Consider the following 70,144-nt stretch of genomic DNA (forward strand, 5'->3'; position numbering starts at 1 on the left):
GTACCCTTGATTAATTAGGCTTTTTCATCAAGTTTACTATGCAACTGATCAGGTACATGAGAGTTTACTTTGCACCTGATTACTCACAGATTGCTAATGTCAGGCCTTTTACCACGCCACATCTTACAGAGTTGCCAGCCTTGAGTGAGCATGCGTGGGCACATGATTTCTTACATACGTGATATAGTCACTACAGTTTTATCCCACAGGCACTTATGCAGATCTGACTCGGTTAGCATTACACAAGCAGCTTAACATGCCATTCGGTTGTACCTCTGAGCTACACCATTTTGCTCAGGTGTTTGTCTGACTGTTGGCACATGACATATACTGTGTGCCTTAAGATATGACTCAATTTTGTTAGAGATAGCAAAATTTTCAAAATATTTCCTATCGTATTTACACATCTTTACAAGTACAGTAGATGCTCCTATAACGTATACATCCTAAAACGTAAATTCCAGGTAACATAAAAAAATTGTGGGAGGTAGTCAGGCGAGTTTTCAAATTCGATTTGAATGGTACCCTATCTTGTCGCACTTGCAAGAGAAAAACAAAATCGAAAATATTATAAAAAATTATGGACAAGATATCACTTACTTGTAAACACTTTTTAGCAAAGCTTTTGAAGTATTTGCTCTCATATTTACACATATTTACACATACAGTAGATGCATCTATAGCGTATACAGCCTATGACGAAAATTCCAGATAACATGAAGAATTTGTGTGAGGTTTTTGCGTAAAGTGTCAAGTCAGGAGAGTTTTCAATTTTGATTTGAATGGTACCCTATATTGCCGCACTTGCAAAAGAAAAACGACGTGCTTACAGCATTATATATACAACTTCTGTGACATTCTAGTTCGCCGTGATAAATCATCAGATGTGTTGACAAAACTGAGAATCAGGTAGCTGTGCAATTGTTCATAGATATTTAGATGCGATCGATTGGTGCAGGTGTTACTGCATCGGTCTACCAATCCGAATGTTACATGTTAGACTATCGTTGAAAGTTTCCCTTTATCCCGACCTTGACCTCTGGATACAGATAAATAACGAACAAGTTGTATCACTCTTTTTACAGTAAATTTTTTTTGCTTTATTGCAGACGTATATAACATTTGTTATTATAGTGGAGAAGCAGCCTACCATAAAGTGCTCAAAAAAGTGATTTATTTTATATTAGGATGGATAATATGCTGAAATAATTTTCTAGACCAGAATTTTATGCTGATTCTGAATATCTAGTTTCTACACCTCTAAACTAGCCACCAGACTAATTATAATGTATTACGTAATACAATAAATTAATAATATAATTTTATAATTTACAAGTTCAACTAGTACAGAGCGGGACTGTGTTAAATCAAATAGATCAGAATTTGTAGCTGATTTCAAATATCATAATATGAAATTTCAAAAATGCATGGATTTGAATTTATATTACATAATAATATTATTATGTAAGTTATATGCATAACTTGAAGTATGTATTAAATATGATTGTGAATACCACCCAATTTCATTTGTTTTTGGACCAGAATTTGGAGCTTGTTCTGAGTATGTAATTGACAGTTCTCTCAACTGGCCACAACATTTTTTGTAATGTATTATGCAATACATGAACTTAATAATATCATTTCAAATTTTGCCAGTTTATCATTTAGGGAAAGCAAGGAGGTTGCAACACATCAATCAAGATCAGAATTTGTAGTACATTTCAGATTTCAGATTTAATATTTATATTTTTCCATGTAGCATAGATTTGAACTTATACACGATATTATATAATATAATGGATTACATAATTTGTCTGTCTGTTGGTCTGATGTAGCACTGTGACTGTGTGTTATTTCTTACACATCTACAAGAAGGAAAAATGAATCAAAAACTGTCCCAGCTGTTTAAAGATTTGACAGGATGTAGAACCTTTTCTTTCTGTCTGGTATCAGGGAAAGGTATCATTAGTGGAAATATTTTGCAAACTTTTAAAGACATAACCTGATACTTGATGTATAATAACCTACCTTCACCAGCATTCTCATCAGAATCTGTATTCTCTGCTTCAACACCAATTTTGTTTTCACAGTCCTTGCACTGACACATATCTGTACATTTGAGTCCAGCCTTCTGACCCTGGCATCTATTGGATGAACATCCTGTCTTACGTCGATAAAACATGTTTTTCATCGCATCGGAAGGTGCTTGGTTTTGTGTCATCCATGTGATTTTGAGATTGCCATCAGACAAAGTCGAGCCATGATTAGTGGGTAGGGGAGGATCAATTATTGGCTGTGCAGTTCTATGCTATATGGCTGCTTGGTAACCAGCTCTCATTACATGCAGCCTCAGTTCATTTTGGGTTGGAGGAAGGTTAGTTTGGGAAATCTTTGAGGGAGAGCAATAAACCAAATATCTTGCTTCATTGACCTTTTCAGTTGTGTCAATATTAAAAAGCCTGCGTATGAGTTTCTTTATAGAGTGCTGAGTATCATCATCTATACCTCAAACTCCAAGCCCAAAGAGCTTAATACGTTGATGAACTCAGGGTTCTGCTTGAGCAAATTCAGAAAGGATTTCTTTCCCTTTGAATGAAATGCGCTGGTACTATCACAACCAGTGAGTGCATGTAGACCCAGAAGTGTCTGGCAGTAGGGCGGTGTTAGAATACCTGATACATTTCCAATATGCATGTATCGCATTCGTTCTTTCTTCCCGCAGAAGTAGTACAATTGATCTGATGGAAGCTCATGTACCAAAGATATACCAATCATAAACACATCTGTATCTTGACACTCTATCATCACCGTACAGTCCGATCCTTTGTCTTCCATGATGGACTTTATATGTGCTATCATTCTTGTGTCAGCTTCCTCATGATCTGATGCTAGACTCACTATATTTCTATTACTAGTTTTCCCATCCAGTTGAAAACTGATCTTGTTGCACTTGGAAGAAAATGCTATGTATACATCAAGATCCTGTTTGATCTGTGCACTGCTCCACTGCTTACTCAAGAAAGCCACCGAAGCTTCTTTGTTAGCACCCTCTGCCAGGAGGTCTGACCATTTTGGTACCATTTGATTTAGTTCACAAATAGTCACCTTTTGACTACTTTTCAATCCACGATGCATTCATTCTGTTGATTTGATGCTCGCCTCAGGATAGCTATCACAGACAAAATCCACACGAGAAGAACCATATGATGTAACGATTGATGCTAGCCTTTTTACTAGGACACTAGCAACCATTCCGAATGCTGCTGAGAGTTTCAAAGCTTAGCTGAGGGAATCTCAGCCATTCCATCAATGACCACAGTATCAAATTTTGGAAGGTTTTCAAATTTTATGTAACATGTTGGATGTGGCTCTAGCTTTTTTCCAATGCTGTCATAAGGGTAGACTTAGCTGTCTTCATCATCAATCCATCCGCATTTGCCAGGCTTCCAGCTTACATTGACAAGGGAATAAAAAAGTACTTTTCTAAGATCGATGTTCCTCTGCTGGCTGATTACAAGAAGACGATCAAAGATTCGTTCTGTACACTGTAGACGTTTCTTACAAAAAGTTTTCTTAGCACTTTGACTCAAAGCAAAACCAAAAGTTTGTTTGCCTTTATTGGCGCATTGAATTCTACTTCTTGAGTTGTCATCCGTTTGGTAACAAAATCTTGAAACTGCTTTTCTCCGATCTATTTTGCAATTTGTAAATCATAGCCAATGTCAGTTGAAGCCTCCACTCCACTGACGATAGAAAACTGGTTTTTACCTTTGTACTTGAATGGGTTGATTTGAGCTGATATGATTTCTTTGATGAGACATAATGCGTCTTCGTCAGCTTTCCATGCTGATTCTGACAAGCCGTGCTTGTCTGAGCTAGTGGAGTCCAATTCTAGAAGCTTCTTTATTTCTGTGTGCACAGCTGTCCTTTGTGTATGAGCCATGGTCCATCTCTGTGAGGCAGATTGGGTTTTTGTGAATCCAATGAGACCTCCCTGTGATTTAGAATCACAATTGACGGTCTGTTCTATTGCCATATCACAGGCAACGCTGAAGAATGGGTGGTGATGCTCATATTGAAAGGTAGAATAGCCACAATGATCTGCCATTGCTTGGTAAATTAAGGGGTGAGTTTTTGCCAGCTGCGTCATATCTATATAGTAAAGTGTTGTCATACCTTGCATAGTTGGAGTGGTCGTATGCAAAAGACCATGGCAAGAGTCGTTGTAGTTAGTTGACATGGAGGTTCCAATCAAATTCCCTTGTGCTCAGACAAAACTTAGCAGCTGTGTCACCATTTCAATATACTCTACCCAGAATCTAAAAGTGGGGTTGCCCATTGAAGAGGCGACTACAAAATCTTGGAATGCCTGATTCGTGTGAGCGAGTTCAGATTGAGTACATTCAGTGTGATTGAAAACAGCTCTGCTAACGTCCAAACTAAGAGAGTCAAGGGCACTAGAGGATTCAAGACTTTCAGCGAATTCATCCAACAATAGGTCATACAGTGCTTCTATGCAGAGTTTGTTGCCATGATGGACCTATTGCAGCTACGAATATTGATCACCCCTTTTAGGCTTCCTTTAGCGATACATTGCGATTCTGTGATTATATCGGCCCACCCAGCATCACCATACCTTCTGCCTATCACACCAAAGAAAGCCAACACTGTGTGGAAATCTCCTAATCTAGAGACAAGTCTTGACATGAGAATGGGATTGAGGAAGCGAAAAGTCTGTGCTTTACAATATATAGCTTGGTCTAACACTACTACTGCAGTTTCTATAGCAAACTTGTCAGCTTCATTGATACTTTTCTGAAGAACCCTAACCAAGGTTTCACCACAATTTTTCACACAATAGAAAACACACTCCTCATCATTCACGCTTTTAAAACTCTAAAATGTGAACAGTTGACACATAGCAGTAATTCACAGCAGGAAAACGAGAATTTTCAAAAAATTTAGGAGTTGTCCTCTCTCAAAATAAAGTCGTCCTAAAACTTCTAAATGTGACCAGTTATAGGTGTAGAAACTGTATCATTAAACTCAGCATAAAATTCTGGCCAAGAATCTGGTCTTACTTTATTCTCCATATTCATATAAATAAGAGTGAAAGATAGCTCTGGGCTGCTTCTCCACTATTAGTTTTACTTTGCGGAATAGACTTTGCTGTTTAGAGAAAGCGAGCAATTCACTGTAGATAAATGTTAAAGATGTGCGTTTCTCATTGTACTTATTATAAAACTACTGCAATCATGGTCTATAAAACCAGTGAAGTTCATCAGAAAAATTATAAAAGTTGTTGATGCAAACCAATAATACTGCAGTTATGATGCAGCCTGCAAATTAAAAAGAATCAAGTCTAGTTTTTCCTTTTTGTATGGCCAAAGGGGTGAGTTTGAAAAGATCTTATAACGGGTTAGGCAATTTATATGTATATGTACATTACCGTTTATATAACATAAAATCCCAATAACGTAAACATTCCTGGAGCAGATTATTTACGTTGTACGAGCGCCTACTGTATTACGAAAAATGTCAACATGGCTAGTGAAGGCAAATTTATGCTAGCAATTTTACATGTATTTAATACTTTCAAAATAGTATAACTATACAAATACTCAATACATCCCTAAACCTCTGGTTTGTTATTGATTACAAATAGCTAAAAACTTAGCATAATTAGTCATGAATAAATACAGCATATAATTTTATATTTTGTCAATTTATGGTATTTTAGTGATTTTACACGCCAGTTTTGTGAGCTTGGATATTTCAGAGTTGTTTTGTATTTTAAACCAAATTAGTGCATATCAAATTGTAAGAATTCCTTCATTCCTTCAGTTTCCTAATGTAAAATAGCTGTTTGTAAAAATGGCTGACTTTGCATTGCAGAAACCATCACTGCTTTCTTTCAGATCGTTTGAGATTTTATCTGGTTGCAACAGTAACGCTGGCAAATGTGAATTTATGCAATAAATAGGTCTAATGTCCGGTGGTCTTCAGTACAATGCTTTTGTCAAGTATTAATTCTTCTTAATAGAAAATCCAGATATGGCAGCGAACACATAGGTTAGGCTTGAGAAAAGTGTAACGAGAAATGTTTTCACTAGCTGTAACACTCACTGTTCCATATAAGTATGGGATGAGCTCAACGGTGTATGGCGTTTGGTGAAGAACCTTTATTCTGCGAACCACTGCGGTGAACCTGATATGACCATCTGCTTTGCTCAAACAGTGAGGAGGTTTCATAAACATTGATGTTAATTCCATATTCTGCAGCAATACAGAAATGTGACTTTAACTCATTTAGTATAACAGAATGTATACAATAACACAAGCTTATGGTGTCATTACTTTTTCTTAGTACTATTGATACGCAGGCAACATTAACCATATGCTAACAAGAGAGACCTCTCTTAAATTTTTTGTGTCAATCATAACTTATAGAAAAGCCAATCTACCATCACAAGCATATAACTCTATTACAGCTAAAAAAGCATGATTTAATCATACCTGCTTTTTAACACAACAAACAAGTGTAAAGATGAACATTTATTCAAATCCTTTTTATATACAACATTTTATTATATTTTAACTAATACTAATAAGATTCTGAGTAGAAGGCTCACGCATACTGCACCTACAGGTAATTCAATATGCAATTCTAATAGTGTGACCTAAGAAAGGATAACCGAAGACAAACAAAAGGAGAAAATGGTACTCAAAATCACAGTTGTGTTGTGAAAGGGTAGAGCAGCTGTTGGTAGAATCCACTCTTTCATATCAAATTTTATGACTAGCGACTCTCCTTCTACAAATGAAAGGAAGAAAACTTGTGACTTGCCATAGAACAGGAATGTAAAACTCATTTTCACCACCTTAAACCTTAAATATAAACTTGAAACAAAAATACTTTGTTCATAGTTGTTTTATTATAAAACTACATATTTAAAAACTTACATTATGCTATTAACCAGCAATCAAAGCAACAAAGTGAATAGAAAATAGGAAATATACCATTAACTTGGTCATGATGAAGAAGTGCGCAATCAGCTCAAGCAAGCGCAGACACTAACATGTGTGACAGGTTTAGCATTTTACCAAAGATAAGATAGCTTAGGCACCTTATATGAACATGAGATACTAATTTGACTTCAATAAATGTGGTCTACTTCATAAACATAGACATGCAAACAAGAATGCTTAGCTACATACAAGGCTAAAACAAACTAAAAAAAAGAACTTTTAGTTCACTGCTACACAATATTTCAAATGCTTCCTATACTTGATGGATATGACCCAAGTGCTGTCTCTGGTTTCCTCCACTATTCTTAACAAATGATCGTGGCTTATGATAATGACAAAATATAAATAGAAGAAAAATGATGAAGTTTCACTGTTCATTATTTGATCTCAGTTGATATATATTATATTTATATACGGTTTTGAACCCAGTCATACCTTTGCGCTCTCTGGCAAAATGTCTGAAACCTCTTTTACATGGACAATGACTAAATGTCTTGTTTGAGCTCTTGCGCTGAAGCAATGAGATTGTTTTGAGACTTTGAGAATCAGTTTTTTTGAATTTTATTTTTGAAAACAACTGTTTGTACAGACAGGACTCCCAAGCATAGACAGATTATGAGCAGCATGCTGTCAAGCTGTGGTACGGATTCAGGGGCAGTTCCCTGTAAAATATCTAAACTTCAGCATTCTGGAACTTTGCCCGTAGGATACTAATGCTGTAGAGTTCAAATAATTCAATCAGAGAATATTGAGGTGCAGCGGAGGCGTCACTAATAAAAGGATCCGCAAAGATGGAGAACTTTGACCGTTGTGCTCTAAAATTAGAGAAGCACCTATCAAACTCTTTGATTAACAGACCCGGTTTAACAGCTGACTGTGCTCATGAAAAAGTGCTGAGAAACAAACCTGAAACACCCTGGCAAACAAGAAAATGCATAATTACCCTGTTGCATTTGGAACATTCAAAAGCCTAGTTTACACTGGAATGCTGTGATCATGTCAAAAATCTGTGTGATTATTTGTTTGCTACTCTAGAATTGGCAATGATTCAAGCTGCAAGCATGGCTGAAGTTGACTGTTTTTTTAAGACTGGGGTCACAACATTAGCCATTCAGAAAAATTTTCCACACAAAAGTTATTAGTAGATAATAAAATTTCATGTTGTCAGAGGCGTTGGACAGTTTTTTTTGCATTTTGTCCTTCAGTAATCAACTAAGCCCATTTTCCCGCCATAAATTGCTAGGGTGCTGACTGTTGTTAAGCTTGTCACATTTTCCCACGACAGTGAGTGTTTTTTCACGAACTTCTTTAATGCGTAAAAAATTTCAGTGACAGAAATGTCAGTTTTCACATCTCCATTGAAATAGATTATTGGGCTGTATCTGTGTTATATGTGTTTTTATCAACACAACAAAAAAACTGTGTGGCTGCGTACCTCATCACAAAGTTGTATTGCAAGGTTCTCTGCTAGCCCCTCAATTCTACCTGAAATGGTTTTGCTTGATAAGCTAACCTTATTAAAGGCCTTTGATGCACGAGCAACATTTTCATGTACAATAAAGCTCGGTTTCACCGCTGCAATGCTTTTGGCTGAGGCTTTCTTGAACACGCCTTGATGCGATTGCAGTTTTGTCTTCGGCTCAAGTGAAACTCGTCGGTTTTCTTTATGGTTCAGTGTACCATACTTAGCCCGCTGATTCGTTTAAAAATGCAGGCTTAAATTGTATTCTTTTACAACGGCCAGTCTCATGAAACGAAAGACAAATCGGTCTGTTTCTTAAAAGTACAAACATGTATTTACCTCTCTATTGTTCATAAAAAAAGCTATCCTTCAGTTTTAACTTTTTGTTTCCTGGACATGTTGGGGTTGTGGGAGAGTAACGCTGCGTGGCCTGGTTATGTCTGTCATAATTTTTTATCTCTACCTTTCTCAGTAGAGACCCATAAGGCGCTGGCATTGTTCTTGTAATACTGCCATCTATTGGTGCAACAGTGTAATATCGCTGAAAGTGAACCACAAGAACGCGTTTGTACAAAATATTTTGCAAAACCTCTGATTTTGTGTTCAACCAGCAAAAGATTTTGTGAAAAAACGAAAGCACAGTCGGAAATTGATATGAATAGTTTACGCCTATATTTAAATAAATTTTAATACTTTTGTGTTTTTCCTATAATTTTCGAAAAACGCATTTCAAAATCATCCAAAAAATCTTGAAAACAAGGTAGAGACTACTTTAGTACAACTTTCAGTGCAGAATTTTCAATAAAATACATCATTTTGTTATTCTTTTAGAGCTTACATGTAGAATCTAAATACTTTCTATAAAAAAAATCTTTTAAGTTTTGTAGGCCACTTAGAATGACGGACCACCATTGGTCTGTGGATATTGAGTTTGACACTCTACCATAAAACCAAAAAAATACTTTCTACTCACATATAAAAGACTGTCTCATCATTCAACATTGAATTTGTAACCGTTGCAAGTACATGCAGTTTGCATAAAAATTTACTTTTTCAAAATAGCCTCACTTAGGATGCTTAAAAACTGAACTATCACAGCGTTGAAATTGCATACCAATACCTACAACACTAAATCATATAAACATTACCTTATTTAAACCAAAAAAACATGAATTTAAGGCTCAAAACTCTGTGAACAACTGATAATGGTGATTTTTTTAAATACAGTGGACGATCACTATACAATTTTAATTCATTCCAGTGTTGGCACCGTAAGGCAAAAATGTCATATCGAGGCGTATAGAAATGCATAGTAATTATCTAATGTAAACACCCCTTGGTTAGATCATCGAAAGTTTATATATGTATTGTATCTTTCAGGACATTAACTCGTTGGGATGCAAAAAATCAGCTAACTCACTTCCAACCTAATATAGATTTGTAAATATATATGCAATGGGAAGCTGAAAAAGATGCAATTTGCTGGATCTTTCAATTTTTCATTTCATTCTAAATTTGAACGCATACTTTTATTCTATAACTATATTTAATAATGCTGAATAAAAGCTCACTGCACTCATTGATATGTTTGCTACAGTTTGCAGCCTAAACTGGCTTGTTATGTGATATAGAAAAGGAGTTATGGCAAAGATCAATTGTAAAACGAGTTTAGATAAACAACCACAATGAGGTTATCAAATAATATGCTATTTAAATCTGCAATTTTATAAGTGATATAATAATAATTTATCAAATGCTATAAAGATATATTTAAGAACAAGTGACATAAACAAACTATGTTTATAAAACATGCAGAAATAAAAATTAACTTTTTTGAAATAAAAATATTTGCGTTGTTTGCACCAGCAGTTATGTTCTAATTGTTGCTTTTATCCGGTCCTATTTCGTTTTCTTATGTTGGTTCAACAGCTTCTACAATGTCTTCTGACCTCAACTTTTTTTTTGCAATGCTGAACTAATCGATTTTAGGGCCCAAACAACTTTTTAACAGAGCAAAACTTTTACGCGTTGCTTTTCGCACATATACAGTAGAACCTCGGTTCTCGAACGCTTGGGTTCTTGACCAAAATATTTGAGATTTGTTCGTCTCGGATCTCAACCAAACTCGAACACGCACATTTGAATTAAACATTCAGAACAGTTCCGCAAGCAGCATGTTTTTATGTTTAACGATGTTGTTATGAGCCACTTGCAGACGGTTAAAAAAAGAGAAGTTTCGAATCATTAATTCTTCAAAAAAAAGAGCCATCTGGGAGGACGTCACCTCTCTCGGAGAGATTTTCTAAGGACACAACTCCTCCAGTCGAGTTACACAAAATTGTTTTGGAGGAGGCTTCTTCTTCAAAGATGTGAAGTAAACGTGCCATTTTTGTTTCTATTTTTTTTTCACACGATTTTTGATGTAATTGATCTTTGCATTTTTTTTCTGTTTCATTATCAATATCTGTGATTTTTGGTATTGTATCATAACCTTTAATGTTTTCGATGTTTTAAAAGCGAAGCATACGAAATGTTTACTCTTGTTTACTTTTTCATCATCATAGATAGAAAATATTTTATTACATGATCTGTATCTTCCCGTTTTTATTTATAGTATGCAGTATACGATACAGTTTATAATGTAAAATGTTAAAAAATACTTTGCCGAAGTTGTTAAATCAACTCGGAACAGATTAAAACTTACATATATTAATTCTAATGGGAAAACCTGTTTCGGAACTCAAAAAATTCAGTTTTCGACCATCCTTCTGGAACGGATTGTGGTCGAGAACCACGGTTCCACTGTAATGATAAACTATTAGGTGCATGCACACTAAGCACAAATTTTAGTCTAAAACTAGTAGCGCATATTCCATCGTAATTGTAACATTTTTTGCACATGTCAAAGCATCAAGACAGCCTTAAACAAGGAACTACTATTAGCTTGATACAGTTATTAATAATTTTTGTGGTGTTGCTTTCAATGTTTTAACAACAAAACTAAAAAGCTTTGGAGTTAGAATATGGACTTCAATACAACCAGAAACTACAAAACAATTAATTGTTAATGGTGTAACTGAGTCACATTAGTTCGATTTTGTGGTCCCTTTTCTACTGATCACTCGCTCTTATTGGTTCATAATGATCATAGAATATCAAAGTGGCAGTGGGATTGCAAGCCCTGACTCCACAGGAAGCGGAGGACCTCTAGATGCTCTAACTGAGACTCTCCGAGTGACAGTAGGAAGAAAGCTCTGACAAAAATAAATGCGAGACCATCTCCTGATCGTGGAGCACCTTAGCTGCCCAATGGGCAGCCTGCCTCGACGCATCTGAGAGGTACTCTTGCAGGGGTTACAAACAGGATGGCCACTAGGTGCACTCGGGACACAAATCAAAGTGCTGGTTGCGGCACTGGAGAGGATGACGATGGTGCATCGCGTCCTGTCTGAACAGTTCAAGTCACTTAAGTACTCTGGCTTGGGAGACATGGAGTACTTTATCAGTCGAATCCAGAAATTGGCACAGGCAAACAGCTGAACGGAGGCCACGAGCCTGCTCAACTTGTGAAAAGCTCTCAGAGAGGAGGCTGGAAACTGGGTAAGTCGACCAAATAGAAGCCATCTTTGACACATTACGAGCTCGGTTTTGCCTTTCCCCTAGGCAGGTTCAGCGTGAACTGAGTACCTTGAATTTGGCCATGGCTACTTCCCTCCAGAAACAAGCTTGTCAAGTAGAACGGCTGATCCGCGTGGCTTACATGGACTTGCCGGCACCATACAGGGCAGAAATGGCCAAAAACCCATTTTGCAGCAAGTGAATCGATCGTTGAAAGAAAAACAGGCCGAGAGAACTGCAGTAGTGCAGAACCAGATCATCCGCCAGCTGTCACTACTAGTACCCTGCAGCTGACAAAGAAGGTTCGGCAGCTACAGCAGAAGGACCTGCTCAGGGAAAGCCAGAAAAAACCCTGATGAAAAAATGCCCCCGATAGACTACCCCACAAAAAACCACAGAACCAGTGAACGGCCGCAACAGTAGCGCCGGCTACTGGTTGCATTGAAGCCTTGAACATTTCGACCTACTGGTCAGTGAATTTCTTCCAGGGGTCACTCCAGATTGGAAAAGCCCAAAGATTGATGAAAAGACGAGACGGAAGTCCGTCCCTGTCTCAAAGCGCGAAGGACTAGATCGAGGGGTGTGACAGTCAAATTTTCATGGCCGATGGGACACGACTGCCATTCTAGGAAGTCATTCATCTGTTCATATGGCTGCGGGAGGTAAAGACCAGGGAAGGCTTTGAAGTGAGCCACATCAGCGAAGACGCCATCTTAGGCATGCCTTTTTTGGTCGTGCAACAGTGCGATATGGAGTTTCAACAGCCGGTGGTTTCTATCAACGGTTGGCCTCTGACCTGCACAGATCGACACGGAGAGCTGCTACTCAGCAATGTGCAGGTAGTGAGAGCCCAGGGTGCAGGTGGTGGTGCCGGCCCAAACAGAGATAGCGTTCCAAGTCGGGCACTAAGCAGAACTACTGCCCTTAGGAGTTGATGGAGGGTTGCTTGACGGTCCTCGCTGGTTATGAGCTTGACTGGACTGGGTCGAAGTAAAGCGTAGTCATGTAGTATTTGAACCTAATGGACCAACCTCTACATCTCTGAGCCAGCATCATGATCAGCACATATATGGGAGTGGAGGACCACCAAGTATATGACGAACTAGCCCCTCCAGCTCAAGCATTGCATGGCAGAATGCGCAAACGCTGGAAGCAGAGGTGCGAGCCCACTTGGAGGCCTTGCTCGTGGCAGCCAGAATGCACTGCCCGAATTGAGAACAAGCCGAGCTACTCGTGAGACTGCTGGCATGCTATCGGAGCACATTCAGCATTTACAGCATTCAACGCATATGTAGTGATGCATCAGCAAAATCCATGAGTCAAGATCTTTATGAATACTTGAAAGTTTTAGTCTAAGATAATGGAATGCTTGAGATACAACAAAACAGTTCAGTGTAGTCTACAAATGTTTTATTGGATGCATTGCAGATTATTGGTTGAGTGATTACTGTGTCAGTTATATAGCATTATAAATGGCATTTACAAAATAACTGCTAGTTTACGGATATGTGCAAGGCCAAACGAATACTTATTGCTAACCTGGTTCTATGACAGATGATGTTTTATTAGGTTTCATGATAGGAATCTGAAACCATCTATAGATAAAAAGCAATGGAGAAAAAACATTCACTAAAATCCCTAGTTTATATCTTGAGTAAGCTCTAAAAGAAATGCAATACTCAAATTGTTTGGCTAAGCATTATCTATTATTTACTACCCTGATCAATGAGTTGCTAGCTTTTGGCAAAAAAGTGATTTGAACATGCTGAGATGCAAAAGCTAGCCACAGTGCTAGAACATTCAAGATTAGCTAATAGATTCCCTAGCGTGAAATGTTTAATAAATATGCCAATACTGTCAGGTATAGAATGAAACACGTGTGTGTGTGGGTAGTGAATGAACCTTGATATTGTTATATGGCATATATCTAAATGTGTCATCATCTGGTATGGCATTTCTATTAAAATGGCAACTCGTTGAGATATTCATAAGGTATCGCTTAAAGGATCCTATCAAACTCACCATTGTATGAGTGCGGAAGACTGAGTTCCAAATGATGAGAATCCTTGCTACAGTCAGTCAACCAACCCATAAAATGTTTGGTAAGGATTGCTTTGTTTTCTTCTGTATAAGAAGTGTCAGATATTAGATGAGCAGAAAATTCATGAATTTGGTAGCGTAGAAACTCCACGGATAAAGATGTTACCAATAATAAAAAATGGGAACATAAAGTAATCACATTTGTTATGTATATTACACTGGTTCACATTAGATTAATGAGAAATGCTTTCAAAAGCTTCATATAGAAATTCAGTGAAGGTAATATGAAGCAGTTTTATTTGGCGTAGAATATGTAGTCAACACTAGAGTTGCCCCAATTTTAATATCGGAATTGTTTTTGGTGTCTATATGGGTGTTAAGTATCTGAATCGGTATCGGCCGATCTTTTCTTAAAAAATCGGAAACTTCAAATACTTTTTATAGATCAACTGTTTAGCAGAAAACCGTATTTTAGCCTTCTACACTAATAAATAATCATCAACTGCAAGTTCCTTACTTTTACCTAATGAATTCTGTGCCTATCACACAATCTATTTCATGTCTATAGCCTGATAAACATCCATACAGCTGAGGAATCTTTTGGCTTTAGTCAGGACGTAATCACAAAGTGCAGTATTTCCCAATTACAGCAATATGATTTATTGCAGCCAACCACGAACAAGAGAACAATGATGGAAAATAAGAATGCTGTGTAATATCTCTATTTACTAGCATTACGAAAGTAATTTGAGCAGTCGATGCATAAAGTTATCTATCTCTCTCTTGATCCTGATGATATGATGTATCGTTTGCATATCGCATAAAGTAACCTTAGTGGCTTATCGGTATTTAGCCTGTCCTCCATCATCTGTGGCAAGTGAGTCCTTCTTCAGTACGACTGGCTACATCAATAGTGATCAAAGATAGAGATGTTTCACTGAGAGAATTGAATCACTAACGGTAATTAAAAGAAACATTGATTTGCTCTAAACTCTTACAGGCGCAGCAGTTCATTCGGCAATAAAAGAGAGACCTCGTATCACAGAGAAAGCTGTACCACTAACAGTAATTACCATTATTAATTACAAATTACAAGAAGCATGGACTGTTTTGTTACTAGATGCATGGTATGTCAGTATGTAAATATAATGTACATGTATATACATGCATGATTTTTCCATGAATACAAACAAATAAATACATCAATATTTATATTTTCTTTGCATTATGTTTGCATAATAAAATGAACAATTATTTAAGCAACACAAAATATTTGAATCGGCATGTGAATCGAATTACTTTTCAATAAGAATCGGTATATCGGATCGATATTTGAATCAGCTGGTGAAATTAGAATCGGGGCATCTCTATTCAACACACTCTACACACACACTCACCCACACTAAACACCATACAAACCCAACTCCACGCACCAAGACTGCACAGGTTTAGGCAGAGGTTATAGCCAGCTAGTCTAACAATGATTAGTTTCCATATAAACTAAAAACACACAAGCCATTGATTTCAGTGCACGAAGCTGGTTAAAACCAAATGAGATTGCAAAAATTGTCTCATCAGCATGTTTATAACCACTTGGTTGCCGATTTTATTTTACATTGTCACCTATAGAGTAAGTATAAAGTGAAATACAAATAGGAGAATGGTCTAAAACCAATAAAAGAGAGCTTAATTTTGTTTTCTCTTCTGATTGGTCTGTTACATTGAATGCTTGCTACAACTTGCACACGTAAATACCTTTTGACCAACTCTGGAAAGCTGCTCAGTTTTTCTAGTAATTGATTTGAGACAACACAGATATAATAGGTATCTTAACCAGGAACTCACCCTCAGAGCAGCTAAGAAGAACATGCTGTACATTGATCATGTCAGCAGCATCTGTGATGGACTGCTCCTCATCGCTCACCTCCAGTTCATCTATATTGGCCTGCTGCTGTGGGTCTACCACATTGAATATCGTCAATGTCTAAAATACTAGACCAGTTCAAGTTCCAGTTCAATTAAACAGCAATACACGAATTTTAATTACAATTAATGATCTAAATGATAGAACAAAGAAGACAAAGAGTTGATGCACACCTTGAGTGATTGGAAGCCTACATCAGAAATGGCTTTCAGTATCTGATCCTTCACTTTATAACCCATAAGAGAGCTTATGGCTGTAACTTCCAGCTCATGGCCTCCATTTGGCTTCTGTAGATATAATTTTGTTTTATTAGTGTCGACCTTGTTTATATTGTTCATTATCTTACCATGATTGAATATTGGTTATTGTCTTTTCATGCTATAGAATGTAATATTTCACTTGTGTGATATATGTTAGATTAGTTTTTAGTGAGTACAGTATCCTGATTAATAGAGCGGTACTGGTTACTTGAAAGATAATCTGATCATTTAATAAGGTATCCCCCAACTTCCCAAACATATACATATGTATATACATACATACATATAAATACATATATATATATACATACATATATATATATATACATGCATATATATACATACATATACATACATATATATATATATATACATATATATATATACATACATATATATACATACATATATATATACATAAGTACATACATATATATACATACATATATATACATGTCCATATATATATATATATACATACATACATGTATATACATACATATATATATATATATAAACATATATATATATATATATACATACGTATATATACATACGTACATACATATATATACATACATATATATACATGTACATATATATATATACATACATACATATACATGTATATACATACATACATATACATACATATATATACATACATATATATACATACATATACATACACACACATACATACATATTTATACATACATATACATATATACATACATATATATATACATATATATATACATACATATATATACATACATATATATACATAAATATATATACATACATATATATAAATACATACATATACATACATACACATACATACATATATATATTTCTCAAAGGTTGTGTGTCTGTATGTGTGCATCTGCCTCTGTCTGTGTGTCTGTCCAGCTACAGCTATATATATTTCTCAAAGGCTGTGTGTCTGTATGTTGGCGTCTGTCTGTGTCCTGTGTGTCTGTCCAGCTATAGCTATTAAAATCTTAGAAATATAACTTCGCATTCTGATGGATTTGAACTTAAGGAGAGTACAACCAAAACTTTTAAATCCATGGCTTTACCACTGAGCTATATAAGGGGTATTGATCGAATGACGTATTATTTGAGCATTGCGCCCACCCGTTATGATGCCCCTGCTATAAAATATTTTCCACCCAACTCTAGCAATTTTAAATAAATAGGAACTTTAAATAAATAAAAGGATTTAAAAAAGTTCTATCAAAGACTGATTTCTGTCCGGACTTGACGTGATTGGTACTCTTAGACAAGTCTCTTACCACGATATTGTCAGTTTCGGTACGAAAAGGGTTAAATGTGGCGACAAGACATTAAACAACATCAAATAATATGTGTTAAAGCTTGATACATTTTATACTGTATAAGTTTCATGTATGAATTTTTTGTTTAAATGTTCATTAACAACTTGTAGTTTCAAGATCTCCTCAAACTAACACAAGTAATTGTTGCCTTTTTGCTATAAGTGTAAAACTTTGTCAGACAATTACCATTCATTTGACAAAACCCTACGGAGTAACGCAATTTGTAAGAATGAATGAGTAAAATAATGGGCGAGATACTGATGAAACACGCCGAAGTGCTAAGTAGAAGTTGCTAGCTTCAGAATGTGTTTTGCATTAGGTTTAATTGTAGTTTTACCTGATTTACAATTTGGTATAAGTTCAACGCTTTGACTATAGCTGCACGAATACTCTGTGACCGATGGGCAGATGCAGAACAACGAAACTCTGTGTGCAGCGATCTAATAGCTTCAAAACATCTTCCAAGATTTCCTCTCACCTTCCCAAATCCCAAAATCATCTGAAACAGTTTAACGACTAACAAACTTTAACGCGAAGGTTCAAATATATTTTAGTATATAATTCTTCTTTGAATTGTTTGTTAGCAAAGAAAATTGCTTGAATAAACTTATAGAAACTGAGCAATAAGTATGAAAAAGCAAATACCAAATTCATTCAAAACTTTTAAAAGATAAGTGAATATTTCTCATGAACTGTATTTTTTAATAGTTAATGTAATAAAAGTTTTGTTCACACGATTAAGATCATATGCAAGCTTATTATGCAAAAATGATTTCGTGAGGTGTAGCAAAAATGTGCATTGCCATATCAGGAAATGCTGCCCTTTTAATATTAGTAGCTCAACGTTTTTGCAAAAAAATCAACAAGGATGGTATTTTTCTCATGCTTACTTCTTCTGACAGTCCTTTATTATTACTTGCCATGACAATCCCAAGCAAAGGAATACGAGTAGGCCCAGGAAGAACTGCCACAAGTGGTAGAACTTTGTTTAGACATTCCACGATGGTAGCTGAATTCGCAGCTGAGAATGGTTTGCCAAGATCAATTAATATACATTGTGCAGGCTGCTGAGAGAGAACTTCACGACAGGGTATATCAGAGTGCTTGTCCATCACTCAAGCAATTCTTTAATCTAATAGAAAATTATCAAACAACATGCAAACAAAAAATCATATCCATTAGTTAAACCTTTTAAAGTATCCAAATATTTATCTCCAGTTTAATAATAGCCATGCCAACACCTCATGGAACACTTCACTACTTTTAGGATTCAGAAAACTTGAAGTTATGTAAATATCAAATACAGGAATTAATTTGTTGCCTATAATGTAAACCTACAAGTAAATAAACACCAACAGTTAGTAAATTATAGTAAATTCTATCAGAAAGTCATGGTATCTTTCTATTTTTGCTATTGTTTTTGATGTTTGTGGTGATCGGATTGTCATGATGTTCCCAGATCAAAATCGATAAAAGTTGATCGGGGTTAAAACGTCCAGATAAAGTGAAAGTGTGATTATGACAACTATAGTAGCAATGAGACCGACAGAATAAAGATGCATAGCGCCTCAATTTGAACGCAGTAGCCGATATCAACTATCGTAACGATGATAACTAGTCATCCTTGCACCGTCGCACTGGTAGTATCGTACTAGCTGGCCATCGAGCTGACTGGAAGCACTACTGCAGCTGAGAGACGCAAATTGGCTCTATTTAGGCATGTTGGAAGTGAGGATGTTCGAGAAGTTTACAGCCAAATAGAATTTATTCAGAACGATTCTGAGGATACTGTTAAAGGCGATGATAGATGATAGTTGGAGGAAGTTTTGAACAAGTTTCATGACTACTGCAATCCCAGATCCGGTATCATAGTGAGTCAAGTTAAATTTCATCAATGCTCTCAAAATGGAGAATCTGAAGTCGCATACTTGATGAAATTAATAAGACTGACTGAGGGCTGCGAGTTTAAAGATTCTTTGTTTAGTGGCAAACTTGTATTTGGTATGAATGATCTGAAAACACGATATCTATATATATAGATTTCTCAAAGTATGTCTGTCGTCATCGTATGTGGATCTGTATGCATTCCGGCTATATATATATATAGCCGGAATGCATACAGATCCACATACGATGACGACAGACATACTTTATATATATATATATATATATATATATATATATATATATATATAGCTACAGAGCATGCTGATTATTTTACCAATGCGGATACGCATTATGACGCCCGTTAAGAAATATTTTTCTTCAAGGTCCATTACTATATATCTGGGGTCAAGGCTAATTCTCCTCGAGCGGACAATTATATCGTCTCCGTGGGAAGCCTCGACATTCTCTCTCCTTTTGGTCAAAGTACGATATATCGTATTTACATTTGTACCAGTATTAAGAGGTAATAGTATCGTCATATTCAAAGTTTTGATGAATAACGCCTGGTGGAACAGTTTTTTTTAACCCTTGCACTGCCATAGATGCATTTATGCAGTTTTATATGGTCGACTGCCTTTAGACGCATTTTTGCGACTTTCCCCAGCAGTTGCGTAGTAACTTAATTTTAATATCCGTTGACAATATAACCAAGGATCTTTAGAACTTTTATAGTATTGACAGGGTTGTCCAAAGATTTCTCTAAAAAATTAGCCTAAAATAACGAAGCAGTTTTAAATGTTTGTTTGGGAATTTCCAACATGAAAACGAGCATTTCAAAACGAGTATCTCTCGAGTTAAAATAAGATAATTGCTTACGTTGATGACATTATAGCCAATTCAGATTCAGATTTTTGCAATTACACAGATAATTAAAGTGGCAGCACTGACTCTGATGGTGATGAAAGTAATAGCAAGAGTAAAGAACATTTTGTAAGAGTAAGGAACATTGTAGAGGATCATTGTACCTTCGTAGCCTCAAATAGCTTTAGCAATGCACCAAGTATAGATACATTGAATTTCTGGCAGAGCACTATTTGCTAATATGTTAGCAAAACAAAATATATAACAAAATTGTTCTGAATGGAGTTGGAAGTTGAAAAAATTGTATACGTATCATCAATCAGAATCGGCAATTTTCGGTAAAATGGCTGGCAGAAGGCTGATAGCTAAATTTGTACATGGATGGTAGTGAAAGGGTTAAAAGTACAGTTCTATGCAAGAATTGATATTATTAATTCAACATATTCAGGAGTTTTATTTTGTTTTCTCAGTTCGTATTAATTGTATTATTACTGAATCATCTTTTATTGTAATCATAGCAAAACCGGCTTAAAGATGTGATTGCATCACATTTTTAGAATTTTTGTTGACTTTAAAAAAATGAATTTTTTCTGTCTATCAGTTAATATGTTGTTTGTTGTGTTAGGCGACCTCATTGTCAAGATATTTGAAGATTAAAATCGAAAAAATTTGATTGCGGTAAAAACACTCACGCCAAAGTGATGTAATGAGTGATACTACCTGTCTCTATCTCTCGTATTTACATCGGCTATTACGATAAAAGTCTAGTCCTACGCGGCTCTATTGGCATATATTTTATTTTGTATTTGCTCATGTAAGGCATTGTCATTGGCTAATACAACCGGATGTCAGGAGCCAGATTTACATGATTGGACATTCGTCACCTTGAATGCGTCTTGTACACTTGATCTGATCAGCTCTTCAATCTACTAAAGGTATATAAACATTTACTGTAACCTAACGTGGTGTTAGGAGTAAAACTACATGCCAATAACCGAACGATATAGGCAACATTGCGATATTACTGTAGGCCTGAGACTTGCATGGGGCTATACATATAGATTTGGTGAAAATTTGGAATAATCCTATTCTATACTACTACTACTATTAACAATACAGCAAGGGCTTAAGTAATTAAGCATTTGTCAGGGGGGTAAGTTCGATAATAAGAATCACACACAAAAATTTAGTGTGACTGGTCTGATTGTGAGGGTTTGGACGAATCCTGTATTAACGAAGGTACATACTACTACAAGAGCATAACCAGTTTAGCAATGGGGGAATCAAAATGCCATAAAGAGGAGAGTTTTGTGCAACGTCTCGATTTTAAGGATGAAAACCTGGCGGTCAGTTGGCAAACATTTGAAAGACGGTTTAATATACTAAAAATAGCTAAGAAATATGGGTAAATGGAGGATGAGGAACAGATCGCAAATCTTTTGATGTTGATGGGGCCTGAGAGTGTTCTCATCTATGACCAATTTCTGTTTCACGCTACTGAGGAAGGAAGGACAAGGATTTTGAACAATGTGATAAGGATGTTTGATGCACACTTTGGTCCAGTGCGAAATATAATTTACGAATGAGTGAAGTTCAATAGTCTAAAACAAGGTAGCATGTCAATTTATAACACAAGTACATACTCAAGCTGACAACTGTGACCACGGTAACATGAGGGATCAGCTGATAAGAGACAAAATTGTTGTTGGGGTTAGGGACAATAAGTTGAGGGAGAAACTAATTGATATTGAAGACTCGAATTTAGCCGCATGCATTAGAAAAGCCAAACAATACGCTTCTCGTCATGCCCAAGCGTCAAAATTAGTTGGGAAACAACCTGATAACAACTTGGATTACGTGAGAGACAGACAAGTTTGGCAAAGGATTGGAGAAAAGATCAACGACAACAAAGAACAAAGGAGAAATGTTACTTTCGCAACAAAGAGCCTCATCCAAAGGAGAGATGTCCTGCTAAAGGATCAACATGTTGTGTACAAAGGGAGAGGACATTGGGCTAGGGCTAAAGCATGCAAAGAAAAGAAGTTGAACAGACAAAACAAAACTGGTGAAGTCATACCAGAATCGAAAAATTTGGGGAGTCTTTACATGGGTTCTGAATCGGAATGACTATCAGTAACTGTGGAAAACATCACTGCGACTCGAAGCCTGCATGGAAGACCTAAAATTAAACTCAAAATCAATACAGTTTAAAATTGATATGGACGCTGCTGTAACAGCTGTTCCTCCAAGTATGAGTGGACTGATTAAAAATATTATGCAACCTAAAAAGAATTTAAGGGGGGGTGGGTAATCATAAGTTAATTGTGACAGGCCAAGCCGAGGCGGCATTGAGCTCCTCAGAATCTCAAGTGCAAGAAACTGTATATCTTGTTAAAAACCTGGTGACACCCCTGTTAGGTAAACCGGCAATTGCAAAGTTAGGTCTAATTAATTTTACGGACAATGTTGAGTCTGATGTGAAGAAAGAGTGAAGCAAGCGGTATCCCAAATTATTTACAGGTCTAGGTTCGATGGATGCAGAAGTAAAAATCACAATAGATGATCAAGTTACTCTGTTTGTACAATCAATTCCTAGAAGGGTAGCGGCAGCTAGGAAACAGCTGTTGCTGTAAGAACTGAACAGAATGGAAAGATTAAGGGTGATTGAGCGCATTAAAGAGTCGACTCAATGGTGCGCGCCTTGTATAGTGGTTCCTAAGAATGGAAAGCTGAGAGTCTGTATCGACTTTACTAATCTGAACAAGGCAGTTAAAGAGGGTATCACCCATTACCCATGGCAGAAGATACTTTGAGTGAATTGGGCAACTCAAAGTATTTTAGCAAACTAGATGCTAACCGCGGGTATTGCCAATTAAAATTGCAAGAGGACTCTCAAAAACTTACAACCTTTATAACTCTATTTGGAAAGTTATTTTGTAAAAGACTTCCATTTGGGATTAGCAGTGCTCCCGAGGTGTTTCAAAGAGAAATGCAACAAGCACTACTGGACTTGAAAGGGGTGGTCTGTCAAATGGACGATATTCTAGTTCATGGAAGTACAAGAAATCAGCATGATGAGACACTATGCCAAGTATTGAAAAGGTTGGGAAAAGCAGGTTGAGCTGCTTGGGTTATACTGTATTGGCATGTAGATTTGCTGTTTTGGTTTGGAAGATGATAATCGCAAAGAAAAGTTCGAAATTAAAGTTTCATAATTTCTTTATTCATGACTAACTGTTATTTATAAAAATATTATTTAAAACTTTATATTGTATGTAGCAAAACAACAATTTTAGTGAAAGTATTTGTGTTTTTAGCATTTTAATTATGAGATTTTAACTTTGTTTCAGCAAGGTTTTTTTAAATCAGAAATTTTCTACACTACCTTCTTTGAGACAGATGTCTACATGCAAGTAAGACAAAGTCTCTATCTGATTTTTATACCTTTTGAAAAAGCTTGGCTGGTTATGTTGAAAATTGAATAGATAACTTATCACAATTCAGTTTCTTGTAGTAGTAAGTTAAATTATAGCAGTTTTTTGAGAAATGACTGGTATTTAAGGTACACTGTATGAATGTTAGTCGGTTGCAAATGAGTTAAGGTGTTTTTCAAAGAATATGGCTTTACTCACTTAATCAGCAAACCTTTATATCCACAAGAAAGGGGCTGCCGAAAGAGCAATGCAAACAATGAAGATGATGTTCAAAAAGTGCCTGATTCCTATCTTGCAATGTTATCATACAGATCTGCTTCAATCCTAAAAATAACTCTTCTGTAAACTACCAATGAGATGAATACTTCAAACTGCTGCTGTTACTAACCCAGACAATCTGTTACAAAAATTGCCCAATTATGAAAGGTTCAAGGCAAGAAATGACTCATGTATAAACAATAGAAAAATGAACATGGACAGAAGGCAGAGCACCTGGAAGTCTCATAATGTGCAGTTACTTATGTTTATTGAATATTTAATTATAATCATATACATTTGAAAATATACAGTATATTCTCATTGCCTTGTACTCAAGTGGTTAGATTCTTGGTAAGTCAGAATCAAACCACTTGTACTGTCCATTTGTAAATAGTTCCTTATCAAATAGACAGTACATTCTGCGTAATTCCCAATTCATCACCTAAAAATAGATATATCACTACAATAGCAAAAACCATAAATACTCAGAAATATTAGGAAGACTAGTGTTGATAGATGTTGTAGTTATTATTATGTGTTTACAGAAATTAAGCATGCTTTGAGCTTGAAAGGAGATGATTTGCGATAATTTGTCACTTACCTTAACTTTTTGAGATTAACAAAACAATGCTATTTGTACTAGACATTATTTTATTAGTTGGAATGTAGCCTATTTCATTAAAACAGCGTGCATTTCCGTCAAGTCAATGTAACATCAACAACTAATAACAAAAAGAAGTTATGACAATGTGTCACATTTTTCATTCTTGGATGAATGATGTTGTAATTAGAAAGTTTTTTTTCAGACGTTCTTTTAATCATATTTAGAGATAACATAATAAATTACAACAACGCGTGCAAGTTGGTTTTTTTGCTGTGTTTCGTTATACAACTACCGTAAGTTCAACCACAGGGGTAAGCAAAATCTTTAGAATAAACCATTCACTGTAAGATTTTAGTTTTAATTTTATAGTACACATCTTCGCAAGTCTAAAAAATTCCACCAAAACGATTTTATGAAGATTTAAGGCTACTAAGCCATCAAGTATTCCTATATACAAAGATTCCTACACATAAGACTGGTTAATAGCAGATTATTTACTACTGCAAAATTTTAATTTAGAGTAATTGGTATCTTTGATTTAAAAACTATTTTCATGACAATACCATGAGCAAGAGATTGATAAAAATTCAGTTTATAGAAGCAGTTTTTGGCATCTACTAATTATAAAAAATGATGCATTGAATAGACGAAATATAGGGCAAAATCAACTTATACCTTCGTCTGCGTTTTTGAAATAGCCTGAAAAAATATTCTCAAGGTTGGATAAACAACTAAGTTAAAGGACTAATTTCTTTGACGCCGAGTCTAACAGGACTCGGGTTTTTCCCTACCGTATGTCTCGCCGTTGTAGACTGCTTATAACGAATAGACAACTCCGAATTATTAGGACGTCCAAAACGATTTTCATATACATGTACAATGTATGTCAACTATTATTGCTGAGCTCCTTTTGGCTTTCGATTTTCTTGGAATAATCAATATTTTTTGAGAGTTTTATGCATAGTCTTCTACAATAACTCTACAACACAATGCCAAGTACTTTAATAATGTTATCTGTATCTAAAGCCATTTATAAACCAAGTGTAATATGACTTTTCCAAAAATTTTACTTTGTGAATTGTTATTGAGGAATAACTTAGTCATCCATGTAGACTGTGCTTACAGTAAATGTTACTGTGATACAGTAACCAAAAAAAATCTTCACAAACAAATGTAATAAATCTATCTGTTGTCGCAAAAACCTAAACTAAAATCTAAATTTTCTTAACAATTTTTTCCAAGCTTTGGAAAAGTTGCAAAGCAACATATAATTAACAAAATCTATGCTAAGAGCTGAGCATCAAGTGCAAATAAAGTCTCCAGAAATTATCATTCACAGACAAAGCTGGCATAGCTGTAGGATCTAGTACAATATAATTGTTATAATAAAATGGTTTGATCATTACATGCATAGATACAATCAACCCATTAAATTAAGGAGTTAGATGAAAACAAATACACCAGCAACTCATTGCAAAATCAACAGATAACTCATTTTTAAAATGACACAAACTATGAAAAAAATCAACCAAGTTGCTCCATTAAATCACACAAAAATATTAGCTTGATGCTCCAGTTCGTACAAACAAGCTCATCGATGAAAAATAATCAGCAGCTGACAGACCATTCCTCCACGCGGCGACAAGGCTAACTGGATCATCAATATGACTTTCAGTCGGGTCTCCTCGTGAAAAAGCCAGAGAGCGCAACTCTTGAGCAAGATATTCAGCTCCAACAGAAATATAACCATCGGAAGCTTTTACTACTACAAAGAGATGTACCAGAAACATACCAGTTAATTCAAATCTTAAAATATTTCATCATGCAAGTAACAATGGCAGAGAAGCCTAACCGAAAGATAAACACTTGAAACTTCTTCTCACAAGAGAGAAGTTTCAAACGTGTCTTACAAGAAAGAGTGCAGTCTGACAGAGCCAGTAATATTGAATAAAATAGACTATCGCTAATCATTAACAATATATACGCAAGTGAATTGCTGAATTACAGGAAACGAAAGTAGACAAATCTGCTGAATGCAGAGTTGTCTACTCTTATTTCATATAATTTCATCATATCACTAATCCTTACAACTAACCATCGTGGCTAATCATGATGATTATAACTATTCAATTCAACTCAAACCTCATTTATAAAATTATTTCCAACAGAAAGAGTAGGCCTAAAGCACGAATGCTCATTCAATGTACAGTAAGAGGCAATATTTAATCATTTGACAATCATGTGTTGGAATGTTAAGACGAAACAAATACCAGTAGGTTTTACCTACCAAATACAGGTACATGTATTTGGAAAATAGAGAACAAATGATGATACATCTATGCTAATGTCATAGTTTGAATGCATTTGGGTAAATTTAAAGTTCTGCAACACTTTTCACAAATAATGATTATGATTCGCTGTCAGGAACTCAGTGCACAAGTCTACACCATCTACATCCTTATTTACTATTTGTAAGAAACGTCAAAATATATATATGATTCTTTTCATTCCTGCCGATGCTTCACAATTTTGTAATCTAATCACATAGTATAACCATATGATGCTTAGACAATAATAAACTGACATAATACATATGTCAGTTTATTATTGTGTCAGTAACAACTTACTATATAACTATGCATTTATTTTATGATAAGATTAGTGAGTTTTTTACTCAATAATTTGAATTATTATTCAACCATAATTATTTAAATTATAACAGAACTGTATGGGAATAACTAACATATCGTGAGAAATAAATTTTTAAAATAAACAAAGGAAGGTTCACTGGTCTTGCATTCTTGAAATAATTGCATAAAGCATTTTAAGAGTTTTAATGCCTTTGGCGACAAATTGTATGATTCTGCATCATTTCTAAAGTACACATTTACTGAGTATGGGTTTACATACCCAGTAAATGTAACATTTACTGGGTTTTCAAACTATCGATTTAAAACAGCTAATATATTCATATAAACACAATGAGCCTGAAAGAGTGACATGTAACAGCCGCATATGGTAGTGGGAACCAGCGGGCAGTGTGGCTGGGTCAACTCTCGACTCGACTCAGCCAACAATACAAAACAAAGGAATCAACTCGAAACTCGGGAAAAAGAGACGCCGTTTTTCCCCGAGTTTCGAGATAAGTTCTCGCCCTAAAATACGAAGACGCCTCGCAAGGCGGAGACACAGCATCTTGGTACCTTCTCACTATACATGCTTTGTAGTATATGCTTATACACCAAATACATATATTTATACGGAACTACCGCTGTGCAGTTGACTGAGATTGATGTGGTGTTACGTGAAGGAGTCTCCCAGACTTCCTTCACAATAGTGTATATGAAATACTTTAACCAGGTTTTTTGGTCCGTGGTATAATAGGATGATAAAAAAGAATTTAACCAATGACGCAGTCTTAGATACACACAACTATGGCAGAGTAAGGGTGAATATCATAATTAATTCCAAGAATGTACTTACTCTTGTGTTTTAAAAGCTTCTCGGCAACTAGGGAAAGTGATAGACCCTGAATGCATCGACCAGACTTGAGTATGTTCAAAAGACGAGAGAGGGCATGTTTAAATTCCTCCTCCATGAGAAATGTTTGGTTGTCAATCGGACTGCAGAGGACTACGCTCTGATATGAGCATAAGAAAGCAGTAGAATGAAGAAAAGCATGAACGTTAGACAGAATTACTCCCTAGTACATATTGTTATCAACTTTAAGGTTGACTTGTAACAAAATTCACATTACAGTTATTTGGTATCAAAAGATTCACCATGTCTTATTCTGCTGTGTTGTAGGTGCAAAATACGTGGACATGTGATTACAAACTCTTAAAAGCTCAAAAACGAACAGTTAATCGCCGCCATTTTATTTATCTGACGTAGTCATTACATTTGGTTATTGTTTTGACACATGATGTTCTCACATGAATTGGAAGGCCAATAAAAGGCTCAATATAAAACTTCTCGTAGTACTAGTTCAAGACAAACACTTCAGGTTTTACCGAAGACCCCGTATCAAATACAGATGCTCGCTACTTTACAGTTTTGTTTCGGCTTGGTCTAATAGTCTAGTCGTAATATGACCATGTGACCATACTTCCTGCTAAACAGCACGAATAATTTCTGCAGCATTTTTCGATTATCACAGTTGACCAACAGGCTCGTCATGTTTATTAGAGAATATGTACTCCTTTGAGCTAAGGCTAAAAAATTAAACGAATTTTCACGATAGGTTATGAGATATCAGTGCTGAAAGTGACAGCATTACAATGATGATGAAATTGACGTATAAGGACCATAGACATGGTTTCATTGAATGCGTGAAGTATATTTTGAAAATATTTTGACAAATGAGGTTGCATGAAAGTGTAAACAGAAGCCATCTTGTACATCTACATAACATTTGAGCCGTTTTGGAAAGAGATTCTAATCTGCGGCAGTTTCACGATGGCAGGGATTAACTGTTCGTTTTTGAGCTTACAGGAGCTTGTAATGACATTTCCACATAATTTGCACCTGCAACACAGCAGAGTGAGACATGGTAAATCTTGTGATACCAAATAACTGTAATGTAAATTTTGTTGCAAGTCAACGTTTAAGTATAGTCATTCCTCGACATACAAGTACCCAACATATGAGAGAATCGAGATACGAGCAGCATTTCTATTAAGTTTCTTCTTTGAGATACGAGCCGGTATTCGTTGTCCACGATATGGCCAATCATGCGGGAGGCCGCCTTCAAGAACAGCATCGCTCAACCTTTCTCCACAAATCAGTTTGAAAAAAGTTTCTATAAGGTTGGCTAAAAGTTGTAGTGAACGTGACGTAAAAAGGCCCAAACCGGAAACAATAAGAAATTCGGACAACAAAATTAAAGTAAGTTTAGTAAAAGATTAAAACTTAGTATAGTAAGTTAAATTCATTTGAGTTAAATTCAAAGTTTCCGTCATGTAGCATCACAAAAGGTTAGTGTACTGAACACGTCACTTTCCAGTCTCTCGGAGACCGCCATTAAAAACGATGTCTGTCTCGCAGGTGAAAACTTACAGTAGTGTACATAATAATGTTATATTTTATTGCAGATGTTAACAACTAAATAGGTATTTGTTGCTTTGTCAGCGTAGGTACTGAACTACAGCAGTTAAAACACCTTTGTCCATGGTAATATCCTGTTTTATGTGGTTTTTTGAGCTGTTTTCATAGTATGATAGCGGATTAATTTGTATTTAGTTATTTAATATTTGAAATAGTGCCTTTAGACACGAGTAAAATGACATACGAACGCAGTCCTTGGACGCATCTACCTGTATATAAATGTCAAAGCTTGTGTGATTCGACTTGTCCAGCTATAGCTATTAAAATCTTGGAATGAAAAATCCGTTTAGCAGGAGATTTAATATCGGAATGTCCCATTGCCCAGACGAAATGCCAAACCATTGAGCTATGTGAGATTGATAGATGAATTGAGTGATATATGGCACTATATGGGTGGAAATCCTGATAGCGTAACGTCAATAAAGCTTGCTCTCACGGCTCTTATTAGTGAGTTGAGCAATATGGATAGTAGCATACTCAAATTAGTCATTGGCAATGTGCCAGGCTAATGGCAAGTGACAGGCAACTACATTACCTGTCACCGTTTATAAGCTGATTTTTAATACCCGTGCAATACCGGGCATGTTGCTAGTTAAGCTCATATGTCGAGGTATGACTGTATACTACAAAGAGAGTGATTTGAAATATGAAAGAACAACATGAGGTAATGAGAGAAAATATCAGAATCTTACTATGGCAGATGGTTGAGGTGTGCATGTAGGCATAAGTTTCACTTTGATTAGACTGGTCTTGGCCTTGCGATATGCCAGCGTGTCATCAACTGTAATGCTTACCTCACATGCATAGTTCTGCAACGGAATTGCAAAGTCCTTCCAAGAATGATTGCATTGTATGACATTCGAACACACGGCAATATTTTGAGAAGTTTAAGCCACAAGGGAGACAATTTTCAATTTAGAAGTATTACAAGTCATGGCTTAATTAATAAATGTTTCGTCATAATCATTGTTTTGTACCAAGTGTCTAGTTGTGACAGTCATGGTTTAACAAGTAGAGTCAAACATGGATAACTCGAACTTCACGGGACCGAGCGGAAGTGTTCGAATTATCAGAGCGTTCAAGTTATCAGAGCACTGTCACAAGTCCATGTATTTACTTATTTATTAGTAGATACATGTACATATACAAACTATAATATAAATCAAAAGTACAAATGGCTCGTTTCAAATTAAATGCTTCTAATGCAAAGTTTAAAACGTTTTTATCAAAAAGTATAGATATTTTTCTATCACTTGAGATTGGTTTGTTGTTTGAGGTGATGTTATTGCCAGGACGCTTTTTGATTGACATTGGCAAAACTTGATCGTTGTTAAAATGCTCAAAAGAAAAGACATCTTTTTCTTTTGAGCATTTTACCCACGATCAATTTTGCCGATCGTTGTTGAAATGCTCAAAAGAAAAAACATCTTTTTCTTTTGAGCGTTTTACCCACGATCAATTTTGCCGATTTTTCTTGAAGTTTATGCAAAGATTACCTCACTTTACCTTTCTTCCGAAGGGCGATCGCTAAGCGGATGTTTGGTATAAATCAAATTTCACTAAACCTTTAGAAAAGTCGTTGACAAAAATATTTTGCCGATGGTGGTAATAACGACGCTTATGAATTACGAAAAGTTGAGGTTTACCTCTATGGCTTGGAATAAAGTGATTTTCTAAAGTGATAACAACCGTTTCGGTAGCCGGTGGGAAAAAACAGTTCGAGTTAACAGTGTTGAGTTCGAGTTATCTATAGTAATTTATCATTACGTGGGAGCGGACCAAAGAAACCATTCGAGTTAACCATGTGTTCGAGCTATCCGTGGGCGAGTTATCCATGTTTGACTGTATCTTGTTGTAATAGACATGATTTAACAGGTGTCTAGTGGTAATAGACATGGTTTAACAAGTGCTTGCACCACTAGTTCACTCAGCCATTAATTTACATGGGATTGCTCTATATGATTAGACTGAAACGTTGTCAATTGAACATTCTCAACTTCTATAAAATAACAAGAACTCGCTTAGCAATAGGCCAATGATGACAACCTCTCTTGCATCTGAGGAATAGTGCAGCACAGGAACATTGCAGTGAGTGGAAATATATCTGATGACACTGTATGAGACTTTCTCTAGCACAAGAACTTGTCTGGATAACAGGTTGTCTCTCAATAATGTATCGCAACTTCCTTTCATTATCACACATGTAATGTTGCACTGTAAGTAGAATGCGTATCCTTTACAAATGGGCATACGGTTAACCATAATTCACATGCCAAAGTTTGGTATCAATATGTTCAACACAAGGCTGTTAAAAACATAGAATGTCTATAAGTCTTAGAAAAACAAACTTCACAAGCGAGTTTAATATGCTACCTTGCATAAGTTAGCAGTTGTCGCATCACACCATGTTGGTATCTCACACTCTTTCCCAATATCTCTTCCCTTATACTCTGAACAACAAGTCACTGAATTGCGATAGCCAGTTGGTGTGTATGATGCGCTCAAATCACCTTGAAACAACTGCAATACCAATAGAACCAATAAGCTAACAAATTCTTTTAAAATCTGAACGGCCAGGAAAATTTTTTAACACATCTCAAGCTCATTACGAGAAAAAACTCCACTGTTTTTAAATCAGACAAACAAACTGCATCCATTCCAAATTGCATTCCATCATTGGTCCATCTACTGGTAGTGATAGTCACTAAGAAAGATTAGTTTTTTGATAAGATGGAATTTATTCACTTAATGGAACCACTGGATTCATTTAATAGAATTTAATCGATTAGCGGAATGGCTAAGCATACATGTAGGTGTCTGAAAATGGGTTAAAAATTGGGTGACTAGCTAGAAGACAAATGGTCAAAAGCTTCATGAAACAACTACTGAGCAACCTTATAGTCACTAGCAACACTCGGAAGCAACCAATGATCTTGTTACATAAATCACTCACCAATGCGCGGAAACTGGACACCTCAGTGAGAATTGACAAAGATTCAGTGGACGTTTGTAGAATCAGTCCTTCATAAACTTGAGAGCTGGAAAGTGGCGGCCCGATACATCTAACACAGCTTACTGAGTCAAAATGTTTGGGAAGAATGGAATCGACAAATGGCGTAACAATATCCACAACTTCAAGTAACAGCCTAGCAATAATACTTCGGCCACGAGCGATACCTTCCAAGATTGTGTTTACCGAAAGAGTTGACAAAGGCAAACTATTTCTAGATTGCTTTGCCGCAAACAGATGACCAGAAAACGAAGCATCATAAAACAAATCTTCATTGGACGATTGATAACAAGATGATGCAGATTGGTACATTTTTGGTCCAACAAAATTTGTTTGAGACTGAACCTCTCCCTCACTTTGACCTGAAAAGGAAGGCGTGTCCAGGACTGAATCATTATGTGAAATGCTTTCTGACGAGAACAAATTACGACTGTAAACCTTTGATCGTCTCTCTGTAGGCACCGACTTACATTTTGATGTAATAGCCTGTAAAGCATTGTTCAACCAACCAATATCATTTACATTATTTGCTTCTGGAGGGGGTATGGACGGAGGAGGAGACAGCGACTTTGTGTCAAAACAGCTATCAAACTCGTCATCGCTAAGATTGTCAGCGCAGGATGGGTACTTCACCGGTGATTCTTTTACGCATGATGGTAAAGGCAGCTGTTGGATGGATGTGATGATCGGTGTCGCAGGTCCACTATTAACAGAAGGAGACAAAGAGCCTTCAAAGTACCATGAAATATCTTCAAAATTCATACCTGTATCACTTAATCCAGATGTTTTTGGACCTGTGACTCTGTGTTGTGCAACACTTGTGTCTACCAAAGTACTGTCTGGCTTTGATGTCTTCTCTGATAATGGGCTAGTTAGCTTCATAACTGCACCAGACTCATAAAAAGACATTGTGTTTTGCCCTGAGCGAGCATCTGAGGTAGTAACATTCGGCAGTCTACTACTCAGCTCTTGTGGTTTAATATATCCTTGCTGAAGTTTTTTTGCAAATACTGGCTTCACGTCTACGCAAAATCCATCGATTATAGAGATTGACAATTCTAATAGATGATTTAGTGTTTCTTCAATATCCTTCACAGAAAGTTTCTAAAAGCAAAATGACTTTTACTAATATTTTGACTTTCAAGTCAAAGATGCTGACTAACAACCTATAAGAGAACTCTTGCACCAAATTGGAAATATAATTAGCTCATTTTAAAGTCTCTCATGATGCACCTACTGCATGAATCCAAATTCTTTAAACATATTCTCGAATGGATACTATCCAGCTTACGCATATATATTTCAGCAATACTACACCTACCATGCAAAATGTGTGACTAAGGGAATGGCAGTCGGTTTACCTGTTTAATAGCAGCCCATTGCAATAAAAGTTTAATTCAAAAAAGTGATTTTAGAAGCAGGTTTTTCTTATAACTTCTTCGTATAGATAGCAATTAATATCTCTAAAGTAATTACCAATAAAGAAAATATTAATACACATTATAAATGTTACCGAAAACCTGCCCCTTTTGCATTTTCAATGTGTTCACTATGCATCGCGTTGAAACCAACAAGTTGGTAGAGATACAACAGTTTGATAGCCTATATTGTGAGAGGGAGAACTATGACAGTTTAAAGACCAGAATACGAGAGAGTGAACTATGACAGTTTAAAGACTAGAATATGAGAGAGTGAACTATGACAGTTTAAAGACTGGAATATGACAAGACGACATATAGAAGGCGCAAACTCTATAAACTGGCAGCTATCACATAGCCATTGTACACAATTTTCATTTCCTAGAAAAGTAACTCGATTATCATAACCTACACTGAAATGCCCCCCCCCCCCCCCCGTCTCTACGTTATCTCATTTAACCAAACATTAAGATACCAACCATGTTCAAAAGAGTTATTCTAACTAACCTGCCTTTCAAGATGCCGCTGCACCCGATACCACACTAGAATCATATTGAGTAAAGTTCGTACAGTGCAGCCATGTGTCAGATGGAAACTTGATACACAGTTGAGTAATATCTCACTAACTGGATGCTGCAAATAAATCACTATCACTTTTCTTAATCTATATATAGAAATCTCAGTGTCTGTCTGTCTGTCTGTCTGTCATCCAAAAGACCAGTTATAGCTATAAAGTCATAGGAACAAAAAACCACTTCGCACTGGAGCTCTAAACACAAGCTTTATCTTGCCCTATTACAAAATAATTGTAGACATACTTTTCCCACCTGCCAATCTTTAAAGGTTGACTTGCAACAAAATTCACATTACAGTTATTTGATATGAAAAGATTCACCATGTCTTACTCTGTTGTGTTGTAGGTGCAAAATATGTGGAAATGTGATGATAAGCTCTTGAAAGCTCAAAAATGAACAGAAAATCGCAGCCACACGAGACCGCCGCAGTTTGGAATCTCTTTCCAAAACGGCTCAAATGTGATGTAGTTGTGGGAGATGGTTTCTGTTTACACTTTCATGCAACCTCATTCGTCGAAATATTTTCACAAATATACTTCACGCATTCAATAAAACCATGTCTATTGTTCTTACGCGTCTGTTTTATCGTCATTGTAATGCTGTCACTTTTAGCACTGATATCTTATAACTTAGCGTAAAAATTCGTTTAATTTTTTAGCCTTAGCTTGAAGGAGTACATATCATTGTCCGATAATCATGACGAGCCTGTTGGTCACCTGTGATAATCGAAAAGTGCTGCAAAAATTATTTGGGAAGTATTGGGTCACATGATCAGATCACGACTTGCCGATTAGACCAAACCGAAAAAAAAGCTGTAAAGTAGCGAGCATCTATATATGATACAGGGTCTTCGGTAAAACCCGAAGTGTTTGTCATAAACGAGTGTTACGATAAGTTTTATATTGAGCTTTTTATTGGCCTTTCAATTCATGTGAGAACATACGTGACAAGACGATAACCAAATTTTGTGGTTACGTCATCGAAATAAAGAGATTCCAATCTACGGCGGCTTTTCGTTTTTGAGCTTTCAAGAGCTTGTAATCACATTTCCACATATTTGGCACCTACAACACAAAAGAGTAAGACATGGTGAATCTTTTGATACCAAATAACTGTAATGCAAATTTTGTTGCAAGTCAACCTTTAAGAAAATGTAGTTTTTTAAAAATAAATATTTTTTCACGCTGTTAAGGTAGTTCTATAATTTGCAGTTCTTGGCCCAAGTTAAAGCGAGTTTCTGTAATTTTACTGTGAGCTTCTTACAGTGAGCAACTTCAATGTGACAGTGAGTTAATTACAGAGAGTCCCTTAAATATGAGAGTGAGTTAGTTACAGTAAGTTTCTTTAATAGGAGAGTGAGTTAGTTACAGTGAGTTCCTTTAATCTTTCAGTGAGTTAGTTACAGTGAATACATTTAATATGACAGTTAGTTAACATCAGTCCTTTAATACGACTGAACTGTAATCACAAAGAATGGCATAAAATGCAAATCATTCCATAAAAAGAAATAAAGAATCACATACCTCAGAGTGCACATTCTGTAGTAGTTGGAGGCAGCACTCAGCTATGACAAAATCATCATCGTTACACACATATTTATTTCTACAAATAAACTTTGATATCTATTGCTCGAGTTAAATCATTCGGGTCATAATTTAAAATATAAAGCACTGACCTACATCACTTATCTATTCATATAGATCTCAGTGTTTGTTGTTTGGTGTTCATGTGTCTGGTCATAGTGATAAAGTTTTGGATACGAAAAAACTGTTTCACAGTGGATTTGAACTTGAAACCTCCAGGTTTGCTAACAGAGCACTAGACCGAGCGTTCACATTTCTATACAATGGAAAAATTGTGGTCATACTTACTAAATCAGTTAAAATATGCAGGCTTGGGCCGGAAAAATACTAGCTTGCTTGAACATCATGATTGCATGATAGATCATTTATAAATCACGAGATTATGATGATTAAACTGGCTTTAGACATGGCTCTTATTATAATAAAAATTTAGACTAGCTTAGGTTACTAGCTTAAGTTACTCGAATCCATCGGGGTGATTATTTCATTACCCGTGTAACGCAATGCTAAAATGAAGGTCACGATGAATAACACCAATACAATAAAAATATATTATTAAGGATAATAAAATGACAAAAAAGCAATAAACAACCTAGCCTCAAAACAACTAATAAAAAAAACCTGTGATTTCAAAAACATAGAGAACTGCTAAAACAAAAAATGCTTGCAACATTTACGACTGGCTGTTAGAATCATAAAATAAATATACAGTCAAGCCTTGAAATATGTTTACTTTAACATAGGAATTCTGTCATAAATTATATAAAATTTGAAAACTTTGAAACTTGAAAATCTTTTAAAAAGAGTTGACTTAATGGTCACAGTAATTACCAACAAGACATTTAAAGTTTCCCTAAACATTGCAGTTTGTCAATTTGAATTAAATGAAAATCAAAAGGTAAGTTAGTTTAGGTTCTATGTGAGTGAAGTTAGAGTAATTCACTCCACTTATCTTTATCACTTTCATACATCCTCTTCTATGCATTGCCAAGCCTACACTTCTGTTATGTCATGTTTCAGCAGAAAAGTACCAATGAAAAACCTTTTTAATGATTATTATGATTTTACTAATTGAGATAACTTATTTTATTAGTTATTTCTATAGTTTTAAATAAAGCATTTGTTTCTATGTGATATACAATAACCTGAATGTTTTTTAATTAAGTTTTGAGCTGCACAAAAAATTACTATCATTGTGTCTAAAGTTTATCCGATTCGACAAATTTCTTTTTTCAGTAATTTTAGTACTTGTTCCTTTCTCCCAAAAGCTCTGCAGTGATGCGTTATGGGTAGTTGACTGACCGAGAATGGGCAACTTCAAGATAAGATATTTTTATGTTTATAAGACTACATGCATTTTCATGCTTCAAATGGGTTCGGTGTTGTCCACTGCCGACAAATTTGCACCCTACCATTTCAACGATTCATATCTGCAGGGAGTATATAGATCTTTCTTAGATTTATGCTGTATCCCTCAAAACAAAACTTATTGAAGTAGACTCAGTTTTTCACAGCGACTGCCTTCACAAAATCTTAGCGAGGCAAAATGGTGTCGAATGCGTTCAGATTTTACACTTCTATGCTTTGGAGTGGAAGCAACTCCCAACCCATTCAAAATATAGAAACCCAGTGTATGGAAGCTTCAAAGAGTATTCGCTCTAATATATCACATTCTTAGCAGACAAAGAAAATCTCAGAATGGATCAACTTGGTTGAAGTGTTAGAGACAAATTACCTGCATTGCTGACCGTAACCACTGCGAGCCAATCCACCTAAAAGCACAGCGACGAGCTACATACACAGATATAGCAATTAACAAATGTTTTTTTTATAATTGGAGTTAATATATGATACTATACATGAATAAAATGATATATTTTTATCTAACATAATATATGTAATATAGTTTAATAAAACACGAAGATAAAAATGAAACTGTTGCTTAGAACATAAACTACATATAACAATGTATTTTATTCCTTGCATATTTAGCATTATTATTATTTAAGCAACAACTTGTCATCTCATTCAACCTAGTAAAAAACTGATATTAAAATACAATACAAACTAGGCTTGCATAACGAAATATAGCATACTAATACTGTAATATATTATAATATGACAGCACAATATATACCATAATATATATTTAGTATTTTAGTGGCAACAATTTAATTTCAAACTGAAATGTGTAATACACAAATATATTAAAGTTTTGATATTAAGGTATAAGCAAATGTAACAAGCCGACATAAGTACTTACATAGGCATTCCAGCGCTTGCTCTATGTATCTAATTTTATTATCCATTATGTCTCCATCCATAGCAGCGAGTTCTAAAAGGTTGGCTGATCTTCACTGTTGTAGCATGCCTGTTAATAATCAGAACATATTGACAACAGAATGACTCGTTGAGTTCATCAACATGGTTTGATTTTTCACCTGCTTTGACTGCTAAAATCAATTTTAAGCGTAATGGTTTAATGCAAAAAACAAACAATTGAGAAATGTGGCTAGCTTTACACTGAATATTTTCAAGTAATGTTCTCTTTAATGTAAATCACCAATCTGCAAATTTCCTATGCAACTTATTCTCCATTTAATAGGCAATCACCCTTTCATACAGAGTAGCTATTTTAAAAATTAAAAAAACTGCAAATCACAGAAAGAATATTGTTATAATTACCTTGATACGAAAAGTAGCAAAAACGTAAAACTACATTCATATAGCTGAAAAAACATGTCTGATTTAATCAACAGATATGTACATATATGCGTTACAGTAATATGAAACATAATTTCCAAAACTGTCAAAGTTGGAATAAAAAAATAATCCGAAAAATAAACCTAAAGATAGGAAACTTGTATCGCAGTCAGTAAATACAAGGCTAAAAGATAACTGTCTGGGAAATGACAGAAGCTAAAGAATTGATATTGTTGAATACTGATCTCAACTCACCGAGTGATATTACAGTTTAAAGTATGGCAATGGTTTCCAAAAAAACGTGATGTAGAAAATGATGAATAAACACTAGACAAATGTATTGATTAAATTGTTAGTTGTTACTGTACAAAAATTGACTAATTGGTTACAAACAACAATATTTTCTAAATGTTTTTGAGATTTTATGTCACAAGTATAACCATTTTTTCTAAAATTCACTTGAAAATTTGTTTTACAAGTACTTTCTAGTCTAATTTCCATCTTTTATAATTGTAATTCTCCTCAAAATGTGTGCTAAAGCACTGTCTCATCATGCACCGAGTTTAAGAGTCAACATCGTACTGTATTAATGTAGATTTTTTTTAGAATGGCATGTGAGTGAGTGACCCATGATTTCCTTAGCTTTTATTGTCTAAATCATAATGGACACGCAACTTAATGATTGTAATAGTGGTGACAAAAGAAATTTTAGGAACAATTTTGGGCACAATATTATTTATTCAGTAAAATGATTTTTCCTGACACTTGGGATATTATAAAAAATCGCATCTGGTCATCGCAATGAGCATAATAACCATCAGAGCTAAACCAGATAAAAGGATCCGTGAAGTAGTTAGTTGATATCCAGCTCGTCAACGAGTAACTGCAGTTTTACTGCATGTTTTATACTATCCATCATCTGAGGTTACCAGCACAGTTGACGAGTTATTAACCGCTACTAACTGATAAAGTGGTATTAATTGTCTTTATGTGCAGAAAACTGTTTTTAAGTGGTTTTAAAATGTTTTTGTCACATAGTCTGTCACAGCAAAAAATGCGGCAGAGGACCAGAGGGATTACCTAAAGCAAAGGGAGTGCTTCAGTAGATATTTCAAGTTTTTTATAAGCAATCTACGCGGCCTTGAAAGAGGCCAAACAGACACTAGCGTTGAGCTTGGCAGCGATAGAACTAAGAGATGAGTCACTCAAAAAGGGCTTATTGTGAAGAACGACTTAACATGGGCAAAGCTGAGTACTACTCTCAGTAGCCAAAGTAGGGCGAATGAAACCTCAGAACACATTAACCCTAGAAAACCATTATCACAAATTAATGTAATAGTTAACCTACCAATAAAGAATTCCATGAAGTACAAAGGGTGTACAATGGTATAAATAATGGTGCACTGGACAATCACAGTTACTGCCGGCAAGTGTGCAAAAGCGATTACCGCAGTGGAGATAACTGTGCACACCGCAATAGTAATAAGAGTGATAAAGAGCGAACAGCAGTGATAGATATTGCAAAAGCAGTCATCATAGGTATCACGGCAGAACCAGGGATAGGTATAGGAACAGCAGTTGCAAACACTGTCGTAACGTTCACAGCGTGACTGTAAGAGCAATAATAGTAAAAACGAAAGTGCTACATTTGTGACACACTGGATCACCCAGTCAAACATTGCAGCCAAACCATTTGTAGGGTGTGTGATGAGCATGGTCACACATCAGGACAGGGTAATGCTGACTATGTCCAAAGCTGGTAGCTCATACCAAAGTGGCAGTGACGGTTACAGAGGCTGTGGCAGTCCACATCACATTAATAGTGGCGAATTCAAGCGTTGCGCTAGCTTACATTGTGAATGGGTCCATTACAGCTGTCCAAACTATTTCAAGTGTGGTAGGTACAGCGATTACCAGAAACACGTTAGTAGTACAAGTTTCCATAATTAAATTTACCAAGGTTAGCAAAACCCCAATAACGGTAGGGCTGGCCTATGCACAGTGACCAGCTGTACGCTTCGGTATTTGATCTTAGCCCCTACCAAGACAGGGGAAGAACACAGCAGCCTGACCAGTCAATCCACCTAAATAAGTATCCATTAGACTGACTAGTCATGGAAAATAAGTTTGTCTATAAGCTCATGCTAACAATTAATGGTTGTGAGGGAAAACCTCCTATTTGACACTGAATTGGAGGTCATGGCTTGCATCAAGACCACAACCCTCAAACGGAAGTTAGCATTATCAGAAGCTATCCAACATCTGCTGTGGGTAAATAGCAACATGTTGACTGTCATAGATGAGGGTATGGTAAACATGAGTAGGAAGAGAGTTGAGATTTCGGCTATCATCTCTGTTAAGAAATGCTATCAAAGAGAACCTGTAAAAACCTGCTGGCACACTTAGAATTCGCAACCTCAATATTTTAGCTGCAGTGAATTCCTTACAAGGACCTAATAATGCGTTTGACTGAGTCATAACATTCTCAAAATTTTGCATTGGCTTCAGAACTATTCCTGGAGTTTTTGAGATAAATTTAAAGCTTGACTTGCAACAAAACTCACATTACAATTATTTGGTATCAAAAGATTCACTATGTCTTACTCTGCTGTGTTGTAGGTGCCAAATATGTAGAAATGTGATTACAAGCTCTTTAAAGCTAAAAAACGAACAGTTAATCGCCGCCATAAAACTGCCGTAAATAAGAATCCCTTTCCAAAACGGCTCAAATAGGCGTCTTTTTCATCATCATTGTAATGCAGTCACTTCGAGAACTGATATCTCAAAACCTACCGTAAAAATTTGTTTAATTTTTTAACCTTAGCTTGAATGATTGCGTATCATCTTCTGGTGAACATGACGAGCTTGTTGGTCACCTGTGACAGTCGAAAAATGCTGCAGAAATTATTCGCGCTGTTTGGCAGAAAGTATGGGTCACATGATCAGATTACGACTAGACGATTAAACCAAGCCAAAACTGTAAACTAACGAGCATCTATATTTGGTAAGGGCTCTTAGGTAAAATCCGAAGTGTTTGTCATAAACTGGTGTTACGGGAAGTTTTATATTGAACCTTTTATTGGCCTTTCAATTCATGTGAGATATCACTTGTCAAAACAATAACGAAATCGTTTGATTATGTCAGAGAAATAAATTGATTCCAATCTACAGCGGTTTTGTGATGGCGGCAATTAACTGTTCGTTTTTGAGCTTTTAAGAGTTTGTAATCACATTTCCACATATTTTGCACCTACAACACAGCAGAGTAAAATATGGTGAATCTTTTGATACCACATAACTGTGCTGTGAATTTCGTTGCAAGTCAACCTTTAACTGAAAAAACTGTGCCTTATAGGATAAATGTGCCTAGACCAATCCAGGCTGGCTTTCGCTAAAACAGAGCTAAATGAAATGTTACAATTAAGTTTTTATACCAAACAAAACTCCAACTGATTAGTGCATTGGGTTGACTAGAGCTCCTAAATCAAATGGTTACTATAGAATGTATATGCATCCAGCTGGGCCCTATGAGAGCATGAAACGAGAATTATATCCTCTGCCCCATATTAGCGATATGCTATCCTAGCTTGTGCAAAAGACATGCTTTTTAAAACTTGATTTTAAAACCAAATTTTGGCTTTTGGCAAGTTTTGCTATAACGGTAGTGTCAGGAGCTTACAAAATTTTTGACACCATGGGGGTACTGTTTTCACCTCATGCCATATGGTATATGGTTTACTCCAGAGTATTTCCAGAATGCGTGAAAGAAAATGCGAGGATGTCTTGTGCATGATGGGCAATTTATTGATTTTTGGAGGCGACGAAGCAGAACATTGAAGAAATTATGGGCTGCCCTAGAGCATATTGAAGTGTCTAGAACCCATTTGAACATAACAAATGCAAGTTTGGTAAAGATCTGGAAAATAGGTATTATGAGTAAATTCAGGTATATCTGTGGATCCAGCTAAAGAAACAACCATTCGTGACACAAACCTCCCTCCTAATAAAACGGTGCAGGGCCTCATGGGTATAGTAAATTATTATTATAAATTATCATACTAGTACTGCATGCCCATCCAGTAAGTCACCAGTTTAAAAACAGAGTGGTGTTGCGTCAATTTCAGCAAAAATTAAAAAAAAGTTTCATGTGCATATGATGCTAGCATCAGTTGGTACCACACTGGGTATCAACTGATGCTAACAGAGACACCCTGTGAGCCGAACTTTTACAGTGTACTCCCTGTGATCAGTGGCAGACGATAGAATACGTATCACATCAAATGACATTCACAAATACGGTATGCTCAGATTGAAAAACGTCTAGCAATAGCATAGGCATGTGAAAAGTTCAACTGTTACTTAATGAGAACTGGGTTTGTGGTTGAAGCGGACCGTAAGCCCCTGATTTCCATGGAAGAAAGATCTTTTCAAGCTATTCTTGTATGTACGACAACTTTCAGCTTACCATTTTACATACATTCGGGCGATACATGTACATAGCAGACTTTCTGAGCAGATATAGCGTGATATGAATGAAGTTTAGTGAAAAATGTAGTTGACAGTAATGTTGAAGATAACCCGAGGGCCTCAGCCATCGGTGCCGCCGTTCTAGCGATGGCAGTGTGGACAAGTGCGGGTGACATGACATCCTCTACTTCTGTTCCAGCTTCACCTTGGATGAAAAAAAGAACTAGCATCAGCAATCCTGCCCATCAACCAGTGAATGATGCAAACTATTTGGAAAAGAGGAGGCATACTGACTGTCTCAAACAATTCCAGACATGTTTTGTAAAACTTCAGTCTCTTTTAAGAATAAGTCAGATTTTGAGACAAAACTCGAACAAATGGAGGCTCAAAACTGATTAAGAAAAAATGAGAAGAGCAATTGAAGACATAGAAACTAAAGTTGCCATGATTCAATGCCAGGTTGAGCAGCTTGAAATTCTTGAAGAGCTCCAGTGTGCCACGATTCATACCGTCTTGAGACACTAAAAAATATGCCGAGACAGCGAGACTAAAATGAAACCAAGTGCCCCCTTGATTACTGCATCACCAATATCATAGTGAATAACAATGTCCAGGCATGCATAGTGAAGACCAGAGGTCTTTCCCTTGAAGAACGGAGAAGACATCGATGAAGGGAGGAACTGACAGCCCAAATCGAATGCTATTAAAAATAAGTCAGATGTTGTCAAGCCGGTGAACGTTAACCAAGAGTAATCAGAGGTGAGAACCCTGGAGCTACTTCAAAAACGACAGACTCTTCCCTTATCTGGCAACTATCAATACGATAGAAATCCCTGCAAAGCGATTGCAAGCAGTGACGTAGAGATCTCAGCACGGAGAGCGGTGATGCCCAAGGCATTTATTTTGGCAAGCGTGAAAAAAATAATCTATATAACTTACCAACAATAATTAAATGTACAATATCATTCATTTATCATGTTCCAACGAATTTATATATTTTATGCTGTGGAATCCCAAAACTTTTGTGTTGAATGTCTGAATTTAACTTGCTCAAATCTTACATAGCTTCCTATATATACTGATTACTTTTGGTAAATGTCTAGCTGTATAGTAAAATGACAACTTTACCATTCTATCGCTGATTTTGGGGGGCTGTATATCATTGCTAACACCAACACTAAACTTTTTTACCATCGTGTATGTAAATACTGATTGTATTGGGCATGCATTCATGCCATTAGTCTCATACCATTTAACAGTGTTGTTATTATTGAGCACATGACTTAATACCTCGATCACAAACCCTTCCATCGTGTCGGTAACTTTGTCTGTACAAACTATCAAATTATCACCTCACAAATCTTACAACAGAAAGGACAATCAAACCACAGACACAAGCCTCAGCAGACATGTTTCTCTAAAGCCCCCACCTGGGGCGACTGATTAAGGTGAAGAAGACAAATGTTGTTGCTTGTAATAGTTTCGCGGTAAATTGCAAAGTTGTAGCAAAGTTAATAAATGCAAAACGATGCTTAGTATAAACTATAAACTGTGATCCTAAAAATGTCTGTCGCTTTATCGATTGTCGCCCGAAAGTCTAGTTACCATTGACCAGTGGTTAATAGTAAAAGGTGAAGGACCCTATAACAAGATCGTCATGGCGGATAACTGAAAAATTAGATAATGTTTCATTTGAATTTTATTTAAACATGTTTTCGTATTGTTATTTAACCTAATTCATGATACTACTATGGCTTTAATTTTTATTTTTATTGCATTTAGTTTCCTATTTATTGGTCAAGGATGCGCCAACATTTCCGAAGGTACGTATTATCTGCTATTCATTGTTCGAAAGCTTTTCGATGAGTATTTGTTCCCACTGCAATAAACATAGTTAAACATCAGTATTAAAAATGATCAGAACGATTGAAATTGCGAGTTACTGAAAATAACGTTTCAAAATGTTATCTCCATTTTAAGCTCTTTGTGAAGTAGATATGTTTATACGTATTACAATAAGGCTACAGTGTTTGCACAAAAGGTTCAAATTTTCTCTCTTCGACTTAATAGCGAGTGAAAAACACGATAGAGTGTACATAGTCATTGGTGATATGAATGATTTAACGTAGGCTGTTTCAGGTCTTTTATGAAGGCGAACTTGTGAAACGGTTTTTTCTTTCGATCACCGTTTTGAATTAATAATCTGATTAATCAACAGAAAATATATATGTACAATGCAAATGAAGTTTGCTCAAGATCATTAGAATTAGATGTTTACAGTCTGATACACGTTTACATCCGTTTACACGTAAACGTTTACGTTCTTAAAGTTCGTTCCTTTGAATTTGCCACGGACATTCAGATGGTGAAGGTTGACCATGCTAAAATAATTCTGTTAGTAGAGATGTTAAATCATTGTCATTACTTACAAACGTCAGGAAGTCTGTTGACAAATCATTTGTAGAACTATTGCAGATAGTTTAACCAGAATTTTATTTTTAAAACATTACAATTTTCTGCTCAGGCCTATCTTAGGCATATTTAATAAAATAGGCCCACACTTTTTTGTTGATTAGTTTTTCCACAACAACTTCATGCACCTACTAGGTCAAAATTAGGAACCTATTCTTCTCGAGCCATATGTGGTTTCCTTGATGATTACATCTGGCTCTTTGATAAATCAATGGAAAAATAATCCATAGTTTGGCTGTTAATTTAACTAACATAAAATAATACAAATAATGCTAAATTTACAGTAACAATAAACAAAAAGTCTAAGAAATAACGTCCATTTAATAGAAATGTATTTTCATTTGCAACTTTTTGATGTGGCGCGCACAGCAAAGAGTTGCTAGTGCTTTCTGTACTCGGCTCTGCGCAAAGATCACACAAGTCATTTTTAGATCAAAAGGTAAACCCTTCAAACCAAAAGATGGCTAAAAGAAAAAATTGCTATTTGAACATTGTTGTTCAAAACATACCCAATTTTCTTATACTCTTAAGTTGCTCAAGAATACTAAATTTGTTGGTCTTCCTTTTCAATTGTATGTTTTCAAGACTAAAAATATACACATGGCTCTCCTAGAATCAAATTTTGAAACATGTCAGTTTTTTTGGCTTTCTCAGTCAAGAAGGTTCCTTACCGGTGTTAACTAGGTTGGTCTTCATTTATGTTGCTAAATTCCTTTAATTGTTCTAAAATATGCAAACCAAAAGTAGCCAACCTTAAGATTGTTTTTTTATAAATCAGCAACATCGATATGGTGTTGGAGTTGGCATTGGCTCATTTTTTGTTTATGTGAATGTGTCAACGACAGGGCCAAGTTTAACATTGATTTAATTATATTACTGAAGATTCTTGTATTCTTATATTCATTATTACTTACATCATTACTTGATTCTTATATTTATAAAAAAATTAAATGTGCATTTTTGTCTAACATAAATTGGAACTTGAGGAAAATTGTGCACAGAGTTGCACGAAACTCGAGTTCCGAGGTATAAATACTTCCGCTTTATGTATTGTTAATATATATGCATCATTTTTGCTAAGAAAGGTGTTTCTCTGATTATTCAAATATTCGTTTCACGCAGCGAAAATATTAATTATACCTATGAAAGGGCATCTTATAGCATGTGTTGCCATTTAAAAGGGAAAAATAATATAAAGCCGCTGTATGGAACACAAATAATCTTTTAGCTGACATTTAATAATATGGCATATTTGTCTCATTACACTGACAAAATGGCATTATAAATACTAACAAACTTTTATTCATTGGTACACTATTGACAGTATAAAATTATTTTCTTCCTAAATTATTGTGTGCAATTAATTTTTAAGCCTACTATAATTTGTGGACTCAATTTTATCTTTGTTCTCCTTCTGCGCATCTCTTTAGCAAATAGTTTTATGGTGTAGGATGAAGTTGTCTTTTAGTATAATGCTAACTGCATTATTGTAGCTATGGAAGTGTCTTAAAACCATCCAGAAAACTGTTGCACAAATCTATGAGAAGTCACAGATATTGATCAACAGCCTCTTTTAGGCAGCTAGTGTCTATCATAATAGCCTTGAATTTTGCTAAATTGTTTTGCGAATTTTTATTAGCTAATTGGAGTTAAGAGTTCTAGCATTAGTTTTGATTCTAATGGATTCTTCAATGGATAAAAAGTGTAACCGATCATGACTTTAATCGGAAGCTTCTAGAGGTATAATAGTTTTTTTTATGAATCATTTCCCTATAATATTAATAATAATGTTATGTAATATTACTGCAATACTCGCGCAATTTTTTAACCACGTTCGGTACTTTACTTCTTTAAAAGTAAATCTGTCCATTATTTCTTGCTAGCTTATTTTGTTTAGAGAACTGTGATTTTATTGTCATCACTCGTTGCAAGCTGTTTTCATCGCTAAACGCCGTTTACTACATTGAACAGATCGACAATAGTCATTTGCAACACCTGTTCACTTATATGAATCTTTGTCAGCTGATCTGCGATTTGTCATTTTATGTAAATGTTGAGTTTACGTTTAGTCTTGCTTCATCTGCAAAACCAAACTAGCTCATAAATATTTCCTTTAATGTGCTCAAATTGACATCCAAAATAGACACTAGTTATCTGTCTAAAAACTTGAATACAAATAGTAATAATGCACATTAGTTGGTGCAAACTCAACATTTGAACAGTATTGTGTGAATATATATGTGTATCATTCGAATCTAATTCTCCTATTACATGTATATATGAGGTTTTTTTGATTGACGTTCAACTAATTGCTTGGTCGAGTCAAAACCGCTCACGTGTTAAATTTAGATTCCTGGTAGTGTAGAGAATTCCAGTTTTGATGTCATCAAACTTGTCTACTTAACAGATTATCATAAAGTGAAAACGAATATGAAAGATTAAACATCAGGTCTTATCTGAATAGTTGCAATCATGACATGTCGAACCGCTAGCCAGCTGCTATGATACGATTTGAGGGACATCCTTCATACACAGTTCTTTTACTTTTAGTGACATCTTGGCATTATGTTTGTTTTGCTGTCTTTTCTTAAGGATTATTATTTGGAGTAATAATACTTCAATTAGTAGAGTAAAATACCTGAGCAAGAAACTGTGTGCCTTACTTCAAATTATCATTTCAGTAAAATTAGCATTCTTAGTAAAAGCTGTCATTGTGACAACATAGCATTGTAGATTTTAGTCAGCCTTCATTAATTCTGACTATAAATTGACTAGGATTTAGTACTCACTTTGGAATTGCAAGATTACACATAAAACAGCCTATATAGTGCGCCCTCGGGTTACGACGTCCCTGTTATGCGATTTTTCGCCTTGCGATGTAAAACACAATGTTTTTTCATCCTCGCCATACGACATCTTTTTTGCCATAACCTATGGTATCATTGAAAATTTCTCTCGAAGTTAAAAATTGGTAGTCGATGCGAGGGAATACATCAAAATAACGAAGTTGTCGATATGCTATTTACCTAAATTCCTTCACAACAGTTGAAAGATGTACGATACTCGCTCTCTGTCAGTTCAGCCTTATTAGTTAGAGTGAAAACGAAACTGGAGCAGCTGAGTGAAAAGTTTTTAGACAAAGTTGACGTTTAGTTTGGTAAAATACATACTGAAACATAGTTTCAAGTGTTCGTTTAGTAAGCTAAATTTATTTACGTTAAATGCATTGTTTATGTTATACATCTGTCTCGACGGTAAGAACCCCTACAGTATGTACTACTTGTTGTACATTGTAATGTTACATTTTATCACAGATCATAGCCACCAAATACACTAAAGTTACTGTGGGTAGCTAGAGTTACTAAGGTTAACATATTAATTTGTTGCTAATTTTTAATATTTACAGTACATATATAAAAGTTTGATGTTTTTAGTCAAGGAGTGTTTGCATTAGATAATTATTCTGGGTTTCTAAATCCGTCTTCGCCACATTTTCGCCTTAGGATGCCAACACTAGGACGAATTAAAATGGTATGGCGCGGGACATTGTAATGTACCCATATTTGTAACCTTCAAAATAACCACTCTGATCAACTTTCAGGACCACTCCCTACCTAGTTACCTGAGTAGTTGGCCAATCTCTAAAGGTCCAAACACACTAGGCGATTTTATCGCGAGCATCATGAGAAGGGCGGAGATATCACTGGCGTGTGCATAAACACACTTGAGCGATTCACTAGCAAACGATATAATGGGCACGCTCACAAACTGCCAATAAAATTTCGTATCATTAGTTTCTTCGGAGTTGTTAATAAATTTAGGTAAGTCAATATGGCGCCGTCTAGGCGACAACGTGAACAACTTCCGCATTTTTTACCGCGACGCATTGCCTACACTACAAGAAGACATAAGAAAAACGATTATTGTATTTTTAACTGGAATATTTTTACGATTTTTATTCATATTTTATAGAGATTTTTTATATTTAATATATTAAATATTTACCGTCCTCAAGATGGTCAACCTGCACAACGATTGACTCCAAATGTTGGTTTTCAACTCGGATTTTTGTAATTTTGTTTGTTATGTTGTACAGGACTGGGAGTGCTATTATTAAATTTATAAACAATTCCGTGTTTGTTCTGAAGATGTTTCAATCGTAACAAAATAGCAAATTGTCGCTGCTGTACGTTGGTGAACATTGATAAGAAATAATTACCCGCCATAAAATTGCATTCTGGTAAAATCCAACCAATCTAAATGCATCTCGCTAGGGATAAAGTTGTGTAGAGAAAGTCTAGCGTTATCCCTCTGCATGAGCACGCTGAGTGAATTCTAGCGCCATGCAGCGCGATATCGCTCTAAATATCGCCTAGTGTGTTTATACCTTAAGAGTTGTGGTTTTCTTTTCTTCTTGCTAAAACTAATTCAACTCTAGTCATCATTCTTATTATTGAAGTCCATAGTTATAACTAACGAGGATATTTGCACAGCCTAGAAGTTTCTAGAAGGCAAAACAATGTAGGTCATTCTCACAATAGCATCAACAGCGTAGAGGTCAAGTTGCGGCTGCATCATTATCATGAGATCAGATTTTGGTTAACAACAGGTGTAAATGTAGTATGCAGAGTGTCAAATGGTTAGACATGATTGCCTACAAAGTTCTTTTCTAATTATATTTGATAGCACATGTGCAGTTTGCATAGTTCAGCTCCGTTTTCTTTACTCAGTCTCATAGCCCTGATGGTTAGGTTGAGTCATAGATATAATAATATATAGATATAAATGAAGGATTCATTATATCTATGGGTTGAGTGCTGCTCTGAAATATTTCATGAGTGAATCTTTTTACAACATGCCATTTATATATACATAAATATATACCGTACTTTTCGGGCTATTAGCCACTACTTTTTTCTCATGTTTTGAGTCATGCGGCTTATATAAGGGTGCGGCTATGCTGCGGCTTTTTTTCACTGCTAGGGGGCATCAACCGGATTTTCCGATTAGTGCGCCTCTAGCGGTGAAAGAAAAAACGAAACAATGCCTAACGGTACTGCTCCGTTAGGCACTGGGTTAAAAAGCGTCGGTTAATTTAGAACAGTGCCTAACTGTACTGTTCCATTTTAACTAGCAAAGTTGCTGCCGTGTTAAAAATCACTGACCTGAGTTCTGCGGCCTATACAAAGGTGCGGCCTATGTATTGTTTTATTATCTTTTTTTTTTCAAGTAAAGCAGATCTGCGTTATTTAAAAAAAACGCATCTATGCGTTTTTTTAAATAACGCAGATGCGGCTTATATAAGGGTGCGGTTAATAGTCCGAAAAGTACGGTAGTAAAAATGTTTCCTCACCCTGGTTCACCCAAGGAGGTGGTTATGTTTACTCAAGCTTTGGTCTCCCGTTAGAGGCCTGGGAGTTTGAGCACTCGTCTCAAGATCTTGGCAGTTCCAAATAATGTATTTTTCTGTAACTCACTGTTTTTGATTGTTGCCAATGTTATTGACCTCAATGTTCCAAAGACCACTAGAATTATAGTGGCTCCTACATGCCTATAAACTTTTATTGGGCAGTCCGTATTCAATTTTTTTAGAAAAAATGCTTTACGTATGACGCACACTCAACTTTTTTGAGTTTCAGTGTACCAATCTTAATCATTAAGTTGTCTGACTGCCGTTACTGGTATGAATGGCTGCTGTCACTAGTGTATAAGTAGCCTAAGTTCTCCGGTTAACTTTGGCAGCATCTTTTGGAATTTTTGTTGCAACAATATGTTCACACATTTGCCATTGTATTAGCATAACTGCTCTATCATGTTAGCGAATAAACATTTTGTTATGTTGTATGAAATTGTAGCTCAGGAATTGCAAAGTATAAAGTCATGGTATATCGGGTGCCACAGGCTGCAATCAAATGTCTCAATTAATATCTTGTTGGAGTGGTTTGAAAGCCCACCAGATGGAAGGTGGCACATCGTTAGTTTCCATCAGAATTACAGCGCCGTTGAAACTCCTCCTGCCATTGAAACTCCTCCTGTTTATGGATCTCAGCTGTGCCAGCAGATAGGGTAAGGAGTAATGTTGGCTACTCAATTGTATTAGCCTACTCATAGTGGGACTGGTGATTTCTCCAGCTGTCAAAATTTTCTATCAGCCTGTTCAATGGGCCATGTCATATATCTGTTCTATCTTAACATTCAAATATACTGTAGACACTCCTAGAGCGTAAATAATCCATTCCAAGCGATGTTATGTAGTAAGTATTTTACTGTATACATGTACTGTAGATTGTCTAATCCATTCCACGATCTCTCCAAATTTACTCCCATGGTTCTTTAAAAAGAAAAACCTAAACAACTTTTTAATAATGACTGTCCAGTAGGCCCAACTGTGGAATTATTGGTTTGTATCGACAACTTTTTTCTTATCACTTTTACTTGATTCAGGAGTCCATAATGACAGTAATGTTAAGTTAGGTTAGTAGAAGTACAAACCTTCAAATGTCAATGTAAATCAATTTTTCACTTTGTTTATGCAACAATATTTAGGCTGCAAACGAAAGTAATTGCACATCTCTAAAATGAAGTACACGTGTAAAACAAAAATGTATCTTTACTCTTTAGTATAATAAGAGTAAAACAGTTTCTGTTCACCCGACTGTCTGAAGCCAGGGTAAGAAGTTATTAAAATCGAATTTAAGAACTTGTACGGGTTTGACGCTTTATGTTAAAATGGAACTTCACGTAACACAAAACAAAAAACCTTACATGAATTGTCCCTTTTAACTTTTACTTAACTGGGATATAAGTACTAGCAGGTTTACGTTATAGGAGCATCTACTATACTAGCAAAATTTTATATCTGAATATTTCTATTTTTACTTAAATCACCTGCCTCCAATCTTTTTTCTGTCACGTGTTTACTATAAGTATTAGTCTAGATATCCCAACTATTGCGTTCTATAGTTCTTGCTAAAGATTGAAGGTAACATTAAATTACTGTCTCTCATTGATTCTGTAAAAATGTCAACCATCACACTAAATAATTTTAAGGGCCTTTGAAATATCAATGTGCCACTACACCTGCAGTTTTGTATAAAGAGTATTCATCACCTTTGTGGTATTGTCTTTAATCTGTTAGTTACATTAAACTGAGCAAAGTTTTTGTTAACTTTTTTGAATTTCACCACGTTCGAGGTCATCAAATCAGGTCTGAAGGTAACCACATTTGTCACATAATCATTAGGTAACCACATTTGTTAGCTTCCTTGCTTGCAATGATAGCTACTACCAGTCATATAATCTAGCCATAATGACGGACCTCTGTTCTGTACTGATCTAATGTTTACTTTCAGTTTTCCTTATGTTGCGATCTTGAGCAATGAACACTTCTACTGTCTGGCTTCACTGCTCCAGCTAGAAGTAGCAGAAAATTCTGGTGGGCAGGCCTGTTCAGAACGGTTTGTAGACTCAACATCTTAGCTAATTGTGGTTAATTTTCTATTAGATGGACATTAGTTAGGCTAATTGGAACATGATCCTCAATTGACTCTTCTAAAAATAACAGACCAGTTTCTTGTATATATTATATATGCAGATCGCAGCTCTAGTTCAGTCAAATATGTACACAATATTCAGGTTTACTCCGGCAAAACAGTGAGAATCAAAACATGGAATTAAGTTGCGCAAGATCAATAATAGTAGCATCATTTGAAGTGTGCCAACAACTATGGCACAACAAATGAATTATTAGCAAAGTTTAAAAATGTTTGATTCATCTTGTAATGAAGAGGCATGTTTAGAAGTATAAAGATAATCAATATGAATAATCAGCCTGATCTCAAATGAATCTTCATACATTAGTGAGAATAGAGTACAATAGTAATCTTATAGAGAAAGCGACCACCATCACATGGTTTATTGCTGTAAATGTAGCACGCTGCCTAATTATCTATGTAGTTAAATTATTACTGTTTCAGTTGTCAAGTATAGTTTTTTTTGTCAGCATTCGTTGGAGCTTTTTTAATGTTTCACTATTACAAGATTAACTGCTAGTTATGAGATTCCTTTCAAGGGAGTTTCGTTTTATGTTGCCCAAGTACTCATGAGCTGCCTCAAATTTTCAATCCATTCGCATCATATGCTTGGTCTGGCAGTATGAGTGAACAAATTAAAGCAGCAACCTCAGTCAACTAAAATTATCATTATGTATGTCACGCTTTGCTAGTAAAATTTGTAATGACAATATGACTATTGGTGATATTGCTTGTTACATCAGCATTTCATCCAAATTGGTGGTAGTGTGGCTGCTAAAATGTTAAATTTTCAATATATCAAGATCACCACTGTATCTGTAGTATATGCAGAAGTACTTTAGATTAATCCATATGATAAGATTTTGTAAGTTGACCAAGTTAGTAATGATCAGTTTTTTACCTTTTTATGAAGCCTAAAAAAGCACAATAAAGTTTAATTTGGACATTTGTAAACCCAGGATTATCACAAGAGCTTAATTTTCAATTTCTCAATGAATAACCGTAAAGGCACTCTGTAGACATCAAGGTTTAAACCTATATACACTGTACTAGTAGATAGACTAAAATGACTAAAATAGCAGCGGTCTACAAGTTAATGGAACAGCAGTAAATGTTTGGGAAAGTATAGATGTTACACCTCCTTTTTTAATAGTTATATCTTCGCATACGAGTGGCCCAATATACGAGAAACTCGAGATACGAACTGATTTTCTAGCAAGTTTCTTTGAGATATCAGTAATCATTGAGATAAGACCATACGAGCTGCTTCTCTCGAGGACCACTACACCCTATGGCCAAACATGGTAGAGGCTGCTTTGGAGAACAGCATCGCTCGCTCTTTTCGAATAAGTTTGAAAAAGGTTTTTAAAAGGTTACTAAAAGTTATTGCGAATGCGAGGCAAAACCGCTGTACCGGAAATAGATACTAAGAAAATATGATGGTAAGATTACATTAAGCTTGGTAAAAGATTAACACTTAGCTTCAAGTGCGTGTTTAGTAAGCTAAATTTGTTGAAGTTACATTCAAAGTTTCTAATACGTAGGATCAACAACATTTAGTATGCCAAATGCGATTCTCTCAGACAACCGTTATTCACAAGGTCCGTCTCGAAGGTAAAAACTTACAATAGAGTATATAGTGTTACATTTTATTGCAAACCATAACAATTAAATAGGTGTTGTAGGTACTGAATTGCAACAATTAACATACTTTTTTCTACCTTAATATCCTGTTTAGGTAGTATGGTAACAAATTAATTTGTACTTAATGATTCTATATAGGAAATACTGCTTTGAGATGCAGAGTAAATTGAATTTCGAGCTCGGTCTCAAATTGCATTGAGCTCATATGTCGAGGTATGACAGTCTTCCGATATGGGTCATTGCAACTCACTATGTTTTTTAAGGAAGGCAGTAGTCGATATGAATTTTCATTGTTGCTGAGAGCCAGAAGACAATGATAAAATGGGGATATCTGATTTTTTCCTAATCGCTATATATCTTCACTTCAAAGGTTTCTCCATTGTACATTTTTTAAGAAACACTCAAATTTACAAAGGTTTTACTCTTTCAATAGTGGTTTTGTTACGATGTTGATTTTTCAAAAGATGGATTGTACCAAGAATCCTTTGATGCAAGGAATTGGTATTCTTCAGAGGTTTTAACTGCTGCCGGTGATGTCCGATTTATATTCAAGATTATATATTGTAATTTTTACTGTAGCCATTTATATCCATTTTTTGTAATGAAAAGTACTTTTGCACAACTTTAGATTAAAACCAAACCATAAAAATCTGATCGCTATCAAATTTGCAGCCTGCATAAAAAATAAACTTAAAAAAGAGTAGCTTATATTGAAAATCTGTCGCAAAAGCGATTACACTAGATTGATGACAGCATAGAATGTGTTTAGTCGTCTACTAGTTTGTGTAATTACTTCAGTTTCAGCATGACAGCCAATGTCAATTTCTAAAATTGGGTAGCGCACGATTTACCCTAACTGCATAGAAACCTCTCCGGAAGTATTTATTTAAAGGAACAAACTCTATTGAATGACAGCTTTGAAGTACTAAAATTATGTGACTGATGAAATGAGTGCCCAAAATCTTGTAAAGTATAATGAAGGGTGCTGGAAGATTTTTTATCAACTAGGGTCTACTTGATGATTTTAGTTGTTCGAATAACCTTGACTGAAAGTTGCTCGAGAGTAGGTTTTATTTGTGTTTTGTAATAAATCGGACTTCCTAAAATGCAATCAGATGACATGATTTATTCAGTCCCCCATTCTTTCTTCACATTGAAATAATGTGATTGTGGATCAGCGAATTGCTTTTGCATATTTTAGGTGCACAGACGGACTGTTACTATGCGGTAGCACAAGTCAACAGTATGTGTCCATATATAACAGCTCAAGTATTCCCTACTTGCTTAATACAACCTTCTATGAACCGAATGGCAAACGTTTTACACACCGTCGTCTGGAGTTTAAAGTATCAGCGAATGTCATCCAGCCTTATGGTTAGTACTCTTATAAGATACGATGATTTCAAGCGATGATTTCAAGCGGAAACATTCTTTGCAGCTACTAACTTGACCTCTTTCACACTGTCTATGGTTAGGCCTGTATTCGATTCTTATTTATCTAGCAACAATTTGGTTCTCTCGGATGGGAACCAACTTAATTTATACATTCGGCTGACTTAACTAGCTTGCTGCCCGATTTGTGTCTTGTCAATCTACACCTGCCATGATTTCCTGGCCTAGTGCCCTAGCTAGTTAAAGCCAGTACATATATTTAATTGTTTGAATTAGCTGTATCCCTGATGTGGCTGTGTTGAAGTGAATGCCCTTTAATGTTTTTACCTGTTATTGCTGTGGTCGTAAAAGGAATCCTTTTACCTATTGCTATCAATGGCTAATCCTGTAGGATTGTTCTTATCCGCTCTAATCGCTATGGCAATAGGTAGCGGGAAGTGCCGCCTGCCTGAGAGTAAAGCATCTGCGTACTGAAGGGTGTGTCACACTTCCATGCATACAGTTAATGACACATTGACACATCTTTTAGTTTGTCAAAAAGCATGTCTAGCGGGTTATAGTTGTCCATGTTGTACGAGCTTTGGCTGTTTAGTATTTGCTATTATATCTTATCAGATTGTGTTACTTCGACTAGTTCTAACTTTTTTATACTAATCGCAGTATCCATAGATATGAGACCTTGTGGATTGACACTGTTAGGATTTTTGTGGTCGAGGCTGGACTGCTATCTGTTTATATGAATGATTGATAATCGAATGCAATAGAATGGTTCATTAGCTACAGGTCTTTGTCCATCTAGTTCCCTTATGAGCCACATGCACCTTAAAAAACTCGACTGTTTTACCTGTTGTTTAATGAAATAGATGTACATGTATGTAGAAGTAGCTGTAATTTTATCAGTGCAAGTCAAACTATATGGTTAGGTCACTTTCTATAAATACCAGCAGTGCCTACCTCTTAGCTGTTGTTTGCCTCCAAAAATCAATACCTAATCCAAAAATAAATTAATTGTATGTATATAGGCTTACGGAGACTGGGCTCAATCCGTAAGTGTACTCCATGAGCCTACTGTACTTACTATTCTTAGACTGTTAACACAGCGTGATTCTGTTAAGGTGCGCAGTTGGTAACTTAGGAAACATTTCGGAACATCTAAATTCTCATATCTCCATCCATGCATGATGACAGTGCCGGGTAATGATCATAGGTATCACTATTATCACAAATCAGGTGATAATATCTACTTTGCATGAGGAAACAAGTTTAACTGTTCTGGCTGTTCCATTTGTCAAGAAAAAACTAGGCTTAATGCTAGTATGTGCTAAATGTGGCATTTCAATGATGTAGTGAAAGAATTATGCGTGGTTTTCTTTTCTACATAGAGATTAATTTATGCCTGAGCCTGGATTTTATGCAAAACAGCCAAACTAGCTGCCAAGCATAAATCGCGCATTTCCATCGTTTTTTTTACGTCATCACCCTGTTTGCACACGCGCTCGTCCACGAAAAAGCCGCCATTTTTGTAGAAAACGATCGTCATTCTCTTGATTAATAGTATTATTCGGTGTTGTTTTGATACTAAAATAAAAAATTTACAAAAAAAAGCATTGTTTGCAATAATTAATTGCAGAAGCTTCTTGTTTTTAACAATGAAAGTTGTCCATAAAGATAGCAGACAACGATAGAATGGCGGCACGAAAAGACGAAGGATTATGTATCAACTGAAAGCAAATATCTATATTGTCGGAATGTGACTGCAGCCAGATCAAATGTTTGAGTTATCTCTCTTATTCCATGTGTTTGTTTGCTAATTAAAATAGTTCATATGCGCCCTTTTGTTTCAAGGATGTGAATCTTTCTGCTGTACGCCAGTCAGACAAATAATACCCTCCTTTCAGCTGTATCACTTACACATAATTTTGTTGGGCTGCCACGTTTCTGTTGAACGATTTTTATTAGCAGTTGGCAGTTACTAATGGGATGGAATATTTTCTAACGGCCCATCAAGTGTCTTCCAAAGTGGCATCATGCACGGAATAAACAATGTTTAGACAGAGTTCAAGATTCGGGCTTAGAGCTTTCTTCTGCTGTCTGTATCAGAGCTTTTCATTGTTATTTTGCGTAATCTGTTGTTTTTATCATATTTCCAACCCTTCTTAGTGAGGTTTATAAATAGCTTTTACTTACAGCCTTATAATTAATTAACCTTGCCTCCTATAATAGCTTCAGTATTTGGTAGCTAGTGAGAGCTTGGTCAGACTAGCCTCACTTTACTACTGTAAAATTATTAGTTTAGTTTGAATGTAGTCTATTGATCTACAAAGGTGCGCTAGCTGCTCTAAAACCTGTGTCACTGACATGAACTGTTTATAATTTTTTTTAAAAACTGCTTTCCCATCAGCTCTCGCCTTTTTGACAGTTTAAAGATGAGCTTGCCCAAAATTTTAGTGTATATTATTTCAAGGTATCAGTATTTTTCTATCGTTTGTGATTGTTTTTTATGTTTGAGCTGGTCTTTCAAAATGAGGGGGAGGTTTCAAGGTTAAAAACGACAAAACTTGATTGCAGTTAAAATGCGAGGATCAAGCGAGAGGGCAATTTTGAAGTCTATAGTCGAGTCTAGAGCAGAATAGAGATTCGTAACGCTGTAACTTAAAAGCAATAGCCGATATCAGCGATAGCAACTAGGGGTGTCATTTTGCATTATATAATCTTGAAACATCCAGGCAGTCAGATTACCTCACAAATCAAAAACAATCACAAATGATAGAAAAATACCGGTACTTTGCAATAAAATATATAATAAAATTCTGTGTAAGTTTATCTTTAATCTTTCTGCCAGATCACTGATTATAATCACTCAGAATGTATGAGTTTCTTGTGGTTCTCTTTGATGATAGCCTTCTGGCTAGCCTAAACACTGTTATATCTCAAGTATTGTCTTCTCGATAATTTACCTACACTTGGCCTACTTTGCTATTCTCTTCCTACTCATAATAACATAACATGCTCTGGTAGCAACAACAACCATGGAAACACTGAAAACATGACAGTATAAAACACATGCTTGAATATTGTTGTATAACATCTGTCAACATTGAGCATCGTTACATTTTACTCAAAACTTGGCAAGACTTGAGCAAGAGATTTCCTGCATTTCAAACTAATCAAGATTGATTTCTCGTAATAAAACTTGATTAATTTTTTTTGCCAAAGTAGCCTCTGTATTTCTTGTGACATTTAAAAAAACAGGTTTAGCAATTTATGGCAACTAGCCAGAAAAACTCCATATTGTTTTGTCTGGCTCGTCATAGTAACCATATCATTATTCAAAAATTTGCTTATTGAGTTTCTCATACCATCTTTAGCAGTTTTAGCTTTCCATCCTACCTGTGACACTAAACATTAGTATAATTCGCTTGTTATTCAGTCCTAAATCAGATCTAAGTTACTAAGCTTTGAAGTCATTGCCAAGACAGTATGTGAAAATGGAGGGAGGCAATCTCATGCCGACCTTATGTCTAAATCTATTTACCTGACATATGTATGTGTTGTTGTAGGACTCGGCATACGCAATGGGTCATGGGTGGAGACACTGGTACCAGTCGAGTGTTTGTTCAAAGTAGATGGTGAGACAGTATTATCTAATTCAGCTATAGAGGAGATAGTGACACTTGGACGGTCTCGGATCTCTTGCATTCTGGAGCACCGGTTTGTTGAGCAAGGCACATTTCTCATTGGTAAGCCGCTTGATTCGCCTAAGCTGAGTAGTAGTGAACAGGATAATTCAGAATTGTAGCCATCAACTACAGATTCTACTTTCCAAAAAAAATTCCTATACCTTTTACCAGACACCAACTTTTAGACATTGTCTTTAGAGTGTTTAGCCATTTAAATTGTAACTTTTTTTCTTTGCGGATATCTTTCTTTTAAACATGGACATGACTGAGCTCTCACAGAAGTTTCAAGTTTCTCTTGTTTTGTTCTTCAGACACTTGTGTTCTAATCAGCTATCCTTCTATATATCAGACACTAACACCTTACCAATTTACATTATAGAACAGAGTTATGCAAAGAGAGCTTTTTTTTCAATACACATAATTTACTTAACTATTTTTCATTTTTGTTTTATGGTCTAATTTGTTTTAAACTGCAATGGCCGATATAAGGTATAAATAAAGTTAATACATAAGTATGTAACATCCTTAAACTTCAATAGCTGTCGTATTTGGCTAGTTATTTTTGTTTGTCAACAGTAGAAATAGCTATTTGTAAATGGAACGATTATGTTTTGACGATTGTATCATAAAATAAGTGCATTATTGTAATTTTCCTCAACCGACGCACATGCACACCTACAGCTAGAGAGCTAACATACAGCGGTGAGAAATAAACTGAAACCTCATGTTGAAAAGCTAAAATTCTGGTTTACAAAATTGTTACTCAGTGTAAATTTAGTTAATACGCATAAATTAAATTAATCCTCATTTTGTGCTGATTTGAAATATGTAAACTAAACAGCTGTAAAATTATGTTTATGAATGATTATATAGGAAATGAATTGATTGATTGTGAACATTTCTTTTTTAATGGTTGAAGATAAGCAATGTATACAGATATGATCACATCACATACGTTTTTATTCATTCATTTCAAGGCATATGTATTCTATAAGACTCTCTGCCTAATCTTTGTTGTAAGAAGAGTTCCGTGTCAGTCACATATTTAGATAAAAATTTAAGAACGCATTACTTCCTGTAAGATTTTGTAATCAAGGCGCTGACCGAAATTCCCCCAACCCCCCTGGTTGGAGCACCCCCTGATCCTATCTCTCAACAAATGTTTAAAGGTTGACTTGCAACAAAATTCACATAACAGTTATTTGGTATCAAAAGATTCACCATGTTTTACTCTGTTGTGTTGTAGGTGCCAAGTATGTGGAAATGTGATTAAAAGCTCTTAAAAGCTCAAAAACGAAAAGCCGCCGTAGATTGGAATCTCTTTATTTCAATGACGTAACTATGAAATTTGGTTCTTGTCTTGTCACGTGATATTCTCACGTGAATTGAAAGGCCAATAAAAAGCTCAATCTGAAACTTATCATAGCACTAGTTTATGACAAATACTTCGGGTTTTACCGAAGACCCCCGTATCAAACATAGATGCTCGCTACTTTACAGTTTTGTTTCGGTTTGGTCTAATTGGCAAGTCGTAATCTAATCATGTGACCCAATACTTCGCAAATAGTTTTTGCAGCACTTTTCGATTATCACAAGTGACCAACAGGCTCGTCATGATTATCGGACAATGATATGTACTCCTTCAAGCTAAGGCTAAAAAATTAAACAAATTTTTACGGTAAGTTATAAGATATCACTGCTAAAAGTGACAGCATTATGATGACGATAAAACAGACGCGTAAGAACAATAGACATAGTTTTATTGAATGTGGAAGTATATTTGTGAAAATATTTCGACGAATAAGGTTGCATGAAAGTGTAAACAGAAACCATCTCTCACAACTAGATCACATTTGAGCCGTTTTGGAAAGAGAATCCAAACTACGGCGGTCTCGTGTGGCTGCGATTTTCTGTTAGTTTTTGAGCTTTTAAGAGCTTGTAATCACCTTTCTACATATTTTGCACCTAAAACACAACAGAGTAAGTCATGGTGAATCTTTTCATATCAAATAACTGTAATGTGAATTTTGTTGCAAGTTAACCTTTAAGTAAACAAAGAGTGTTATCTGATGCCTGCAGCCAATTTGAAGAGTTGAGTCTTTGTCAAGTTCACATCATCAAGCAATTAGCTAGAATACAGGAATTATATTTCATTTAGTCTTTTATTACTCTGCACCAACATTGCTGAGTTGAAACACTATTATAAGTTCTTAATAAACCTGATAAGAAAATAGCAAAACATTTTAAGTTGAGATGAAGTTTTCTCTTGACTATTTGTAGAAGTGGAGATGACCTCTGCTTGGCAAACGGCTAACAGTTCCCTTTCTATTTCTATAACGAATGAGCTACCTGCGCGTCCAGATATTATAGTCTATCTGTCAGACTTTGAGTTGCCTACATGCATATCCAATCAAGCCGAACTTGATGCCACAGAAAACAAGGAGACTGTCAAGGTAATTTGGCAACCTTTGGTATTTCATACAGCTTATCTTATAAAAGTTTTTTAATGTCACCGGGCTCAATGATGTTCTGACTTCTTAATGCTGCTGCCCTGCGCGTGTTGTTGGAGATGGATATCAATTGTAACATGTTCATAGCGAGTAGCTAAACATAGCTCAAAAGGTAATATTCCTGAAGCCTGTTAGTGTTGCATTCTCACATGTTTATTGGTTATAAATCAAGCTTTATGGAAGGCAAATGGTAAAATAACTATATTGTTGGTAAATATTGTTGTTATTATTATACATATACAGTATACATATACAGTCAAACATGGATAACTCGTCCACGGATAGCTCGAACACATGGTTAATTCGAACATTTCCTTTGGTCCGTTCCCACGTAATGATAAATTGCTATAGATAACTCGAACTCAACACTGTTAATTCGAACTGTTTTTTTGCCCAACGGCTACCGAAACGGTTGTTATCGCTTTAGAAAATCACTTTATTCAAAGCCATAGAGGTAAACTTCATCTTTTCGTAATTCATAAGCGTCGTTATTACCACCATCGGCAAAATATTTTTGTCAACGACTTTTCTAAAGGTTTGGTGAAATTTGATTTATACTGCTATACGATGAGTAGCACGGGCTAGCCGGGTCACGCGCGCAAGGATTTTCGCCACGCATATACAAAACAAAAATCGCATGTTGTTTTTGTTTTGTATGTGCGTGGCGAAAATCCTTGAGTGCGTGACCTGGCTAGCCCATGATGAATAGTTTTCCGACGTTGATTCCGTGTTGAATCAACGTCGGAATGTTGAATGTTTAAAACGTCTTAAAAATTGTTGTAATTAAACTTTAACGTTGTCTGAGCTACAAAAAACTATTCATCGTTTGACCTAAACACAGAATACGTGTGTACGTTCAATAAGTATCTATTAAAAAAACGTGAGTGATATAGAATGTACGTAAAACCTCGTAAAACTTCTAATTGAACTGCCTCGGAGTGTTGCTCTTAACGAATCCCAGGTAAAGTAAGATAATCTTTGCATAAACTTCAAGAAAAAATGGCAAAATTGATCGTGGGTAAAGCCCCAAAAGAAAAAAATGTCTTTTCTTTTGAGCATTTCAACAACGATCAAGTTTTGCCAATGTCAATCTGAAAAACGTCCTGGCAATAACATCACCTCAAACAACAAACCAATCTCAAGTGATAGAAAAATCTCTATACTTTTTCATAAAAACGTTTTAAACTTTACATTAGAAGCATTTAATTTGAAACAAGCCATTTGTGCTTTTGATTTATATTATAGTTTGTATATGTACATGTATCTACTAATAAATAAGTAAATATATGGACTTGTGACAGTGCTCTGATAACTTGAACGCTCTGATAATTCGAACACTTTTGCTCGGTCCCTTGAAGTTCGAGTTATCCATGTTTGACTGTATATATGTATACTGTATATGTAGACAAAATCAATGCCCGGCGTCGCCTGGTGATAAAAACGTCTTTGCGCAGAAAATTTATTTTTATTCAACATATAACAACACTTACCATTCTAACCTTCAAATCTCATGTCATGAAAAAAGTGTTTTGTGCAGTTCAAATAAGTTAAAATGAAAAAAAAACTGTAAAGGTGTTTAAATGTTAAATAATTAGCAAGTAATGGCTACATAAAGTTTGTTTTATTACAACTACAATGAAAAATTATTTGGTAATACAATTGAAACGAACTGAGAAAACCAAATAAAAATCCTGAATATGGTGAATTAATAATAATAATGATTGCATAGAAGTGTGTGTGTCTGTGTGTCTGTGTGTGTATAAAGAAGGTTACTGTTCCACCAAAAGCTATCAAAACTTTGAGTATGTTGATACTGGTAGCTCTCGATACCGGTACAGATGTAAAAATGAGATATCGGATGGTCTTTGTCTGACCGAATGAGAAGAGAATGTAGAGCCAATTTCTACTCGATATAATTTATGTCTTTAGTCTTGAATTTAAATATTTAGTCTCTGCAGATTTAGCAATCAAACTTTAGAAAAGTCTAGAAATAGGAATATAACGGCATATTTGACATTTCAACGGCAAATTTGAACAAATTACAAATTAATGAAATAGATAATGAGTAATTTTAAAAAAGCTTTTAAAAATTTTATAAAAAAATCAAACGCGAAAGGTAATATTAATTAATAGTATAGAGTACATGCTTAGCGTGTGCAACCGCGAAAAGGATATACAGTACATTGAAAGTCGGATAACTCTCCCTCGGATGGCTCGAACACACTGTTAACTCGAATGAATTTGTTTGGTCCGTTTCCACGCAATGATAAATTGCTTTAGAAAACTCGACCTTAACTTTGTTAACTCGAACAGCTTTTTGCCCAACGGCCACCGAGACAGACGGTTGTTATTGCTTTAGAATATCACTTTATTCCAAACCATAAAGATAAACCCCAACTTTTAGTAGTTCGTAGACGTCGTTATTACCATCATCGGCATTGGACAGACGAATGACAGACAGACATACATTGATGTTTGTATACAGTGAACCCTCACCATATGATATTACTCCTTTCCAGTGTTGGCATCGTAAGACAGAAATTTTGTATACAGGGGTATAGAAACCCACAGTAATTATCCAATGCCAATCCCTGGTAAAAATCATCAAAATTTTATATACATACTGTACATATTGAAAATTAGTTACAAAATAATGTGTTAATCTTAGTAACTATAGTTACCTACAGTAACTTTAGTGTATTTATTGGTTATAATCTGCAATATAATGTAACATCACAATATACTATGTGCAGTGTGGAGTACAGTATGGAGCTCTTATTTTTGAGACAGACATGCTACATAAATGTTGAATTTAACTTAAATTAATTTAACTTACTAAACGCATTCCTAAAGCTAAGTTTTAGTATGTATTTTACGAAACTTCAACTTTTTCACCATCTAACGTTTCATCACTTATCTGTTTCCGGTTTCATTTTCACTATAACTAATAACGAATAATGCAGAACTGAGCAAGAGAGAGTGACCATTATATCTATTTCTTGCATTGTGGGAAAAATTTTAGCAAATAGTATATCAACATCTTCATTATTGCGAGGTATTCAGCCTACCGATTGCTAAATTTTAATTTCGAGAAATATTTTTGTTGATATTGTATGGCGAACAAATTTTGTAGGTCGAGAGCAAAGTTTCACATCGTCAGGCGAAAACATTATATAACAGGGTCCGTCATAACCCGAGGGCGCACTGTGTATAGATAATTATGTTAATATCCCACTTTGTCATTGCCAGTGTGTCAGCTAGTCTGCATGAACATTTCCACATCTTTTCATTCAAACTTCACACGCATGTGCCTTCCGCCTCGTTAGAAAAAGTATTTTGTTTCCAAACTCTGTCTCATTCCTGAGAAACAGCCTCTTAACCACCTACCTGTCTATCTGATTGATAATGGAAGACATCTCAGGCATCGCCGAGATTGCTACTAGTTGTTAATAAATGTTCTTCTATGTCACAATTACAACGGAACCTTGTTGAAACCCCTCATCAATCAATTACAGACAGTGTGGGCGCAAGCCATTGTTAATGTCGTAATCGGAATTCCACCTGTCTTTGTTTTCAGTATTATCCATTATTTGATGAAACGATTTGTTGGAGTTGTGTTTCTCCTGAGGGAGTAGAGAGTTTGGATGGCTTTTAGTCTGTTTATGATTAGAGGTACCTTTTACAAAGACTTTACCGCAAACCAACTCAAACACTGACTACCCAAATTAGGTCACCCGTTTAGCAAATGAGATACAACATTGATAATCATTGAGAACAGGATACACCAGCATTACGCTCTCCTTCAGTTATTGCCAGGCATGATTGGTTAATTCCATGGTGTCCTCCATCAATGACAGTCGTCCAAAATGAACAAACATGCAGCATGTCACTCATCTTGTGTCAGCAACTGGGACAAAACCATTTTGCAACCATTTTTCGTTTTACACTAAATAAACTTTGTCGGCGGAAAAGCAACTCTAATACATCATCCTAGTGTAAACACGCTTGTCAGGTTTGAAAGTGATTTCAGTCAACCAGTTAAATTTTGCATTCACAAGGTTTATTAGCGAAAAAAATTAATTTTCACTGTGTTGCCCCACTATACATCCGCGCTAGTTTTTTAACTTAACTTGCGGTGCATTCACTGAGCTATGTTACACTTCGATCATGTCATGCGCTAAACCTTTTGCGTTATTGCAGCTCTGACAGTAATCAGAACTTATTTATAAAGAGTGTGATTATAATATGCTTTATCTTCATTTTCTGTAGGTTGTGTAAGTGTGAGTCATTCTCTGTCGCTTATTGCTCCTGTTGTACCTTTAATGATGGTAGATAATCTTCTCTACTGGTCGCAGCCGATAGCTTGCCAAATAGTGTTTATTAGTCCTAGAGCAAGTTTCTGCGTGCAGGAAATTGATTTGTTCAGGTCTATCAGTAACTTCTAGAGTTTCGGAAAGATAATTTTGTTCTTTTTCTTGATGTTCAGTTCTTTATCATAAAAGGAAATATTTTACCAAGTGAATATGGCCTACATACGAAGCAAATGCCATCTCTACACACATGGCATGATAGTGTCATTTTCCTTCCAGATTTACCTTTCTACTTTTATTTTCTTGCTCCTTTTTCGCAGAACTCATGTTGTCTACTTTCTTAATTTTTGTTGAATAGCAGTCTTATTTTATAGGTCTATGTGGATACGCCAACACCTTTCAAGGCTTCTATTGGTCAGGGATTTAACGTGACCTTCAACTGGATGTTTGACAATGTAACAACACATAGTCACACTGCCGATTCATCCTCCTGTGGTGGCTTGAGCTGTTACCGTTCCATAGTGGTGAGCGTTCCTCTCCAGCGCATTCGACATGACCTTATATTGCTTGTATTTGTTACATCCATAACCGTTTCCTGTTTATGACGCGTAGCACCTTCTGGAAGGTTCACAACCATTGAGTTGCCACGCTCTAGTGATTTTATGAACGTAGTTTGTAATCAAGAATGGTCAACATTAAAGCGTGGTTGTTGAACAACCCTCTAGGTCTAGCTACACGTGTCCCTGCAGTGTTACACAATCTATGTATTTCACTTAGAGGGTGTAGCTTGGCCTTTAGTTTCCACATACAGTAGACCCTTGCCATGCGATTGTCATTAATTCCAGTGTTGGCATCGTAAAGGCCAAATACCATATGGAGGGGTATAAAAACTCATAGTAATTATCTAATGCAAACACCTTGCTAAAAATGGGGAAGTTTTTAGCAATGTGTTTGGACACAGCTCTCTACAGTACAGTTCATGTTTTAGAAACATGAAACGTGCTGTAGAGAGTTCTTACATAGACAGACATATAAAATATGTAAACGTTGAGTTTAACTTGAATGAGTTAAGCGTACTAAACACCTACTTAAAGTTAGGTTTCAGTATGTATTTTACTAAACTTCAATTTTGTCGGTGGCTAAAATTTTATCACCTATCTGTTTCCCATTTCGTTTTCAATATAACTGATAAGGAATAATGCTGAACTGAGAGATAGCGAGCATCGTATCTCTTTCAGGCGTTGTGAGAGGGATTTTGTTGAATAGCATATCAACATTTTTGTTATTCTGATGTATACAGCACACTGACTGCCAAATTTGAATTTCAAGAGATATTTTTGTTGATATGATTTGGTGAAAAACATGTCGTATGGCGTGGACAAAAAAACATCATGTGTGACATCGTAAGGTGAAAAAAATCATATAACAATGTCATTGTAACCCGAGGGCGCGCTGCGCATACATTCTATGAAACCATGGTGTTATTACATAACCATTTTCATGGTTATTTCTCGATGAGATACACTTTCTCAATTCCCAGTATTGCCTGTTGAGATTGTCTCAAATCGAATGTGTAACCTTTGTCAGCGTTAAAAGAGTGGCAGCATTGATGAAGTTGGTCACCTATACATGACAAAGTTGAAACAATTGAATTCAGTACGAAAGATTGAGTGTTTATGTTTGTATAAATATTAAGTTTTTCTCCCGACATCGCATGTGCTATGGGACTTTCACTTTTCTTTTCATTACGAAGCCTACGCATTAGCTAGACCAATCAAGTTTTGTCTCTGACGAAACAACCTTGTTGCCAATCACGTGCAACCAATCAAAAATCTTTTTGCTAAGCAATTCCATTTCTATTTATTTTTCCACATGAAACGGGAAAACCAGATCGCTATTGTCATGGCAATAAGAAATTCACCGGGCTCGCTCAACGCAAAAGAAGCCTCAGAAGTTTTGCAAGAGTGAGATTCACACAAAAATTTGTACTTATCTTGTAGAGAACTTTGTTCTGAATAAGATGCATTTTACAGTGAAACAATATCTGCATTGATTCTTGAGATATTGTATAAATACTAGGTATATCAAATTTTCGAAAATCGTTCTGAATTAATTTGGTCAGAATAGCGAATCTAGCGCAGTAGCGAAAAAGTTAAAAAATGTTTGAACCTGGTCTCGAGGCCACAGATCACTAGCTTAGATGCAGTGTCTGCTGGATATTGGTGCTCATTGCTAGTAAAAGTATGTGAAAAGTCTTTTAACCCCGCAGAACCCAGGTGGTTGAAGCCATGATAAAAAAAGTTTTCTTTTGTATTCTAGTTGGTTTCAGCTTCCTTTTTGCAAGGGTAAAAAGAGAAAAAATCATCATGACTTTTTTTAATGTTTTGTGCTTTGTGACGAATATGTCACATTGGGCAATACAGTGTAAATTAAAAGCAAGAATTGAATATTGAATGTTTTATTATAATTATAAAATTGCATGTGCCAGTATCACTGAAATGACATAAATGATAGGACAATAAGATTGTGAACTGTTACAGTTGAGCAGGACCTTTTTGAATCATGTACATGACAACTCTTACGCATGGAAGTCCACAAAACAATTACGTCCGTCCACAAAGCACAACCGCACACCACATTTACTGCACATTGTGTTAGTGTTATTTATTTCACACAGCCTACACCTTCCTCTCTTTTTACTTTTTGCTGGCCAGTGGGCCACTTGATCTTTTCTCACATCAGCACATGGAATGTTCACAACCTTTTGCTTGGTTATCAGCGGGTTAGAAGATGTGCGTCGGCCACGCTTCTTGTCGCTGTCAACTGATACCAGGCACTCAGCTACTATAGCCTGAAACTTGCGCTGCGGGAGCATTTGTTTGTCTGGAAGCTGCAACAAGCGGCATTCTCGCTTGTACATTAGCCAACTATTGACCAGAGCCACGTATAGAAAATGCCAAAAGAGGTAGATATACCATCTTCTAGACTGTATTCTAAATCGGTACTTTGCCAGAAAGGAGTC

The 70,144-nt window shown here is 35.7% G+C and overlaps 1 protein-coding gene across 2 annotated transcripts; it reads right to left on the reverse strand.

Moving 5' to 3' along the window:
- Positions 1 to 25,843: 25,843 nt before the first annotated feature.
- On the reverse strand, positions 25,844 to 38,764 carry LOC137387465 (uncharacterized). 2 transcript variants are annotated; one of them, XM_068073896.1, is made up of 10 exons: positions 38,676 to 38,764; positions 38,148 to 38,184; positions 36,353 to 36,431; positions 34,762 to 34,887; positions 32,780 to 33,940; positions 32,200 to 32,346; positions 31,873 to 32,040; positions 30,519 to 30,635; positions 28,204 to 28,360; positions 25,844 to 26,482 (listed from the first exon to the last, which is right to left on the reverse strand). In XM_068073896.1, exons 1-10 carry the CDS (start codon positions 38,734 to 38,736, stop codon positions 26,280 to 26,282), a joined length of 2,256 nt encoding a protein of 751 aa, XP_067929997.1. In that variant the 5' UTR covers positions 38,737 to 38,764; the 3' UTR covers positions 25,844 to 26,279. The 2 variants fall into 2 exon arrangements, with proteins under 2 accessions (XP_067929997.1, XP_067929996.1); XM_068073895.1 differs by having other exon boundaries at positions 25,844 to 26,485.
- Between the last annotated feature and the right edge of the window lie 31,380 nt (positions 38,765 to 70,144).

This window comes from Watersipora subatra, chromosome 2, assembly GCF_963576615.1.
Source record: "Watersipora subatra chromosome 2, tzWatSuba1.1, whole genome shotgun sequence".
NCBI classification, from domain to species: domain Eukaryota; kingdom Metazoa; phylum Bryozoa; class Gymnolaemata; order Cheilostomatida; family Watersiporidae; genus Watersipora; species Watersipora subatra.

What these genes read in the sequence shown, in the direction of transcription:
- LOC137387465 (XM_068073895.1), bottom strand. Translation starts at nt 38,736, where the DNA reads ATGGATGGAGACATAATGGATAATAAAATTAGATACATAGAGCAAGCG. An exon ending in GGTTACGGTCAGCAATGCAG is followed by an intron (nt 36,432 to 38,147) that starts GTAATTTGTCTC and finishes GTTTATTTGTAG; the next exon opens with AAATAAATATGTGTGTAACG. An exon ending in ATTCCTCAGATGCAAGAGAG is followed by an intron (nt 30,636 to 31,872) that starts GTTGTCATCATT and finishes ATTCCGTTGCAG; the next exon opens with AACTATGCATGTGAGGTAAG.